Source organism: Parasteatoda tepidariorum, chromosome 6 (assembly GCF_043381705.1).
Source record: "Parasteatoda tepidariorum isolate YZ-2023 chromosome 6, CAS_Ptep_4.0, whole genome shotgun sequence".
NCBI classification, from domain to species: domain Eukaryota; kingdom Metazoa; phylum Arthropoda; class Arachnida; order Araneae; family Theridiidae; genus Parasteatoda; species Parasteatoda tepidariorum.
Window position 1 is genome coordinate 59,338,769 of NC_092209.1, and position 72,089 is coordinate 59,410,857.

Here is a 72,089-nt window from a genome sequence, read left to right on the forward strand (position 1 = left end):
GGGCATTTTTGTTTCATTAACTGCAATAAAGTATGATGTTCGCTTTAATTTTTATTTTGCTGTATTTATAACATTTATTTGAAATAGATAACTTATATTTGTGAATTCTCTAAACGGAACGGTTATATATAAATGGAATTCTTCTAAAGATAAGTATGAGTTTTAAGAGCCTGTTTCAATACTTTTTTTATCAGGGCAGAAACGTAGTAAAATAAAACTTCAAAAAAGGAAGTTAAAAAAAGTAACGGTTTTTGACTAATAACGCTAAAGGAAAAAAAAATGAATTTACGCAAATGTAACTGTTAACTTCGTTTAGTTTTCGTTAAGTTTCGTTAAGCTTCGTTTTGTTAAGTTTTTTCTTCGTTTTTCATTGAAATTTTACTTATTTTACTAGGGGGCTAAGCCCCCTGTTCGCTGTCGCTCACCAACCCTGATTATTGCTTATTGCTTCACAATAATTGTCTTTTCCTTGCAGAAAACAGTTTTTCTACTAAAGTTAAAATTATTCACTTAACATATATGTACTAAACGGAATTCTGTTTGCTTACTCTTGTGCCTCTACTTCCCACGCCCAAATATTACTATCTATTAGTATTATAAACATTTAGATCTTTTGGTGAACGGAAGTGATTTTTCGAAGTAATCATTTTTTAAAATAACATTTATATTCTTATAACATTATATTGTTCAAACAAATTTGATGAGTTCCCAACCATCTATTATATATAATTCTCTTACGTGGCTCCCAAATTTTGGCTGTATTTCTTTTCCGCCGGTGGCAACGTTTGCTTTGTTTTGAAAACACCGAAGCATTCTGCCTTTTAATGATGTGTTTCTGATCTAATATATATTTCTCTTACGCGGCTCCCAAATTTTGGCTGAAGTACTTTGTACAACTAATAAGATTCTTTTCACAACAGTTAAATATTTACTTTATTTTCTTCATTCATAGAGAAAACAGTCGGCAAAGAATTCTGTTAGGTTAAAAAACATTTCGCTAAAAAAATAACGAATTCTAAAAGAAATAAAAATAAACAACTTAAAAAATAAAAATGCTGTTGCCAGCCATAGAATTTTTTGAAAGTTAACTTAGCAACATAAATCAAAATGACATAGAAGCGCAACTAGATCAAAATTATGATACCTGAGCGCTTGACGTAACAAATCCTTCAATTCTAAAAGTGTTGTATCGCCAAATGCCCAAATTAACAATTGTGTTCTTAAAGAAATTCTATAAAAAGTTTTAAATAAACAACCTACTTCTACAACTGCTTCTTGAAGAACTTGGCTCATTGATTAAAAATATTGTTTTAATTTTACAGTACTAACTTTACTTCTACTTTCATTATTGCTATGACCCTCTTTCATTACATTTTACAACTTCATGCTAAATTTGAGGACTTTAAGTTGTTTTGTGGTTGAATACTGACATTTAGAAATGTGTACATAAAAAAAATAATATTTAGAGGTTAAGAGTTGCCTCAGAAAAATTTGAATTGTTGACATTGAACTTAACAATGGAAACAATCGTTTTTGTGAAAAATTGAATTGTATTGTTGACATCAAAACTAAAAATATTGTGTTTCAACTTAACAATACTACCTTAATTTATACTTTAGAATTGCCTCGGAGAAATTTGAATTGTTAGCAATGACTTAAACAAAAAGTTTTATTTTAACTGACAAATACTATATTATAATTTTAACTTTTTCTATGACTATACTCATTTTCTTACTCTTTTCTTTGTTTTTTATACATTTTATATTTTTGTGATAAAATAAAAAACTTATAGTTGTTCTGCTTCTGAACACTGATGAAAACACAAAATGATGGGCTTCATCAACAATCAAAAATATATACATTTATTTTACAAATTCCATATTATTAAGGTGGCGCCCTTCAGAGAATTAAAAATACAAAATTATCTTCATCAAAGCCGATGCTTTACATCCGGCGTTCAGTGGCAGACTACTATTTCATATTGTTTTACAACACATGGCTTTAGCTCTCTGGTGGGAAAGACTTTAAAACAAAACTTACGACAGTTACTTTTCTCAACAACTGAAATTTAGAATAGTGTGATTAAGAAAAATACGTGAACTGTTTGCAATTTCAAATTAATATTGAAATGCACAGGTTTAGAATTTTCTACAGTGAAAGTTTTCGGAACTTCAGTATTCAAAAAAGTATACAAAAACTAGACGTGAAGAACGTATCCAATGAGCGAGCAAAGCGAGCATTGGATTGCGAAGCAATCCGAAATGAACTGTGAAAGCAGTTCTGGGGGTTGGTGAGCGTCAGCGAGCAGGGGGCGAAGCCTCCTAGTAATTTAATATTTTCGCTAATAATAGCAGTACTGGAAAATAAGTTTAAATTAGGGATACAAAAATGTTTAAAGGAAAACAATACCTTTACGACTATTGTTAATTTTATGCTGATGACAACCAAACCAATATGAAAATTAATGTTGGAAAACTGGATCCTACCACGTGATTTTCTGGCCAATAAAAATGCACCGACAACAATGGAAAACTGCGACACCATCATTAGAATTTTATATATGGTAAGATAACTGGTGTTGAGCAGCCAATTCTGATTTCATGACTATCAATGTTCAATTCCGTTGTCTTGTAATTCTGAACCCAATAAAAAAGGCAAGGGGAATTCTGGATCAAGTATTGGGAGGAATTTTCCTTCATGGAGGATATTTTTTGATGGAACTAATCCACATTTGCGTTATATGGTGAGGAAGACCACGAAATTCTCCCATGATTAGCCCGACGACAAGAGATTTCTGTCCTTTGAACCGTCTGCCATTGAGGATAGTTTACAACCACCCTGTGGTTGGTGCTAGCCAGGAGCAGAATGCGTGTCAAAGAGTCACGACTAGGATTCGAACCTGGTTCACCTCATTGGGAAGCGAATGCTCTATTCTCTTAACTATTGCGACTCTTTTATTGAAATATATTGCAGTTTTTATTTAAAGTTTTTATTATTTGAATATGAAATCTTATTTGATTATTTTCACATCTTTCTGATCATTCTAACCCCGCAAATCACATTGATCCTGGGCATTGTTTAAATTTGAAACCCTTTTTACACCAAATTTTTGAAATGATTAGCTATGCTAACACTAAAATTATGAAATGATTTGAATTGTTACTAAAAAACTTCTAACTCAAAAAAATTATGAGAAAAAAAGGCACTAAAAATGGGAAATATTTTTCTTGAAAAATTCATATTTCGAACAGTTGCAAAATATTATTTAGAGTTAGATTCTAAATTAGTTGAAATATATTAATAGAATAAATTACTTTTAATTATTAAGTTGATACAGTTATAACTAAAGTTTATAACTTCAGCTTAACTGGTTATTTAATATACGTTTCAATTTTTAAATATTGTTTTTTATTATTTATCTTTTTATATTTTGAAATAATAGATACATATACTTCGTAGTGAGAAATATGAAAATTAATTACTAGAAATTCAAGTTGAATTCAGTCAAAACTGAAATGCTTATCTTTCCTTATAGAATTTCCTATTTTATTTTTCAGAGAATCAAAATTTATTACTTTCTTTGCGACTTTTGCAAAATCATTGCAAACAATAGACTTTTGGCGTAAGCATTATAGACGTTAAGAAAATAAAAGTTATAAGAATATCTAAAACGTCTAAATTGACTAAGAAAAAAGATTGCACTTCATTTTTCTTTTTACAAATAAGATGTGGAATGAAAAATTCAAACGAGTCAGATATAAGAAAAAAATTAAAAGTAAAAAATAAGTACTTCATGTTAAAAAAATATAAATCGAGTCTTTACAATAAGCAGATTGCAAAAACAACACTTACAAATTTGTTAAGTCTATTACTTAGAAGATCGGTTCCATTACTGTACTTATCTTAATATTTTATAAGACGCTTTTTAGAGTTTTTATTACTGTATTTCTAACAGACGAAAAAAATGCAACCATAAGTTTGGATGTAAGATACACGTGGCCTCTAACATAAAAAGAAAAATATTAGTTGCTTAAATCATGTGATTTTTTACAAAACTGGAAAAATTAGAATTTCAGTTTTTATCATGTTAGTAATCAAATTTATCATTGTAAATTAAGTTAAGGGAATGCAAATTTAATTTAGCCTCTAATAGAATTTTTCGTACTCAAAGCTTTTTATACTTTTATTTTAAAAATGTACATGAATTACAGCTGTTTTTTTATATTCTTGAAGAAAAACATTAAACAGAAGTTTAAAAATACTCCCATTTTTTATCAAATAAAAATAATTAAATCAGGAAAAATTACTTATAAAAATTAACGAATTCTTATACGTTTGCAGAAGTTTTTTTTAGTTCTGCTATTAACTCTATTACAATCAAAATGTTCTTTTTACTTGTTTTAAGTTTACATAAAGTTTTTTTTTTCGAAAAAATTAGGTTTAATTTTTTTACCTCTTTGAAATTACTTAAGTAAGTAGCAAATTAAGTTAGTTTTCACTATAAAAGTGTTTATATGCTCATAAAATAGAAAAAAAAAAGTTTTTTTTAAAAAAATATTCTTTTGCTAATTAACTACATTTTATTTAAACACGATTAGTTAAGTATTACGAAATAGGTAATAAAAAAGACCAATAAAACGGAGGATCTTTAATAATTTATTTGTATTTTATGCCTGTTACGCTGATGAATATATTAAGACTTCACCAGATTTTAAAATTAGCATTTTTTTCAGTTAATTGTGATTTTATCTCTACTAGGTTTACCTACACTTTTATTTATTCTCAAAGCTCTAATTTAATACCTAGTGATGCCATAATTGGCATTACATATTTCCTAGCCTTTTAAATTTCCTTTATTTTATAAATTTAAACAGTTTTAATCATTCTTAAACCCTTTTTAAACAAATTAATCAGTTAATTAATTTTAATTTAGTTTCTAAGAGAGCGAATTTTAATATTTCTATTATCAATAATGTAATGTTTAACTTTTTATTTTGATGCTAGTGTATAACTAATTATTATTCAATGTCACGACTACTAAACATCAAAATCTATTTTTAACCTTTCTTTTTTCAACCGCTTTAAGCATTAGCACATATGTTATTTAGGTTTATTTAAACTTTCCAATGATTTTTTTGGCCTTAAATCTTCAGCAAAATTATGTAAAAATTAACATGAGAAATATTAACGTTAATATAAATTTAATTTAATATAACGTAATAAATTTTATTTAATATTAACGTAGCATAAATTCAAATATTAATGTGGGGTTGCCTAAATCGGCTTTTCTTTTGGCAGTGTCCTTTTTTGATAAAAGATCTATATTGGATCTCTTCTGTACTACCAAGATTTGATTTTTCCCTTCTCTTTTACCATGGTTGTGATGGGGGCACTGGAACTTATGTATAATTTTGCTCTACTACATCGAAGGGCACGCGTCTCCTTCTCTGCATGCTCAACTGTTAGTTTTTCAAAAAATCAATGTACAAAAATGTAAACCTATTCGAGTTTCCAAATTCGCACAAATGCGCAATTTCAGAAAGACCAGAATAATACTAATATATCGAATAAACTTATCTCATGAGCATGCAGAGAAGGAAAGCGAATCTCGTAGGCTCTCGCTCACGTACTCAGAGCACCAACACAAATCGAATGATAGCGTCCAACCGGCTTAGCCAAACTTACGGTTGCAGTTAGAAAAAAATAGGTGCAAGGCACCGTTGCAGAAGTAACGTTAAAAATTTAGATGAAAGTTAAAATGTCAAAATTTGGGTGTATTGTGATAGTATTATCACAATGGTATTGGCAAATCACGTTTTTTTTCATAACTGTTTATTTCTGCTTCTTATTGCCAAAGGGAAAAAGATAATATTTATTTAAACCATTATAACAAGTGCAAGAAAGGAAAAGTGCAGAGAAAGGGAAAATTACATAGCCTTGCGATGCTAATTCTATTTATACATAGTATAGTTTGTGACATTCCAATCGTAAGTTATTCCCCTGATGTTCTTTTCCGGTTCCCTTAAGTTCACGAAATTGCTCAAAATCGCATAATGAATCAGAACTATTCTTTATACATTTCAATAAAAAATAACAATTCTATTTTTCTTGCTAATATAAAATTAAGTATAAAAGTGCACAGACTCAAATTCTTAAGACTTTGTCTAAAATCAATTATCCCAAAGTAATAAAGCCTTAGAAATTTAAATTCATGGATATAAAAATTTGCTTACCATTTTATTTTATCGACGTAAGTAAAAAATAACAGAAAGAAAGCGATATGGTTAAACATATTATGCAAAACTTAAGTTTAAATTTAGCATTACTATGTATAAACAGTTTAATTTATCTTAACTATTCTTCAACCATTTTGAAAGAATTTAAATTGTTTTTTATTATGCTAATAGGATGTAATCATTAAAATGTGTAAACTATTAAAATCTCTTAGGTACAGACTCTTAATAATTTATTTTAATGAATTGATAAATTTGATTCAAAATATTTTTAAATCATTTATATAGTTCATAACAACAACATATAAGATCGCCATTCATTTCATAAAACATAAAATAAAAAAGGTTGTAAAAATTGCGATGTGAAAAATTTATAAAAACGATTAGAAATTAACTCTTTAGTCAAACAATTCAGTCTCTGAGGAATTTGAAAAATTTGCAAGAAGTTTTATATTGTTTATTCCTAATTACTCTTTGTATTGAATTATTTCAAAATTTTATATAATGAATTTATTTTACATTTTAGCAATTATTAATTTAATGGCAAAAATTACATAACACAAAAGCTTATGAATTACGGACTTATAAAACAATTAAACAGTCCCTAAAGAAATGTGAGCATGAGTTTGGTATTGAGATTGTGTAAATATTAATACTGTACTAGATTTATCCAAATGCCCATCACTATCACGCTAACATTCTTTTATGTTGTAATAAAATAAAACTCTGGATTTATTATATTTTTTCTAATGAATATCTTTTATTGAGACTTTTGCTATTGGGAATATAGAAACGCTAGGTTTTGTTTTCATGCACAAATTTCGATTTACACTTAAAATTTTTTTAAAATTTACTTCTCATTTATACTGTATTTGTTTTAATTTGATATATTCCGACCCTACTGAACTGGACTGACTGAACAACTGTAGAAAACAACTGAACAACTGAAAACAACTGAAGAAAAACATATTAAGATTATTTTATTAACAATTTTAAAGATAAATTACTCATAGGATTTCTAAAATTCTGATTTTACTTAATATTTAAAGCAATGCTTCAATTGAAATTGCAATATTTTAATTGAAGTATTTTTTTCAAAATTGTAATAAAAAACATTCTTGTTAAAAATACATGAAAATATTAACATTATTTATATTAGAAAGTTAAATCTTTTTAAATTTTAACACTTTAAGATCATTATTTTACTGTGATATAAAGTTTGAGGAATTGGAGTTTGGGAGAACCTTTTTCAATTTAATAAACGTTCTTAAAATAAATTTTAAAACTATAATAGTGAGAGAAACGCTTAGTTTCTTAAACAGTTTTAGTTTTTTATGTGATTAATTTTAATTATTATTTTAAAAAAATTAAACGTATTCTTCTAAAGCAAAACCGATTTTTATGTCGATATGGTTTAGTGCTGTTACTAATCATTAATATGCTTTTGCTTTCTGAAAAAATTGTTTTTATGGAAGAAAGAATAAAAACAAATTTTTGCAATAGATTTCCTAAAAAGCTTTATGTGTTTAAGTTTTCCATCTATGTTTCGTTTGTTAATATATCTTTTGGTAGAAATACTGTATTAACCCCTTGCCAATGTTGCCCGAAACCAGTTCGGGCAAACTGCTACGTGCAGTATTTGTGATGCCCAAATTGACTTCGGGCAGGCAAAAAATTAACTTTTTTATTTTGTAAAGTCCGAGCTGAGTTCGTTTCTACTTTAGGATACTTAATTCACTATTTTCCTAATAGATGACATTAGTGGTCCTAGTTTTTCCCCGATTACGACTTCTATCGAGGGAGGGTAAATGTGGGTCGAGGGAGGGAAAAGATTTATAAAATTTACGTATTTAAAATCTTATTGTTTTTTTTAATGTTATATTATACTAGTTATATTTAGCTTCAGAATTTTGTTTAATTTGCTCTAACTGAATAAGATGTGTGTGTAATCCATTACTTTTTAATATGTATGCAAAAATTATAAATACAGTAGTTATTGTGTTTAAAATTTTATTTATGTAAAAACCATTGTCAAACTTTTGTTATGATATGAAGAACAAAATTAAACAGGCAAAAAAATTGTTCATTTTTGGTCAATTTTTATGAAATATATTTCACTGTTAAGGGATTAATATTTAAGTGCTTTTGTTTTAATATCTTGCTTTATCTTTCTTAAAACAGAAAATGTAAATTATAATACATTTCAAAGCAAGGGAATAAAATTTTTTCGACAACAGTCGTGTTCATTTTTGAGATTTATTATTTTTATGAGATGTTTATGCTTTTGTAGAATTTTTTTCTAATTTGTCTCATTTTGTTATGAGTTAATCAAGTATCTCTATTTTATAATATTTATTATTATTTCTCTTAAGGTATATACAGAATGTTGAAAAAATGATGCGAATAAAAAATGACATTTATTAGCTTAATAGAATTGTTTCTTCGGAATCAAAAATATTAAAAAAAATTGCCCTTAATATGCAAATTTCATTAAATTAGAATCTCATTTTCTGTTTAAAAACGTTTGGAGATGCATAAAAAACTGTTTACAAAAACACTGATTGTTAAAAACGTTTTACAAAAATTATCTGATTTTATTTAGATGATATAATCAAGCTTTATTTGGAAACATGGCTAGCCACATGAACTAGCATAGTTGCATTTTTTTTCCAAATATTTAAACTCATCAGCAAAACTAATGATTTTATAATTTACACGGGGAACTAATTTTTGCATTTATACAAATACTTGATTTTGCCTAATTAGGGTGCGGGAACTTCAAATCTGAAATTAGTTTTTTTTCTTAAGCTATAGAATTTTTTTAAATAACATTTTAAGTCTATTATTTGTCGAAATGTACAAGTTTAAAGCATTATACGTAACAGGAACTCGTGTAAATATTGAAATAAACTTCTAGAGGAGCTAGGGCACATCATCAGGATTAAAATTGACTAGGCAGCCATGTTTGGAAATGTCGTCATATACCACTAGGTGCGCTTTCCTTCAATGACTTGTTCAGAAGTAAGAAACAGTTCATTACAGGGAAAGTCCTCATGACGGGTGTATGACGAGATTTCGTGGCATGAGTTCCAGATGATGTGCCTCAACTCCCTTAGAAGTTTGTCGCAACGTTTCTGTGACCCACTGTTTCACATAATGTTTTTAAAATTGTACTTTTCGAAAAAAATAGATTAATATTATTAGTTAAGAAAACTGTAGCTTCAAGAGAGAGACCGATAGCAGAATTGAAATCAGTGAAACGAAAGTATCTAAGATATGTTAAAAAATCTCATGTAACAAAAAAAAATGGCTTCTCATTGTTGTAAATTACATGTAAAATTGTCAAGGTTTCAGTAACTGTTTCCAAATGTAATTTGTTTTATTAGGTTTTGATAAAATTCTTTTATCTTATGTAAACTGCTTGTTTAAGTCTAAAAAAATGAAGTTTACAAAACATTCTTTTTGCCTGGTAGTTTACTTGAAGCCTGAGACTAATGCCCGTCTGTTGTTAGATAGCCAAAACTGTTTTCCAAGTTGATGACGACAGTAAAAAAAATCTTCTTTTCGCTTCTTTTTTATTTATTTATTTTTTATTCCTAAAAAGTGAAAATGGATATTTTGCGTCGTTGTAACGTGCACAGTGGCCAAATTAAATATAGATTATTGTAAAATTATGCATAATAAAAAAAAAAAAAAAACTTAAAGAATCGTAAGTTTTGCCAACGATGTAGAAAAAATACATACATTTATCAAAAGGGCAAATTTTGTGTTTAACAATGTTATTTAGTTAATTATAAATCAGTATTTGTTATGCTCTTTTTCTAATGAGGAATATTTATAATTATTTACATAATTATTTATATAATTTCTCATTTAACTATATTTTAAGTTTTTTACGAATTATTTTATATAATCTGATTTAATTTCAATCGAAAATTAAATCAGGTTTACTTAATCCTAAACGAAGAAAAAAGATTTAATGTTTATTAACAGCAGTTTAGGATTGCGAAGTAAACAATTTATCTGGAAGTGAACAGCAAGCGTCTATTTGATTTGAGTATAAAATCAATAGAATTAACATTTGCCTACTATTTTCTATTGGCTAGTTAATTAAAAGTTTATGTAGAGACGAGAACCTTTAAACCACATTTCAAAATAATGTTTAATGCTAAATCATGATGTTTATGCTTATAAAGTTAAGTGTTAAAAATAAAATGACTTGCATTTCTTGATTTACATATAAATTTCAAGAAAGTTAATCAAATATGAATCAAAATTTATTTTTAATATATTTTTAATATATTTTAATATGTTCTTAATATATTTTTAATATATTTTAATATGTTCTTAATATATTTTTAATATTTATGTTATACAAAACTAAGTGCAGTAATATATGCATTTACATATATCTCTTTATATATTTTTATTACTTCGTAATTTTTAAGTCATTTTAATTTGTTCGAAGTCTTCTTCTGTTTTCACATTACCACAGGACCTTTGTTTATTTTTTTTTAGAAAAAATAAATTAGAGGGCTTGCGGTAATATAATGATAAACCGCATTTTTTAAAGTATAGTTTATACGATTGGAGAGTTTGTTTGTTATCAGTTATTAGTTCACGATTTTCAGACCGGTTTTCAGACCGGATGTTTTTGCGCATTGCGATGATATTTTGTAGAAATTCTGATAACTTGTTAAGAATTTCCCTGGAAACAACATTGATGAGTAGTTAGAAGTAAAAATGTCGCATTTGGAAAAAATATGGTATATTGTCTCAAGCCCTCTATGAAGAAAGAGGATTCAGGATGCCATTTATATGTTTAGATGGTGGAATATTAAGGTGTGGGTGAGGTTGGAGTTTGTATGGTATAGTGGGCCAAGTTGAAGAATACTGACAAATTGAAGATTGCGATGAAAACAGAAGGGTGATGAAAATAATACTTGAACTGGATCAGAATTAATAAAAAGCTATTATTTTATATATTTGCAGAGCTCGAGGTACCAAATATAAATATAATCCGTAAGAATTTCAGTTGAATCAATTTTGCATAATAATATTAATAAGGACAAGCCATGGGTGATAAATCCCCCACAACCTGCCTAATCAAAAGCCAAATTAAAAAGTACACGTAATTTGCTCCCAACGGACACAGAATCATTGGTAGGAGATCCAAAATTGGCGATTTATTAAAATATAGCATAGCCAAAACAAAGCCAACCAGCATAATAATATTGGGTTTAAAAGAATACCTTGGCGATCACGAGTCGCCAACAAATTTATGAGAATTATTACAACCATGCAACTGAAGCATATTTTCGGTTAGAAAACTTAGAATTAAAAAGTTATAATTAGATTTTTGTTTTCGATTAGAGGCGACAGTGAATTAATAAGTCTGCATTTGTAATGAAATAAAAAGTATCCATTACATTGATATCTATAAGAGAAGAATAAATATTTTATATTCGTTTCAAAAGATTAAGTCTTTGATTTATTTTAAATATAATTCTTCTATTAATAAAAATAAGCTTAAGTAATGAAAGATATTTTTTTAAAAGATAGGAAATAAATATGTAATGCCAATTGTGGCATCACACCCTCCAACTGTGTTTTTGATTTTGGTATTTTTTTTATTGAAAAAGCTAGTTACATTGCAATAAATTCCAGATCAAATTATGGCAAAAATTATTGGCACTCAGGATGCCCTTTTTACCGCAAAATCCATTTTTAATGAAATGAAACACGCAGCGAAACAAAAAATCTGATGTACAGTAATTTTTACAGTAATTGCCTTAAAATCACTGAATCACTCTAATTACATAAATACTACGCCCCCGTCAGGAGTCATCCGGGGAATACCGTAGACTCAAAGTGCGAGCACGTGACTTCTCAGCTAGAAAAAAGAGGATTCATAAAGGTAGGCTTGGTGACGATCCATGGCAACACGTCGGAATAATGGGCAAAGGAGGTAAAAGCAACTCCAGGAAAAAACCTGGCTGATGTAGGCTGAGCACCGCGCCAAAAATGACGGTATACTATTTTAAGTTAAAAATGAATATTACGGTAAAAATTAATTTTACGGTAAAATGGATTTTGCGGATGATGCAACCAAAGTACCGGTACTTGATACCGTAATTTGATCTGGAATTTTTTACAGTTTATAGTATCTGTTCAGTAGCTATTTCATTTTAAAATTGGTACGATATAATTTTAAATTTTCATGTATCATTTTAGATTGGGTAATTTTTATAAATAACCAGGCAATTCTATGTGTTACAATGCCTTTTATAAATTACAAAGTGAACTTCAGATTAAACGTAAAGGATTGCGTACAAAAGAAGGTAAAAACTTCAATTGTTAACAATCGCAATTATTATATTAAACATGTATAGAAATTAGTATTAATTTGGTATCAATGTGTCAAAAAATAACATTTACCCAAACAGATTTTAAATCCCTATAAATTGTATTACTAAAATTTTTAGAAAACTTCAGTACAGAGCAGTATTTTTTCTTTTAATGCTTTTACGCTCAAATGGTATACTTTCATTCATTCATTACGTTAAGGGAAGACATGGATTGCTTTTTCCTTTTACTCCTTGCCAAAGAATTTCATTCATTTCAAAGTTAGTTTATTACGATAAAGTTACCGAATGTCTTCCAAAGTTTTATCTTTACTGTATCCTGACAATATCTTTTTCCTCTACAATCTTGATATGTATTGAAAGGGTGAAAATAGCTATAAATAACGTCAAAATTGTTTCAACTAGCTAATTATTATTTATATCTGAAGTAGCATTATTTTTCTCATTTTATTATTTGTTTTCAATTTTAAAATGCTATATTTTGAAAACAAAACATTTATATATTATATTTGAAACATTTATATATTATATATTAAACATTTATATATTATATTTGAAAAAAAATATTTTTGCGAAGAAAATATATAGACTAAGGAAATATATAATATTACAAAATCGGTAGATAATTAAAAGAATGGTTGAATTTTAGTATTGGTTGGTATAATGTATATTGGAATATATAATGTATATTGGTATATATAATGTATTTTTTGAAAATATATTAAAAAAAATTCCGGATGAAATTATGATATAAAGTACCCGCACTTTGTTAGCATCATAAGTAAAATCTATTTTTTTATAAAATATTGTACTGAAAGTTTTACACTAATAATTATGTAATTAGAGTTATCAAGCCTTTTTTAACTGCAGGCACTGAACTTATTACTCTCCGCTAGCTCTTCCGGAAGATGCCGGAAGTGTTGCTCATTTTGCATTGCCTGGTGAGCACAATGTGACCAAAGTCAAGGAGGGAAGCAACATTAATCACGCCACACATACCTGATTATAGGGTTAGCCACATTCACTCTACAGAGGATAACACGTAGATTAAAACATCCATGCCCTAAGCGGGATTCGAACCCGCAGCCGTTGGCTTTGCAGTGTGGCATGCTGACCACTTGACCATCTGGCCGTCTGATTAAGCAATTTTACTGTAATTATTGCTGAAAAAAATACGATATATCAGATTTTTCGTTCCATAACATGTTTCGGTAAACATGGATTTTATGGTGAAATGTATCAGCACCCTGAGTGCCTTTTCACCTTAAATTTCACCTTATTTTCACCTTATATCACCTAAAATTGGAGAATTGTATATTGTTGATGATTATTTTTGCATAGTGTTTAAGGGTTGCCCTAAAAATTATTTTTTATGGTAAAAGTCATTACATATTTCTCAAACGCCTTGTTCTTTAACTGATTTTACCATTAAGCTTTTTTTTTGTTTAATAAATTTGTTAAAAGTATTATAAGTTCATTATATTATTAAATGATATAATTAAACATAATATTATTATCACCACGTTATATCATTGAAAGTATTTATCGTTAAACTATATTTTTAAGCGCATGTATGTTTAACGTCTTAATATCGTCAACGTTTAACGTCTTTAATACAAATAATTACCTTTTTATTTTGCTGTAAATTTATCTTGATCATTCATTTTAGTTCAGTTTCTGCAATCATGTAAATTGTAGTTTTTGAATGACTACGCAGGGAGATTATAGTATTCTGGTTTTTAGGTCTTAAAAAGTTTCAATGCAATTTTTCGTTATACTTCACTTTATATCTGAAAAAAAAACAATTCAAAAACTTCTTATTTGAAATGATGCTAGAATGAATAGCATGTTTTGAGCATTTACTCATGAATCTCACCATGTGACTCAGGTGGTGAGCACAGACACTGGTTGTAGGGACTATTACAGGAGATGGATGCAAACCCTGCGAACTCCCCCTTAATTTATGCCAGTTGGAAACAAGAAAAAAGAAGCAGTTTCAGCAAAAATAGAACAAAAATTAACAGGAGATGCAATGAGAAAATCACATTGTCTCAAGGTGACAAATTAAGGTAAATTTATAATCGTGTTGCCTATCATACATACATTGTGCAAAAAAATACATTTTATCCAAATTTGGTAAGAAAATCCATGTTTTTGCTGCTTTCCATTAATATTCTACCCTATTTCTTTCATGTTAAACTGCTTCTTTTCCAGTTTGTTACCAGCTATTATTTTCATCTTCTACCTTATGTCGGCCTGACGAGGAGCTTCGTGTTTAAGAACTCGAAACATTATTTATTCATCTATCTACCATAAAGTGTTCGACTTCATGCGGAGTTCGTCGGGCTACCAAAGCGGGAGAAGCATCCCTTCTGAATCAAAATTGTGATGGCGTGGCTTTTGATCAACTTCGAATTTTCCAGATTGCCTTGATAGCCCATTGTGTACCCTTAGTGCGATGTAGATTAAATACTACTATAACGCAAAAGCATTTTTATTTTTATTTTCATACTACATAGAGTCTTCGTTTTTTCTTGTCAAAGTCTTAACAACTTCCAATACGACATAATGAAAAAGAACTGCTTGTTTTTCTCAATGAAACCTTTTTAACCACAAAACATACAGTGCGCAAAATAAAAAAACGAACCACCCTGAATACCTTTTGATCTAATGATCGGATCTTCACATTCTTTATTTCAATCCTAAAGATTGGAGGGGTTGATATCAAATATGCTAACTATCTAATGTAGACGAATTTTTAAGTTGTGGAATCAGACAAAAAAAGGTACTCTCTCTGAATAAACATACCTTTTTTCAACAGATTCAGATTTCTGATCACTAAAGCAAAGGGGCTAGTCGCAATCGTAGAAATATGGTTCCCATAGTTTGGTGAGGAGATCATTCTAAAGCTCGGACACCTTAATGTTAATTTTACTTTTGGCGCATTCAACTATATCTCGAGACTTTTATAAGAAAATTGATATATTTTTGCATATAATTATAAAATTCGTTTTTCCAAAGATAATTTCATACAAATTGTAACTTTTAGTAAATATTTATTATTTTTTATTATTTTATTTAATAAGAGTCGAAAACATTTTATACAATTTTTTAGATTATTTTAAAAAGTGTAATTTCAAATGACAAAATACAAAATTTGAGCAAAATCTCTCAAGCAATCTCTAGAGAAATCAAATTTCGAAAAAATTGTATTTTAAAAATTTGATTTCTCAATAACTATTCGACTGTTTTCGCTCAAATTTTCCATGTAAAATTACATTCTTTAAAATGATGTAAAAATTTTTATACCTTACCATTCAAATTTTTTTGATTGTAATAAAATAAAAAATAATAAATATTTACTAAATTTTTTTTTTGCCGGAATTTATCTTTGGATAAACGAAATTTATAATTGTGAGTAAAATGTTTTCAATTCGCGTAAAAAGTTCTCGAGATGCGATGAAATACGTAAAAAGTAAAGTTGACATTAAGAGGTCCAAACTTTATACCGCTCTTCTGACCAAACTATTGTGACCACATTTCCCAGATTGTGGCTATCCCCTAAATTTCGGAGGTCACAAATCTTTATCTGTTGAAAAAAAGGTATGTTTATTCAGGGAAAATACGTTTTTGTGTCTGATTTCGTAACTTAACTATCACGTGCACTAACTAATTAGCATATTTGAGATCCCCACCTTGAACCATTACGATTGAATTCTAGAACGCGAAAAGTTCTATCATTAGATTGAAAAGTAATTTCGTGTGGTTCATTTATTTTCTGCTTATTGTACATAATATCTTTTTCACATTATTTCGAATTTCGCAATTGTTCAGTACAGGGTAAGTGACGGAATTGAATTGCTGCATCTTGTGTTTGTATATTATAATCCATAAATTTAACAGAACACTGTCTATAAGCTCAGCGGAAGCAATTAGATGATTGTATTTAATTTAAGCATTATTTTTTAGTTAAATATAATATGTTATAGTATTGTAATTTTATACATAGTTTCATTTTCTTAGCCACTGTGAAGCATTGGGATTATAAGCTCGAAGTTAAATTTTATTAGTTCATTATATTGAAACATCAAATTCTTTTTCACAAAAGAAGATAAATTATCGAGAAAAACTGATTGAACCTTAAGAATAAAAATTTAATAGCCTTAAATTAATAGAAATATGTCAATTGCAACACACCTTAAACTTTTATCTGTTTTAAAATATTATAAGCAACTATAAACTTCGAAGTGTCATATAATTTTATGTATCAGGGGAAAATTCTAATTAAATACTTGGATGAGAATTTCAGAACAGATGATATATAAACAGTTTGTAGCCAAAACTATTAATTCATCATTACATCCTCAGCCAAATTCCGGACTCTAAACTATATTCAAATAATGATCATGATTTATCCATAAATCAACCAGACATATAACTTCAATTGTTTTAGTTTTGTTTCAAGGAACTGTTTAATAAACATTTATTAGATTTCACAATGGTTGTTTAACGAAAACAAATGTAAGTTAGACTAGCTTTTTTTAGAAAATGTTTTAATAAAAACTAAGTAATAAGAACCAATGATAGTTATTTCTAAATTAATTTCCTTTTAAACTATAATTTAGCCTATTTCTGTGAAACAATATTAAAAATATTACAATATATTAATTTTCACAAATAATATATATGGATATATAAATACCTCGCAAGTATACTACAAAAAGTAATCTAATCAACTATGCTGAGAAAATACTTTACAAACTTTTATGCCGTAATTTATTTTTTAAACCTGAAATTTTTTATAAATTACATTAAGCTGGAAATTTTATTAATATTTCACCCTTTTTCTCTTTTATTATTATTTAATTCCGCATTTTATGTAATTTTAATTTATAAATTTTAATTTTAGTTATTGAGGGATAGAATTTTGGATTTCTCATCCTTGGGGATAATTTTGTGATTTATCAATTTTGGTCACATGTCAAATGGTATATATATACCTTCGAAAATTGAGCTTATATAAGCACATTTTGAAAATATTTGTATTTATTGAAGCAGAATTGTGATGTAATGATTTAAGCAAAACACTATTTTTAAAAAACTCATATACTCTTGAACCTTATAAAAAGTAATAATACACTGTACATAATTCGAGATAAAATTATGGTATAAAGTACCGGTACTTTAAGTGCATCGTCCACAAAATCCATTTTATCGTAAAATATACTTTTACTATAAAATATTCTACCATGATTTTTATCGTAATATATATTCATTTGTATTGATTCAGAGATTTTATGGTAATTATTACTGTAAAAATTACTGCATATCAGAGTTTTTTTTTGTTCTATAACAAATTCCAGTAATAAAGGAATTTACGTTAAAAATTCCGGCACCTTGAATGCCGGTACATTTTACTATAATTTTACAAACACACCATAATTTTTTACCATAATTTAAAACGGTGTAGGCACTTTAAGAGAGGGGATATCAATCATTTAAATTATACCTTCTTGATATGTTTAAAGTCAATTATCTAGTTGGTTAGTAATAAATAAAAACGGCATGAAAAGGTTTAAATATTAGTTTAAATTGAAACTAATATTGTGAATGATATTATAAACATACAGCTTACAATATATTAAATTATATTAATATTCTAATATATCCTTCAAATAAAATTGTAAACAGTATAGAAACATATATTCGTTTTTATAAAGTGTTCTTTCAATACTAAAAAAACGAAAAAGGATTCAATGATATTTCCTCTTTTATATTATAAACCAATATATTTTTCCAATTTCTCTCCTATTTTCTGAAAGAAAGCTAAATATTGAGAAAAATTGGCTGAGTGTTTGACGGCTCGGAAACAAATACAGTATTTCTAAGATATCAGATTTGTTTCCCAATGGAATATCTAATTTATTTTTCACACTCCATAATTTTCCATATTTATATACCCTTTTCATTGCCTTGAATTTCATTCTTTTTTATTTCCTTTTTGTGAATTTATGTCGTAAGAATGAAAGTAATGCAGATATATTACAGGTTTTACATGACATGAATGAATAATGTCAGATTTATTTCAGTTTTGTGTCTAGTTTTTTATTTTTGAAATGGAAGTCTTGTTAAAATTAATTCTTGTAATAATTCTTGTAATAAATATCAAAGTATTTATTGATTGTGTAAGAATCATAACAAATATTTTCGAGTTATACAAGCATAGCATATAGTTAAGTTTTTGAAATAAATGTCACGGAAATGAAATGTATGAAAGGCTTTGAATAATATAATAATAAGTCAAGTTTTTAAATTGTCCCGTAAACTTTTTTTGGTAAAAAAGATCATGCTGTCTGTGCAGGCAGTGAGATTCCTTTGTATATTATGCTTTTATCAAGAAGAACTTGGAAAGTATTTATAAGGAAGAAAAAAAGTAAAAAAGCATTTCCGCAACAGCCCATTGTAGGCCAGGGTGGTCATACAGGATAAGAAGGCCTCACTATTTCGGAACCAGCGGTAAGATTGTGGCAATGTGTCAGAACTGCGCCCAGGCTGCCTTTACTTTCCAGACAAGCTGGTACCCATCGATCAGAAGTTGGGTAGTCTTCAAGCTAGGCACTGGGAATCAAACCCCAGCTCTTCACAATGACAGTCTAGTACATTAACCACTGAGCCATCACGGCTCATTAGGAAACAATACCGATAAATAGTTTCATGCGAAAATGTCATCTTTTGAAAGAGTGTGGCTTATAATTATATTGCTCCAAGTTTTTTATACATGAAAAAATACTGTAGCAAAATCTCTCAGCAGTGATCTACAATTATTAATTATAAAATTGCCTTAACCTTATGATCTCATCTTATGTTCGTTTAACATTTATCTTTATATTACGTTTAAAAATATATATTTTATAACCAATTATGGATTGGTCTAGTAATAAAGGATATGACACTTTTTATGTTAGGAAAAACAGACTGCATTTTTGAATTACATCATGGTGATAAAAATTTTTTTTTTTCCATCTCGTTCAAAAATTAATTATACTCCAGTATCGTCATGTTTTTTATGTGTCTTTCACTGGACTCCCCACCAGAATTTTATCAGGGATAGAATTCGATGAACGGATACCACTAGTTGCTGTATTTGTGAATGACTGGGAGCGCTGAATTAAGGTCACCGGGTTTTGAGCTTTAGCCATGAGAGCTGTATTAAGTTCATGGTTGTGTGTGTAGTCACTCCATTGCTGCTATTAGCAGTTGAGTGTATGCAGGATTCCGTTGTGCATAAATGAGACTGAGAAGCAACAGCGTGAGGAGGACGATAATATCAACGTGGGGAGAGATGTTATCGACAATGTTAACCTTCATTTATGAAAAGGTACCCCCAACATAGAATCAAGTTAACATGTCTTATATACTAGGGAATTGGAATTGTATTTTTGTAGTGGTAGATACGCTACAATTGTACGAAACTCGAATGCATTTTACTTCTTACTTTGAATTACGTGTTTTTGAAACAGATATGTCTCAAGATTAAAAAAAAAAGAATGACATATCTTAAAATGCATGTTTAAAGAAAATGCCATACCTGAGAATATGCTTTTAAAATTGGTTTTAGCTCAAAATCGATGCTGAAGAAATTGAGCATGGTAGAAAATGCGTCTTTTTAATGTTAAATAATAAACTCAAATTTTTAGTATTTACAATACATTGAATTGGTGCATACCAAGCCAGCTTGAGAATTTGGTCAGGTTCTTAAGCGATAAGTATAATCAACATAGAATATAGATTCCATGAAAAATCAGAGAAAAATATTTCAAAGAAATTTTTTTTACTATTTTGAACAATGTTAGTGAACGAATTACAATAAAAATATGAACAAAATCACTTATATACACCGAGAATAAATTGAGGTTCATAAGCTAATTATTTCGAAATACTATAATGTTATGAGCACTAGTTTAAGAAACGGAATGAAATACTATGCCAATATTCATAAAAGTGAATTCTGAGCTGCGCCTTTTAGAACATGCATTTCAAGCTATGTCTAATGTCTTAAACACGTGTTTTTCAGAATGGTAATTGCTTTCAAATAATTCTATTAATTAATTCGTTCGATTATCAGTTCATTTTATTAATCAATTTGTTAAATTAATTACATCGTATTTGCTTGTCAGATAATTAACAAGTCTGGTTTCTAAACTTGAATTTAAGAGTATGTTAAAAATTAAAAGGTTACCAATGCTGATAATAACACAAGGGAACAAATTTTTTAAACGAATCCTGAATACTTTCTGTTTTATGTGGATTATTTATCTATAATTCTAAAACTGCATTCTATTTCTCTTTCCAAGCTACAGTTCTTTTAAACGACATTTTTAGCCAGTTTTTGTCGAAATGTGCAAGTTTAAAAAAATTGCATATAACAAAGGGTCTAGGAGAGTTAAGGCACATTATTGGAATAAAATTGCACAGGAACCATTCCCCGAAAATGTCATTGTACGTAGTTAGGGACGATTCTCTATTATGACCTGTTCAGAAACACCTAAAGAGACAGTTTATAAAAGGGAAGTACCCGTAGCGACGTATGACGACATTTCTGAGCATGGACTCATATGCAATTTTAATTTTGATGATGAGCCTTAACTCTCCTAGCAATTGGTCGTAGCATTAACACGAACCCTTGTTTCAAATGACGTTTTTAAACTTACTTGCACATTTGATAAAAAATAGACTTAAAATCTCATTAAAAATCTGTAGACTTAGGAACAAAACTAATTTCAGATTTGAAATCTATACTTCTGACATAAGCAAGATCTAATATTTGTTTAAATGCAACAAAAATTTGTTACTTATTAGTGTTATCAAACTTTTTGTTTGAAATTGAAAAATTTCTGAGCTAAAAACTACTCAGAAATTGATAGCTCATAATGTAGTAGAAAAGAAGTAGGATTGTAAAGGCAATTATCTTAGGACAGGTAGGCTGCTAACTTTAAGTTTGATACATAGCCATAAATGATTTAGCAAAAACAATAATATATAAGTTTGTTGTCATTTTTTCAAATACGCAATTTAGACTTTATTAATTATCCTAAACACCGATTCCATTATCACCGATAATAATAATTATTAAATTTACTGCTTAATCCTCTATTATACTGTAATTTGCTCCCCCCATTGAGAGAAAAATTAAGGTCAAAACTGCCAGAATAGGGTAAAATTTGCCTTGTTTCTTACTCTTTAGGAACACCAAAAAAGCTCGGTATTTTTACCGAAACGGTTTGGTAAAAGTAACATTAAAATATGGATTTATAAATATGTGATGAAATTTCGTAACTGTTGCAAAATTTGTAATTTTATCATGATACCTAAGAGCTTGGCATATGGACCATTTATTTGGTTAAACTTAGTTTTCGGTTTTTATTTTTTAGGAATTGTGTGCTAACAAGAGCCATAATTTTGAAAACAATAATATTTAGTATACCATTATCATAATGAAAGGAAAAATTGCCAAATGAATGGTTTAAACATCGTATATTTTTTTCTAGGATTATGTTTTTTTTTTCTCCAGAAATGTCTTTACTATACAGTACGGTCATTTTACCAGACTTTTTTTACCCTGCACCATTTTCTTCAATTTTCAAATGTAAATCGTATACTACTTAATTAAATTTATTATGATATAAAGGGATTATCAAATTTTATAATTATTTTTTGTAGTTAATAACAGATAGAAGCACCCATTTAAAGATTGGTAAAGTAGGTTACCATGGTCATTAAAAAAATTATGAAATCTGTGGTAAGAAGAAAAAATGCTGACAAAGGCTGTAGAAAGGGTTTAAATTTCGTCATTTCTTAGCTAAAAAAGTCACTAAAAATCCCAGCTAATCTTCTAGTAGAAAATGAATTATAATGTTAAAACAATTAATTTAAAATAAGGAGACTGTTTGTCTTGAGTTTAACGCATTGCACAAACCTTATCAGTTTAAGTTTGTTAGATGTTCCTTGGGGAAACCGAATTCTTCGCCGTGCATACGAATTACGGACAAACATAGCATTGTCAATAAAGAGAAGGCTTTGACATCTGAATTTGATGACATGTCTTACCTTTGCTCTCGCTTGGAATTTATTTTGCGACTTCAAAAACATTCATTCTAATCAATCGAACTTTAAAAGGAATTTATTTTAGACCACATTTTTAGTGTATTGAAAATTTGTTTTTGTTTAGTCAACACACATTTTAATTAGGCTAAAATAAACTTTTATTTATATCCACCGTAAACTTTTTTAATTAGAATAAAACAAAAATTTATTTTTCAAACCTTAACTCTCTTCGAATTAAATTAATTCTCCTCTGATAGTTTGAAAAGAACTATATTCCTGATGATATTTTATTTGATCTAAGTTAAAGAAATGCTTAAAACAAACTGTACCCTATTTTCAAAAATGAAACTGTTTATTTGAATTGATATAAATATGCTTGATTAAAAGTTTGCGTTTCCTATGTAAATTAACTAAATTAAGCCTAAGCTATTTTAAAAAAAATTTTCGGAGAAAGATTTAACGTTTGTATGACATTTCTTTTGGTGTTTAATATAAACCGAAGATATTTTTCTTTCCTGAAAATTTACATAATTGATCTTGAAGTTTAGAAACAAATATTGAATTGGCTAAATATAGTTTCTGAAAGTGCTGAAAAAATGTGAAATTAATGAAATAGAAACATGTTTGAAATTTCAGTTTCGACTCACACAGAGAAAAATTTCTCACAAAAATAGTTAAATAACGATTTATTAAATTTTTATTTTACCATATTCAAATAAAACAATCAAACAACTATAAATAAGATAGTATTCAAACTGTCAACTGGGGGAAAAACCGTTTATTAATTGCTTTCACCTGATACCATTAAACAAACAGAATTTTATAGAACCGACTAGGCTTAACAAATGAATCTACTTAGTTACTTGTAGCTAGGTATATATTACAGCTGAGAGGGTTAATCTGCCACTCTGATGACCAACAGAACGGGGGTTCGAGTCCCAGTGTTGACTTGATACCACAATGTTCCCTCCATTTTCTTCAGCACATGAAGAGTTTCTAGTGTCCTGCCCTGCCCAATTTGTTGCCCTCGACCATTAAATTACGATACTCCTATCCATGCGTAGATGGCAGTGCCATAAAGCTGATTAACACGCAACAGTCTATTACTTCCCATCGCTTACATTAGGCGAAACAGGATAAATCAATTAAACCACATTCCATGATTCATTTGAAAAAGCACAACTACAATCCAGCTCCAATGCCCATTACCTAATGAAAAGCCAAGCTCCAATGTCCTGTTAAATATATTTTTTTTGATTTTAAGACCATGTTATTTGTAAATGGCTAAAAAGCAGTATAGTTTTGCATTAAAGTTTTTTTCCAACCATACAAAGTGTAAACGTTTTAAAAGCGTTAAGGCAAAGATGTTCCTTACCGTAAACTTTACGGTTAATTTGATGGAGCTTATTAGGAGCTGCTGCAGCTTATTTTACCATAATTTTAGAATGCAATTCCTAACAGCGTATCATCATAGAGTATTTGCAATGACATTATTAAAAGTTGCAATATGCTTATTGAATAGAAAACACCAAGTTCTAATAGCATTTTGTTTTGTTTCCTTACATAAATATCTTAAAAAAAGTTCTTCACCGCATATCCTAACAGATAAAAAGCGAGTTTTATACCCTGATAGTTTTAAACAGTCCCTACGTATGCTCTGACTGTTTATTATTAGAATTATGACTTTAGGGTTTTATTTTTGGAAGTAATAACTTTCATACACAGATTTTCCAATCCTGTCCTTTTTATTTTTATTTTTCACAAATTTTTTTTTCTCGAATTTTTAAAAACGTTCTAAGCGTTTGTTTCATTCGATTTTAAAATTTAAATTACCATAGTTTTTTTTATGTATTGTTAAATGAGACATTTTATTAAACTAAACGAAATTGTTTCTAAAAATATAGTTAAATTTTCGGTTTCGATTAAATTGATTTGATATTTTTTTGGGGATATGATTTGAACAAAAATTCACTTAATAATATTTGCAATCAAATGCTGCCTGTATTATAGACTCTTCACGCTTTATGTAAAGAATATGCATAGAATTATCGCATTTGTTACGATATTTTTTTGTAATTGAATGCATGGGGTATTTTTTACAAATTAAACAAAGTTGTTTACAATTAAAGTGCTAAATTTCAGTTTTTAATAATATCAGAGTCATAAATGAATTAAAATCCACCAAATACTGTTACAATCAAATGCTTCCGGGTCATAACGTTTTTGTAAAATAACTTTTTCATCAATTATGTAGCATAATTTTGAACCTTATGTATTTAATTTTTCGAGCATAAAAATCCACAAAAAGGCCTTTTTCAATTCAAATTATATGCAACATGAAGTTCTATCCTTTATGTAACATAGCTTTTTCATACTTCTTTTAAAAACTTTTCAAACTTTATGTAACAATAAAATTGCTTTATGTGATGCGAAAATTACTTTACCAGATTTATTTGATAATCGTAATTTTTAAATTTAGATAAAATATGTTCGAGGAACTACTTAGAAAGTCCTACGTAAATGTAACATAATATACTTTCATTAAAATTAGAACTTAAAATATTTCTGCAAACCATCTGCCAGAAATAGTTAAGGCGTTCATAAGGAATAATTTCTGAATATTTTAGATTCCACTCAAATAAAATTTAAGGAATATATTTAACCGGATCGATATTCCAATTCGGGGATGATCTTTTCCTGCACCATCTTCTGCATTAAAATTATCTCAAAGTACTTCTCGAATCACAGCGTTGATTTATAGAAAGTTAAGGTGAAAGGTCAGATGACGGACGAAACAAAAACCTGTCATATTAAGTATTTATAAATTATTAATTTTTTCTTCCCCGAAAACTTTTGCAAACCACCGTTTGGTTCATTAAAAGATGCATTATAATGATATGGAGTATAAAATTATGGAAGTAGTTAAAATTATTATCGTGCTTGAGAAAAGAATGTTGTACTATAAAAGTACTTTAGTTAGTTTACCTATGTATTGATATTAGTTAATTATTAATATTTCCGCACCTAGATTAATCAAAATTATTTTTTAATGCTTTATGGTAATAATAAGGGTAAAATTTATATTTTCAATAGGGCTATCACAAAATTAAATAATTAAGGGTTTTTAAATTTTAGCTATTGACTTTAACATAAAATCAGCTTGTTTATTTTGATACAAGAGCTTTACCCGGAAATCTAAGTACTTTTATCTTTAAATGTAAATAAAATGAATGTAAAATAAACTTCGTGTCTTAACGTAAAGGATAAATAATATGCTTTAATATTAAAATCGTATTATTTTGAAGAAATATGTCATATATCGCAACTTATTATCTTATATCGTAAAAGTTCATGTTATGTAAATATTAACTATTTATGTTATGTAAATATAAACATTTGATTGCTATATATTAAAACATATTGAAAAATGTAATATTTCTCTCAACTTTAATAAAATACTGAACTAAACAAAAATTCTAATGTAACAAACTGAAAGTTAAGTAATAAACAAATGCAGAAAAATTAACCAAATTGAAATTAAATTGCCATGTTATTTTGGTATTTACTTAAATTAGAAAACTGTTGCTCAAATACAGTGTAAGTATAAACTAACACATTATGTAAAACATCAACAAAAAAATAGAAAAGGATATAAAATTTACATGGTTTAACAAACAAAAATTTTCATAAAATTGAATAAATAGGGAAGTACCTATATATATATATATATNTATATATATATATATATATATATATATATATATATAATAAGTGAAATTAAAAAAAAGAGAATTATGTTAAATACTTTTTTTGTGTGTTTGATTTAGATAAACGAACGACAAGTAAATCTGTAATTTGTTTTGCTAAAACACAATAATTACTTTTGTATTAAGATACATATCATATATTTTTTATTACTATCCGCTATACCTAAATGTCCTTGTTTGGAATCTTGCCAATCTCTAGTTAACGATTGAGACGTAAGTTAACTAGTTTTTATTTGGCTCGTCTTTTGAGCTAAACTGTGACTTATTTTTACCTTATTTGTAATGGAAATCAATGCAAGTGGGTCGCTAATAAAAAATAATAATAAAGCTCTGCCGCTCTTCAATGTAAATATTTTGAATTGCGTCACTGCAATAAGAAGAGTTCTTTTTTTACTATTATGGAAATTTTTGTTATAACAGTAAAACGTCTATTTATAGGGTAAAGGAAGATGTCATGATCTTTTGTATAAACAATTTTATGAAATTGTAAACTAAAAATTAAGTTTTATATTTCATTTAAGAGGTGCGCAAAAAAATAGAAATCTTGGTTTTAATCTTAAATGTTTTCAGGGTTTTAACTTAAATATGGTAATTTCATATTGCAGACATTTTAGGGTACGGAATAAGACACAGAAACGTACTTTATCTGAATAAACATGCCTTTTTTCCGGCTGATTCGAATTTTTAACTCGCAATTTGGATGATAGCCGTAATTTGGATAACGTGGTTCCAATAGTTTAGCTAAAAAATTGTTCGAAATTTTTGACTCCTCATTATTCATTTTACTTTTTGCCCATTTCGCCATATTTTCGGAGTTAATAAAATCTTTTTTGCCCAGGATTATAAAACGAATTTATCCAAATAAACTTCCATTCAAAAATCATTCAAAATCATGGTTGAGTTTTTATTTTTATTTTAATAAAAAAAAATAATTTTAAGGTGTACAAATCTTCACACCGTAGTTTAATGGCTACATAGTTTTAATGGCAAAATAAAAAATTCGAATGAAATCGCTTAGCTCTTCTGAAATACATGTTTAAAAAACCTAAATGAGCTATGCAAAATGTAAAATTAATATTAAGGGGTCCGAACGTTTGACCACTCTTCGTCGAAAATTATTGAAAATATATTCGCTTGAATGCAGTTACCACCATATTTTAATGGTCAAAAATCCTAATTCATCAAAAAAATATTTTTATTCAGAGGAAGTAAGTTTTTTGAGTTTTGCTTCAAAACGAAAAGCATCGTCTGCACATATTGCTCACCATATTCAAGACTAGATCTTTGAAACATTAAATCTGAGTCCTAGTACGTGAAAATCCGATCATTAGATCAAAAGTTATGAAGGTTTATTCGCTTTAATTTTGGGCAATGTAAGCCAAGTATTTTTTTTACTGATTGTTAGTACAAAAAAAAAACAATAAATAACTTGGACTCATAGAATTTAGCTATTTTGAATACTTAAAAAAGTTTCATTACTGTAAAATATAACTGTTAATGATTAAGCAAATGACTGTAACATATAATAAAATAAGCGGCTGTGGAAGATAATGAAATATTTCAAAAGCTACCTTTATATTTTATTGTATTTTCCTCAATTTTTATTTGAGTTATAAAGATTCTAACCTTTAATGTTTCGTTTACAAACTAAACTATTGAGAATTATTATTTTTAGGAAATTTAATAGCAAGGGATTACAGTAATGCTTTCGAAAACACAGTAAATACATGGTATTCTCTGGGTAACATTCCATTGAAAGTACAAAAAAGTGCTTGAAAGGTAAATACTACCGTGATTGCTTTTGCGTTTACTAAAAGGTTCTTTTAACCCAAGGGAAGGTTTTTTAATTTACTTTTTGTGAGGAACTGAAGCATTTTATAAAGCTAACATGCGTGTTACCAGATTTTGTTATTTTATACCTTGCAAGTAAATTTCAAACCATATATAATCTTTTTTATATTCTAAATAAAAATGTTGCTCTGGGACAGTACTTTTTTATAATATTACTTTTCTGATATTTCTAATATTAACACTTTGTCTAGAAAAAATACTTTTTTTAAAACCTAAAATGTTTATGTTTAATTTTTTTCACTGTAAAAACGTTAAAAACTATTTCATTTTCTCTCTACTTTTCTGTTACTGATTTAGTATTACAACAAATATAAACAATTCAGGAAACATATATTCATTCCTATATTTATTCTGCGAATAATTAGTTTTCGCAGAATCCTTTTTTTTCCAGTTTTAAGTTTCAAATAAATCTTGCTTACATTTTCTTTAAATTTAACTTATCGCAACTACATTGTATTACAACACTTGTATTAAATTTTTTTCTGAGAAAAAAGTATGGTCAAATATACCTGAATTTGATTTAATTTTTCCATGTTTTTGGTTCTATGGGAACACCAAGAAACTCTGTAATTTTTTTCCGAATCAAATTCCTATTGATTTTGGTAACAACAAAATATGATTTTATCATATGTGGTAATATTTAATAATTATTTCCTACTTCCTTGAAACATGACATAAATACCATTTATTCGATTAAATTTACTTTTCAACTTACTAAATGTGTGATTTAGTGCATTTTTTGCTAAATGTGTGATAATAAAAATTATAATTTTGAAAATCAGAATTTCCAGTAAAAATTTGCCATATGAAAGGAAAAATTACCAAAAAAGGCTTTAAATACCGTATATTTGTTTTTCTGACTTTATTGGGAGGGAAATTCTAAAATTTGAGGTACACACACTTTAAAAATTTCCCGATAAAATTACGGTAAAAATGTTTCGGAACAAAAATATCTGATATTATACCTCATATTATACCTTAATTTCTACAGTATTAATTATCGTAAAATCATGGAATCACTCTAATTGAATAAATAATACTATAAAAATTCTGGTATAATATTTTACAATAAAAATGGGTTTTGCGTTAAAGTGGATTTAACGGATGATGAAACCAAAGTGCTCGTATTTTGTACTATAATTTGATGCGGAATGTTTTGCAGTGCAGTGATATCATAGTTTTTCAACAAGTGAAATAAGTACCAGTGTTTAGATATAAAATGACTAGACTCATACTTACACAATAACACAATATAATGCCTCATTAAAATACTAAATTTACAAATGAAAAGCGTATTTTCCTTGCGATTTTATTTAAATGGCATAAAACCCTCAGCCTTCAAACTACATATTCTTAATTTTTCCTGGAGTGCGGTTAAAAATCATAAAATTTTAAATGATATTTCGTTGGCACCTCCCTTAACATATCTTTTTAAAATTCTTGTCAAGAATAATACATAAATCGATACATACACTATGTATATATTTCGCGAGTAGTGGGGGCTCGGAGAATAGAACACTTGTTTTCCACTGAGGTGACTCAGGTTCGAAACCAATGTGTGACTGCTTGATGCGAATTCTGCTCAAGGTTCGCTCCGACCAACGTGCTGATGTAAATATCCTTCGTAGTGGATGGATCATGCATTAGAAAAAAGCCACTCGCACCCTTGCCGTCGAACTAATCAGGGGAGGTTTTCGTGGTTTTTCCTCTTCATGTAAAGCAGATGCAAGATATCTCCATCAAAAAGTCCTTCTTAAAGGCTTATTAGTCCTGATGACTATATCCAGGAGTTTATTTGCTTTCTGAATTAAGTTCAAAACTGCTAGGCTATGGAGTTGAACATTGTTTAGTAATAAACTCATAGATATGTCGGCTGTTCAATACTAGTTATAAAATTGGAAATACATATAGCGCCAATGCCGGCCAGGTGGCCGAGTGGTTAGCGTGACTGACTGCGGAGTCGATGGTTGCGTGTTCGAATCCCGCTCAGGGCATGGATGTTTTTTTCTCTCTCTCTGTGTTCTATGTCCTTTCTTATGTGTGATTGTGTGAATTTAACCCACCCTATAAACGGGTTTGTGTTTGTATGACGTGGGCGACGCTACTCCACCTCCGTTGCTTAGCCGTAGGTGCTCACTGGGTAACGATAAGAGAGTAGCAATTCTGGCATTTCTGAGGTCAATGGAAAATAGACCCAAGTGCCCGCCATTACCCAAAAGAAAAAATATCCCGCTAATACATATTCTAATATTTAAACAAGAAAAGAAACTTTAGAAAAACATAAAAAGAAATACTTGTTTGAGTTTAACTACAGCTAATGCGGGTAAAAAAAGCAAGCATGGAGTACACTGTATGCTTGAAATTTTTTTTTCAGTGTCTTCCAAAATTAATGTGTCAACAATAAGCCATAATTTATTAGATAATAACATTAAAAAGACCTATGGTTTTGAATTAATTTTAGATATCAAGCTAAATTTTAAAATTTTTTGACAAACTAGAATATAATCATAACAAAAACATAGTAGAAGAACATTTTTCAGTACAATAAAGTGTTTTCTTCAAAATTTTAGTAGCTTTACAATTAGTTTTTTAAGAAAAATCAGAGTAATTGAAAGTATATAAGAATCACCGAACTTTTCATTGTTTCCGTCCTCTTCAGTATTGTGTAATGTGTAAATATAATTCTAATGAAAGTGCCTGCAGGTAATATTATTTAAATAAAAGAAGATAATATAGCTTTTGAAACCCTTGGGGCTATATTTTATGGGGCTAAAGAAGGAAACGAACAGTATCTGAAGTGCTAGATTTTGTGCATAAACTTTGAAAATGGCTCTCTGAACTAATAATCAGTATATTATATCATATTTTAAATGTTTGTTCATATAAAGATAACTAATTCTTACACACTTAGCGTTTCAAATGTCTGAATTAATCTTATTTTTTTTAAAATAATTGTTCACTAATTTGTTCCATTATCTTGAGTTTGAAGTAATATCCTAAGGCATTTGTTATAAAAGTGGAGTTCCAATATAAAACGGTTGATTTTAATTACGTCTAGGAATATTTGCAAAGTAATTTTGAAATTTAAACATTTATAACTGCTCTTGACACTAAGCTTCATGTAAAAGATTTAAAATGTTCGTTCTTATAATGACTTACGCATTTAACTTTTCAAATGCTTAGAAGTAATTGTAATGTATAAAATAACTATTTGTTAATTTAATATTAATTTGAATATAGCATTTCGCAATACCTAGATTCTGAAATAAAATTTTTATGTACCTATTTTTAAAAGAGTTTACAAATTAAACTTGATTTGAGTTATGCATGTTCGCGCGTTGAGTGTATGCAACACAGCGACTTCATGAAATATCTATAGATCATAAGAAAAATCGTCAAAGCAATCGATGACCACAACAGGTTTTCTTGAATTGACTCTCGCGTGAGCAATGTGGGTTACATTTGGCAATAAAACTTGATTGGTTTTTCATCGAATAGAAAAAATATCGACAAATTGTAAGATTTCCTGCAATATGTTTGTTTCAAAGACAACAATATATAAATTATTAAAAAAGAACATATTCAGAATTAAAAAAGGAGTAGTTGTCAAACGATTTAAAGGAAGAAAAAAAAAGACAAAAAAATTTTGCTTCGAGGAGTTATTTTTTTAAATTGTAAGTTAGTTTTACCTAATTTATTACAATTAATAATAATAAATGGTCTAGTGTTTTAAATTACCCGGTGAAAATATTCTGCTAAAAGATTCATACAACATGATTATGATATTTCTTGTACAAAAAAACTATTTTGGTACTATACGGTATTTAAATTATTTATGTGGTAATTTTTCGATTCATATGGTAATGGTTTACCAATCATTTTGCTTTATAAAAGCATGGATTCTTTTACCACAATTTTAGTAAAAAATATAAAATTTGAAAATAAATTTAACCGAATAAATGGTTTTTGCGCCATGTTCTAAGGTATCATGATAAAATTACAAAACTTTACCACAATTACTAAATTTTATCACTTGCTGTAAAAACATATTTAATTGTTAATTTTATTAAAACTATTACCAAAGTACTTCGGTAAAAATAACCGAGTGTTCTGGTGATCACATAGAGTCAGAAATATGGCAAATTTTACCATATTCAGAAAGTTTTGACCATACTTTTTTCTTAGTGTAGAAAGCTACTTGATATCAACTGCGATAATCTATAGTTTATACATGAATACAAATACGAGTGAACTTAAAAATGTTTTTATTAAATATTTTTTGGGTAATAAAGCTGTTTGTAGAGTTTTCTGTTTTCAATCTACAAATGTAATTATTTAAATGAAACAGAATATTTATGTATTTTTCTAACATAATTAAATAGTTTAATTTTAACTAACTCTGATTATTCCCAAGCATACGTCTAATTTACTTGTTATCTGCCTCTACAGCTGCCTAAAATTTTCGGAATTCAATTTTCAATCTCATTAACCTTTGAATATGCGGACTAATCCTCTCATGTCACGTTTAAATTGTTTTGAAAATTACTATTGGAATATAGGAAATATTTGGAATGTTATAGGAATTTAGGCAATAATTTAACTCAGTTTTATGCATGCTTTCCTATGTTATTGTCACAAGACTGTCATTTTTACAAGATGAACAGTATGTCTTATCTACTAACCAGTATTTCTAATCTTAACTATATTAATTATAGCATTTTTAATAGTATATATTCAATAATTATGCATTATTAACTGTTCTAATAGAAAATTAGTTTCAGAAAATGTGTTCTAGTTTGGTAACATTGGATTTTAAATGCTTATTTTTAATTATCAGGTATTATTTTTATAAATTACTATGAAACCATATGTTCTATAAGGAAAAAAATGTGTGCTCTATAAATTAAATTTGCACTCAGTATATCTATATAAATAAAGCAGAATATTTATATCTATGTATTTGATTATGTTGTTGTTGTCATATGATATTCAGGAAAAAGGGCGAGCTTCTTCTCTTTTTCCAGTGGTGCCATCTATGGCGAAGAATCTACTTTTGCCACGCACATACGTCATAACCTGTTTATCAGATGGATCCATTCATACAATTATTCATTTAACGTGAACCAGAGAACGATATGTCTCCAACTCACTACCCCAGAGGCATGATTTGTTATGAGAACAAGGAGGATTTTGTGACCCGACAGATTTAACATGGGCCAGCCACTTTTTACTGCATGGACAATTTTTGGTTTACGGGGATCGAAATCGCGACCTCTTGGACATGGGCAGAACGCCCTACCAACCAGGCTGTCCCGACTATGTTGTTTATGAACCTTTTACAAATCAACAACTCTGAGCCCATCCTAACCAAATTTAGTGTTCATACTAAACTGCTCAATGCTTTGTACAAAGATATTGTGGACCTAATATTACGAAGCAAAACTTTCTTCTGTCAACAAATCAGATTTAGCATTAACAAAACCTGATTAGAAGTATTTTTAATAATGGTAATAGTAATAATTGCTTGATATATTTCACATACGATTCGCATACAATCTAGTCCCTTAAGTTTGACCCCTATTTCAGCATCTTTTTCGGTATAACGACAAATGCATTAAGTACCATTTCATATTTTGTAGACACAATGTTATTTTATGGCCCATTAGAATAGTTTATTGCGATATAGCGAACGAGATGCATTCATTTTGGTATAGAAAAATTCCCCTTTGAATGAAGGAAGAGTCCCGTAAGCCCATAGAGTCTAGGGTCACTATAAACTAAGACCACTTGAGATAAAAGTCTAGGGCTTAGACTTTTATCCTAAGTGGTCTTAGTTTATAGCTAAAATCTAGTTAAATATAGATTACAGATTACGTTGGTAATCAAAAGAGTATGTCGCATGGTTCTGCAGAAATCTGCAGGTAGTCCCGTAAGCACTCATTAGGTTAAAAAGGTGCGTTCATAATCAGTTTAACTTTCTTTTCAAAGGACACAATAAATTTATCTAGCAAAATGTTTTATTTGGAAATTGTATTTACCCTTTTTGGGAAAAAGGCAGTCCCCTTATGTTGTTTATTAATGTTAAAATAAACCGTTTCTTCAATTATCCTAGAGTATGTTACTCTGTCATTATCCTTAGAGTTTGTTACTCTAAAGTTAAAATACACCGTTACTCTATCACGCAGAAATTGGCTGTTGAGCACTCATTAGGTTGAAAAGGGTACATTCATAACATGCGTGAAATGTATCAATCATACCTTTAGCGTTTGGAAATTATATTCCCTCTTTTTGTGAAAAGGTAGTCCTCTTATGTGGTTTATTCGAGTTAAAATACGCGTTCTTTACAATAATCTTAAGAGTATGTTGCACTGCCAATCTGAAATCGGCTGGTAGTCCCATAAACATTTATTAGATTAAAAGGGTGCATTCATAACCTGCGTAACTTTCTTTCGAAATTATGCAATAAATTTATCAATCATACCTTTTTTATTTAGAAATTGTATTCACCCTTTTTGTGAAAAAGCAGTACCCGTATGTGATTTATTCGAGTTAAAACTGAAATCGGCTGGTAGTCCAGTAAGCATTTATTAGGTTAAAGGGTAGAATCTTAACCTGTGCAACTTTCTTTTCCAAAGATACATTACATTTATCAACCACTTTTTTAGTTTCAAAACTGTATTCACCCTAATTGCGAAAAGATAGTCCTCTTATGTGGTTTATTCTAGTTAAAATAAGTGATCTTTACAATTATCTTAAGAGTATGTTGCTTTGTCGCGCAGAAATTGTCATGTAGTCCCGTAAGCCCTCATTAAGTTAAAATGGTACATTCATAACCTTATTTTCTTTTCAAAGAATACAATGAGTTATCAGTCATAACTTTCTTGCTTGAAAATTTGATTTACTCTTTTCGTGAAAAGGTAGTCTCCTTATGTTAGAGTTAAAAAACGCGGCCCTTGCAGTTATCTTTACGTATGTTATTCACTAAAAAAGATAGACCCGAAACAACACATCAACACATTATTTATTCAACTTTTATCTCCGAAATATTATTTGAAAGTGTACTTTTACGTATATATTAGCAGAAAAAAAGTTGAGTTAATTATAACTTTTCGGTTAACTACCAAATTCCTATTAAAGTCAAACAATGCTTTGTCAAATTCAGTCAAGTATTTTTGTAGATTATCTTTACGGTATTTATGTGCATTTACGATTTAGCGAATTCACTTTATATTATCCACCTGAATTACAAAGGTTTTTATGTGAAACGTCGACTGCATTTATGATAGGCCTTAACTATTATAATTATTATAATTATAGTCAATTATTTTTCTGAATTTGAAATTATATAGAGCAAGTTAATTCCTTCTTATTCATTATAATTGTAAGCTTCAATAAACATTTATATGATTTTGAACTTTAAGCAAGATAAATAAAGCATTATTTTACGAAAAAAAACTCTATGTCTTACTTAACTTTTATTTATGCCTCTTAATTATTCGAAAACAACCATTTTCCTTTTCCCAATTACATTATTTACGTTTAACCCATTTCAAAGCATCTAATTGCATAATATTTTTAATCAGCTTAAACCCTTGTTGGAAATTACTTTCAAATATAGGGCAAAAGCTTAACGTTTATCAAATTTCAAATCTATTCTTTATTTTTTAAATCAGAAGGCTTTAATTATCAAAAATATATTTTTAAAACATATCATTCCCTTGGGAGTCTTTAAACCGGGAATGACCATGTTGTTAACATATAAATATTAAAGCAATTACATCTAAATTAACAAATTTTGTTTTATATTTTTACCTTGTTACATTTTTTGACTACAAAAGCTGATAAATTTGTTGATTAAAGTTTACGTTCAAAAGCTGTTCTAACTTTTAAGAGGTAGAAAGGAGAAATTTTATAAGCATTCATGCATTTCACTTTCAGTTTAAATCAAATTTTTAGTAGAAATATTTAATTCATTTAATAAAATAATAAATATTATAATCTATATAAAGTAAACGAATCGATAAGTTGATTTTAGAACTAGGATATTTTATTAAATAAATATATCTTACTTAATGCTCTAAATGATATTTATTTAATATTGTTTTATATTGTATAGTATTAACAAATTTTTTTAAATTAAATAAAATGCTTTGTCATGACAATAAAGCATATTAAGTTTCTAATATATAAAATATTTTTTTACACAAAATAACAATATGAAAACAATAGCAATTTTTCTCTTAAATTTGACTTATTCAAATGAATTAAGTTAAACATATACTATTCTACAACTGTTTTGTTTAAGACAAGGAAGATAAATAAGCAATAATTGGTTTGATTTAAAATATTCCTTGATATCATTAATTCAAATAGTTATGAATATTTTGATTAGCTTTAATTTTCAAAAGGTGTAGTTTTATTATAACGAAATATTGAATTAGTTAGAGAAATGAAAGTAGTTTATTAACTCAAGCTTTGTTTTAAAAAATACATTCGTTTAATTTACTAACATATGCTATAATTATAATAAAGATAAATTTTCTATGAGCTGATAAGCATTTTAAACTATGTTATCTAATTTTCAATTTACTTGATCTAAACTGCAAAATTCCACATTTAAGTGGAATTAAATTAAGCAGCGTCAGAAATTAAATATACTTTTTTGGTGTGAAAATCTTATTACAACAGTTATATTTTAAGGTATTTTTTTCCATTTAAAAATTGTTCCAAATAAATGTTTGTAATAGATGCATACATTAAAACATATGTGTTTTGTTTTTTAGCGAAATGAATTTTCTTGAAAGTAACTTTGGAATTTCAAGTGGAAAAGTTTTTATTGAGAAAATGGTTATAATTATTTGAAGAGCAGTATTGAAATCAAAATTTTCATATTGTGAAACAAACATTAAAAATTTTCTTTTCCTGTAAGAATAGTCAAATAAGTTAAGATTGTTCAAATTTTTAGATATGAGGACCACAGCATATAGGGTAATTCTAGGTTCGACGGCAGTAGTGTTTCCAACAATAAAAGTGTTATGAATCTAGACCCAAGAAATGTTGAATCATATTTTAAATTCTTATCCATTTACTGAGCATATTTTGAGCAAAAAATCGAATATTGAAAAAAAAAACTATCAAAAAAATTGTTTGAAATTAATCTGACAAGTGGCCATCTCTCCTTAATGTTGAGGTTGGATAGCCATCTAATGCATGATAAGAAAAGTGAAGTTAAAATATGAAAAATAACACATTACATACAGTTTACAATGAAAAAAAATTAACATTGAGCTGCAAAGAATGAATTTTATCATGGAAAATATGTAAAAAGAATCTAATAAACAGAATCTAATGTAAAAAATCAATCAATCACTTTCGAAAAGCCTTTGCTACATGGCTTTCAAAGCTTGTACAAGTTTAATGTAGCCAATGCATGTACTTTACGAATACAGTAACTAGTTTTAGTTACAGTATTGCATTTTTCCGCACAGCTAACACACTGATATTTACCTAATTCAAAGTGGGTTGAATAGGGTTCTATAGAATAATATGTTGAGACTGTAATATGCAGGCTTCACATGGTTCTCAAAAATTAAAAATGTGGTTTCAATATTGTAACAAAGAAGCTAAGGATTTATTTTATTAGCTTTTATCTTAAAATTTGCGAAATGGAACTAAACCAAAACGAAAAGCATTAAGGAACATAAATATTTCGTAACTGGATTTACTTATTTGGCGATATTAAGAGTGATTTATAGTTTTCTAAAATACATAATGCTTTCTTAGGTTTGATCCTATTTTGCTTTTCATATTTTGCTATCCTCCACAAAGGCAAATTTCACACAATACTTGATCCAGGAGTTCGATTGTCTTCTTGTTCGGTTTCAGAATTGCAAGGTAACGGAGTTGAACATTAGTACTCGTAAACTCAATAATTGGATCTGCTGTTCAATGACGGTTGTTAAAAAATAAAATTTTGAATAAAATTGTACGATGATTGATGTTAGTTAAAATTTCGGTTTGCTTTTATTATTGATTTCTTAAAAGAAACTTAAAAATAAAAATCATTCATTCAATTATTTTGCAAAGAACAGAATACATCCATTATTATTAAATATTCGATCTGAAATATTCATTTAAATTGATGAATGGTACCATTATTACATTGAAAGTCATAAGTGTACGAACACTTTTGAGAGCGACTGTAAATGGGACAGTTGCGGAAATGGTCTTTGTTATGTTTATTATTAACATATTAATAAACAGACTTGCGGTCTTTCTTTGATTAGCTGCAATGTGTTTAACTAGATGAATTCAGTGAGTGCTTTGAATTAATTGATTCAGTTTCCATGAAAATAAAAGAATTAATAGTTTAATAATTTAATTTAATTTAACATAGTAATTTAATTTTGACCGAAAATCCACTCGAAATAAAATATGAAATAGTGGTCGATTTCTCTAAAGTTTAAATTCTAACATCGTACTTTTGATCATTACGCCACAATAGTCCGTCTCGCTTTGTTCTATCTTTTCAAATCAACTGCGCAGTATTCTCTGTTTCGTTTGCTTCTATTCAGAGACTTGTTTATCTGTCACTCGTTTCCGCTGACCATTCAGTGCCCAGTTTTCAACTCCGTTGTCAGCAACCATCAATGCATTCAACAAAATCCGCATTGTAGCTCAATCAGTTCATTAATATTGGGAGCTTTTTTTTTAAAAAAAAACGACTTTATCAAACAGAAATATAATTGTTCATTTCTTAAAAAGCCAGAAGGAAATGTATGCATAAAAGAGTGGACCTAAATTCAATTAAATTTTAGTCAGTCATATTTTATCGCAACGAAAATATAAACTAGTGTAAATTAAAAACTATACACAAGGACTTAATATTGTTTTAATATATACTAATTTTGAACAGATAATATATTTCTATAATTTAATATGTTTAGAAGTACTCTTGTGTTTAATTGTAAAATTTAGAAACATGTCTATTTTGTACTTGCTTTTTGATAAGATATAAAAAATGCAATTATTATTTAAATATTTTTTAACATTCATTAAATATGTCATAAAATATGAGTGTAAGATAGAAACTATTTTATATATACATATAATTTTTAGAAACTAAAGTTTAAATATTTTTTTCTTTGACAATAGTACATATATTATATAAAAACATGAATGCAAGTATACTGATGGAAGTTTTAATTCAACTTATTTGTATTTTAGTATAGAATTCTTAAGCCAAAAAAAATACAAGAAGATATTTTTTTCATACCAATATAGTTTGTGAAATCTGGTATACATTTAAATGGTACCGATATTTTAATGGTTCAAAAAATACAGAAATACGTTTTTGAATTTCAAATTCTTTCTGTGTAGTTTTTTTCACTTGAATTCCCTTGATTTATAGCATCTGTTATAGTTAGGATGAATTCCGTTAAACTTGAAGATATTCTAAGGAAATGTCAAAGAATGGAATAAAAATGTAGCAAATTTCTTACATGGTTGCAAAAAAATTTATTTCGAGATATGATATGAATACATATTTATATGGTAAATATTTTTGGTCCAAGATGGATTATTAAAAAAAAATCTTTTTATTGCGTTGAGTTAAATTGATAAATCAAAAACTTTTTTACTTTATTTAATGTATTTTTCTCTTACTACAGAGCATTAAAATGTTAAAATAACTTTAATGATATGTATTTCTGTTCAAAAGCATTAATTTTAAAATTGAATTCATAATAGAAGAGACAAATTCAATTAGAATTTCAGTAGCATGTTAAAATTAGGAATTAAAAAAATGTGAGGCCGAATTTCATAATATTCATTTCATAATAGAAAGGAAAAAAAAATCAACAAAAAAGTTGTGATTGCTATCCCTGGTTACCCATTGGTTAAATGCTTTTTCTTTCTGGATCAACTCCAATAAACGTGGCAACATTTCAAATCATGGGTTGCAAAAACTGTCTCAATTGATGTTTGTCGTTGGATTGGTTTTCCTTCTTCACCATTCATATTTATATTGAAATCACAGTCAAGCCAGTATTTATCCGTTAATAATAAAAATAATATACAAATACTTTTAAAAACGCCTGTTACTTAAAATAAAAACTGCAGCGGTCGCCATAGCAACGCATGCAATGATGACGCATGCAATGATGACGCATGCGTACTGTTTACTATTTCTCTTGCTTACTATTTCTCTTCAAAGTGTGTGGACGCCATCAAATCCAAACCAAGACCCATTTTGCCAATGGGTAATAAAGACATACATCTATTGAATTGAAGACAAACTTATACTCTTAGAAGCAGTATTATTCCTTATTTATTCTAAGGCAATAATAAGGAAAACGAAACAAGTGTATACAACTTCGATAACACCAACGATTATGTATGGGTCAGAGGCTTGCGCTTAGACCCAAAAATGTCACGATGTAGATGACTTTGAAGATGAAAGTTTTGAGAGTTTTTTTCAACACATAGTATCTTGAAAAGCTATGAAAAAATTGAGTCACAATGTGTCTTTGAATGCGAAGTTGAACATTCCAGGGAACAGTGTGAAGGATCCCTTTATTTAAAATTAATACCAAAATGAGCTGCTGTATACAATTTAAAGGGTGTAATTTATAAAAGTGTAAAGGGTGTAATTAGTTCAATACGTTTATTCTGTCGTTAAGAACTTTTATGAAAATTCATTATCTAAATAGAAACCGCCTCGTTACTTCAAAAAGAAAGGCAGGTGAAAAAAATGGATAAAGTCAAAGAAAATTAAAATGTAAATAAAAAGTATAAATAAAATATATAGTACATAGTTGGAATTCTCCAAATTTCATAACATATTTTTTAATGTAGTTATTCTTAATATTTATGATTTTTTTTAAAATTTATACTCTCCTAAATTTAAATATCTATAAATTATATCATCGTAAATTTAAATATCTATAAACAATTGTAAAATTTCCAATGTCATTATGAACCTAAATTATTATTTTGTTTCAGTAATTAGCGTTTAAGGTTGATGCTTCCTAATGATAAGGAATGAACAAATTGCTATTAACGGCATATTTTAAAATCGGGGATTCTAAATTTAACTCAACTTATTGTTATAAAAGAATATGTAGATAAAAAAGTGTCGATATATGCCTTCATTTTTCTTAATAATTAAAGTTAAAACTGAACTTTTTAAAATAAAGTATTTATAGTGTCATTTTCGCCAACTAGTAAGATATTTTTATAAGTTTAAAATGGTATTTTTTTAATATACTGACTAAGAAAGTTTTTTTAAACTATGTTTATGAATGGAAATAATGTGTTAATTACGTAAAGTTTGAAAGCTAATAACCAGAAAAAGTGTAACTTATTTTTACAAAGAGAAAGATGCAAAGTTATCATAATATCTTTGCGTGCGATCTTCCGAGATCTGTGACGTCATGAGGAGGGAAATCGTAGCTTCAGTTCTAAAAGCGGAGTGAACTAGCCCTTCTATTCTCTTTAGCCCTGGTATGAATAGACCTAGGCGCTGAAAATTAAGGATTGCTTTTTCCAAAGCAGATGGCAGAACTTGAAGAATTTTTTGCTCATTGAATATTTTTGTTTCGTTGTTCAGGATTCTCAAACAGGTGTCGGCACTTGGTTTTAATATTTTCTTACTAATTCGGCAATTGATATTTTATTTTATTTTGATGTGATATATCTAACTGTAACTGTTACTATATTTATATTTTGATTTATAAGGAGGAGTTTCATTTTTAAGTCTCACTTTATGCACTTTTAAGTAGTGTTTCCTGTTTATTAATTTCAGTGCTTTTCACTTATGGTAATAATTTTCTTATTTGTCTATTCATTATGGTGCATCGCCTTTCTGTTGTCAGTGGAAAAACCAAAACAACAGAAAGGCGCCTGTGTGTTTGTACACAGTGTGTCCCTTGATGAAGTGCTGTCTTACAAACACACATATATTTTAATTTTTACAGATTTAATGTTTGTTTGAATTTCTAAATTTAATAAAGCAAATTTGGTTTTAGCTTCTTTAGGCACTTTTCCATTTTGTATTATTGCTTTAATAGTTTATTTACTTCTTTGTCTCTTTTAGATGCTTTTAAGAAGTTAATTTCTATTCGCCTTCTTTCTCTCTAAGCCTAGTTCAAATACGTATTAATATTCTTTCTGTGCTAAGCTTATGTTCGATTTACAAACTTATTTTAAGAATCATTGTGTGCATGCATCCTACTAAACTAACTGTTTTTACTGTAATTTGTAACTTGAAAATAACGTTACCGGTTCTTCTGTGTATCATATCTACTGTTGTTATAAACCTTAGCATTACTGAATAGAAAAAAATGGTGGCTGGTATTTTATACCGAAAAGCGTAAAAGAACATTCTTGGATTTTCAGAACACCCTGAATCAATAATTTTTAATGGTGTTTCACAATATCATTTTATTTTAAAGTTGTTGCCCTCATTTTGCTGTTAAGATAAGCTAAATCTTTTCACAGTGTACACAAGGAGATAATGTAGGATATCCTTTGTACAGAATGCCTAGATCAGCAAAAAAGGGAAAAGACGTTGCAAGAGGTAGATAGAAGAGGTAGAAAGAAGGATACCCCAAGTTCTTAAGAATAAGGTTAGACGAGCCAGATTTTAAGAGTCAGACTGCTTTATACAGAATGTGATCATTGTCTAATCCATTGGTTCTCAACGGGGGCGATACCGCCCCCCTGGGGGCGTTGGGAGTATGCTGAGGGGCGGTGAACTTGTTTTGGGCGGTAGGGGGGTGTTGGATATGTTTTGAGCGGTAGGGGGGCGATGAGCATGTTATGTCATTATAATTCAATTTTAAAACATAAAAAGTTATTAAATTAAGATTTATTTAATAAATAAAATTAATCTAAAATTAATATTAAAGAAAAAAAAATTAAATTAATATAATAAATAAAGATTATCCGATACACCATTTGTACCATCAATAAAACAAACTTATACAACTCCTATTCTCCGATCCGAGTCAACACAGTTTAGCGCATGAGTCAGTAGTTCTTGCCTCTGACTCATTCAAGTCATTTGGTGGAAATTGAAGTGCATGCGCTTTCAGCATGAATTTTTGATTTGACACATATTTCTTATGATGATTTTCGTTAGCTTCCTTACAGTTTTCTCTCTAGTTTCGATTAGATCTCATAGTTTACATGGCCAGGTACGTGCGCGAATTAGTTTTTATCATAAATTATTTATTAATTTTGAGAAATAGTTGATTTTCTTTTATGCTTTGCATTTTGCTGCCACCAACAATGTCGGTTAGCAAAAAGAAGTATCATCAATACAGTGCCACGTTCTTGAAGTTGGGATTTGTTCAATCATTGTTGAACTCTCAACTACCCATGTGTTTACTTTGTGTTAAGTTTTATCTAATGAGGTAATGAAATCTTACCGTTAGCAGGAGCATTTGAAAAAAAAAACGCATCCTGACAAACAAAATAAAGATTTGTCATTTTTCATGAACATCTTTTTCCATGTTTCTGAAGGCATCTTCGGTCTCAGGGTTACTAGCAACCTCATCACAAAAATGCGACGATGGTTTGATAGCTTCTTATAATATATCAAAATTTATTGCTAAATCTGGGAAAGCTCATACCATCGGAGCAGAGTTGATACTGCCGGTTTAGAAATAGTTTTACACCATCTAGCTGCATCCACTGTGATTAAAAAATATCACATAAGCAACGATACAGTGCAGCGACGAAATGTTGAGACGGCAGAAGACGTTGAAATTTCTTTATGCAAACTTTTGATATTCAACGAATTTTTCCTTCAAGTTGATGAATCAACCTTGCCAGGTAATGTAGGCTCAACTGTAGGCATAGGTTCGGTTTGTAAAGATAGGAAAAATTATTCAAGATATGCTTTTTGCAAGAAGCTTGATTGTAGATATCAAAGGTAAATCTATTTTTAATACTGTCAAAGACCATTTTAAAGAGAAAAATATTCCTCTTGTGAATATTATGTCTATTGCCACTGATAGGCTCCTGCAATGGGGGCCGACATCGCCCTTTTCGAAAGATAGGTACCAGATATTTTTAGCCGTTCACTGCGTGATTCACAGATAGCATTTTGTAGGAAAAAATCTCAGCGACCGTTCGCATAAATCATTGCAATATGCCATGTCTATGAGCAAAATTCACAGTAATGCTCTCTACGATCGATTATTCAGACAGATCGATTATTCTACTATACACTGAGATTCGCTGGTTTTCCAAAAGCTTCTGTCTCAATAGGAATTGGAATCTTTTCGACTCTATGCTTGAGTTCTTCGGAAACAGAGATGTATCTCTGAGAGACAGATTGCTGGAATTTAAGAAAGACTTTGGCAGATTTATCTGCAAAATTTAAGGGTAATAATTTACATCCTCAAGACAACGAGCTCAATTTGATCCCTACAAAATCAGTTATTTCTGCCTTCTTAAAAAAGCTCATTTTGTAGAAGCAGAATTTTGGTTGGAATGAGTTCAGCCAAGCAGGAGAAATTCGCTCTGATGATGCACAAGAATATTGTCAACACCTTGACTCTTTGTACATGGACTTTTCCGTTTTAAAGATGTTTTGTTCCCTAGAAGTGCCTCAATGGGTTTATTGGTTCTGAACACTTTTGTGAATATTGAAACAGCGGAGGTTCAGATTTGGTCGAACTTTTAACTAATGAAACTTTGAAATGGTGATCGTCTCACAGAATTTTTGCTTAAAGGTAACGTCAGTCGTCTCTATCCTGGACTGTAGACTACTATTAAAAATTTTTTAATTGCCATTCCTTCCTCCTAACTTGTCGAACGTGGATTCAGTGCTGTTACAGATCTTGTCACAAAAAGGAGAAATCGACTCGAAATTGTGCAGCGAGTGCATTTGCGTTTTCATCTAAAAGTATTGAACCAACTGTTAAGAAATTGGTTCTGAACCATTAAGAACAATCATCCCACCAACATAGTTACTTGAATGTTTAGTTTATACTTCTTTTCACTGTTAAAAAAATATTTTGGGTGTTTTTTTATTTATCTAATTAAGAATAAATCATTTTTTAAGCATAGGTTTCTTTGTTGTATTTTTTTTCCTTAAACGTATTTATTTTGATCATAACAAATAGACTGCGTTTACCTGCCATGAGAAAATTATCGAGTTAATATACACATTATTTAAAAAAAAAAAAAATTAAAGCGTAAAAAAGTTGCTTAAAGATGCTGCTTCTTACAATTCAGCACACCTTCCATCCCCATGCTCTAAATAACTAGATTTTCACGAAGGGGGGCGTTGAAATGCTTTTTACTTCTTAAGGGGGCGGCAACGTTAAAAAGGTTGAGAATCTATGGTCTAATCTAAATCTTTTCACAGTGTACACAAGGAGATAATGCAGGATATCCTTTGTACAGAATACGTAGATCAGCAAAATAGGGAAAAGGCATTGAAAGAGACAGATAGAAGAGGTAGAAAGGATACTCCAAGATCTTAAGAATAAGGTTAGACGAGCCAGATTTTAAGAGTCAGACTGCTTTATACAGAATGTGATCATTGTCTAATCTAAATCTTTTCACAGTGTACACAAGGAGATAATGCAGGATATCCTTTGTACAGAATACGTAGATCAGCAAAATAGGGAAAAGGCATTGAAAGAGACAGATAGAAGAGGTAGAAAGGATACTCCAAGATCTTAAGAATAAGGTTAGACGAGCCAGATTTTAAGAGTCAGACTGCTTTATACAGAATGTGATCATTGTCTAATCTAAATCTTTTCACAGTGTACACAAGGAGATAATGCAGGATATCCTTTGTACAGAATACGTAGATCAGCAAAATAGGGAAAAGGCATTGAAAGAGACAGATAGAAGAGGTAGAAAGGATACTCCAAGATCTTAAGAATAAGGTTAGACGAGCCAGATTTTAAGAGTCAGACTGCTTTATACAGAATGTGATCATTGTCTAATCTAAATCTTTTCACAGTGTACACAAGGAGATAATGCAGGATATCCTTTGTACAGAATACGTAGATCAGCAAAATAGGGAAAAGGCATTGAAAGAGACAGATAGAAGAGGTAGAAAGGATACTCCAAGATCTTAAGAATAAGGTTAGACGAGCCAGATTTTAAGAGTCAGACTGCTTTATACAGAATGTGATCATTGTCTAATCTAAATCTTTTTACAGTGCACACAAGGAGATAATGCAGGATATCCCTTGTACGGAATGCGTAGATCAGCAAAAAAGGGAAAAGACATTGAAAGAGATAGATAGAAGAGGTAGAAAGGATACTCCAAGATCTTAAAAATAAGGTTAGACGAGCCAGATTGTAAGAGCCAGACTGCTTTATACATAATGTGATCATTGTCCAACGTGGTCAGTAGTTCCAGAAAATAAATAAGTAATACACTATGAATTCTTTTTTTCAAATGAGGTTTTTACAAATTTATTTGCCAATGATGTTTCTTGTTCTGCGCTAATACACAACTGATGTAAATAGAAGTTCGTGAGCACATTTCATGAGCTCTTAAATATTAGAAAAGAATACGAATTTCGAAAGTTAAATTTTAAAATTTTCACAAAACAAAGATTCCATGACATTTCATCATAGAAACATTTTGCTTACCTGAATTTGATACAGTTCTGACTTATTATATTATTCCACCCATTTGTCTGTCTGTTTCTTAGTCATAATTAACATCTTTCAATAAAATACCAAAAGATCATCATTAATATTCATTGTACGTTTCACAGGCAATTTAAACTTTTTTTTTTATGTTAATAAAAGTTTTTTAAGGTTCATTGCAATAGTATTTTATGTTTGAATAAGTATGATATTTTTTTTGTTGAATTATTGTCAAATTAATCCAACCGTTTCTTTTACAGTTTTTATTGGCAAAGAATTTTTCTTTTAATTGTTTTTTTAATCACCGTAAAGTATACCGCAGGCATTTCTTAAATCGCAATTGAAAAAAAATCATATTTCCTTTAAATTATGTTCCAAAATCATTATTTATTTAAAAAATACATTATGAGTTATTTTTATATGCTATTATATGTATAAAGAATTATGAAATAAATAATAAAATATTTGATTAATTTAAAGGCTTTTTATAATATTTCTTTTCTATGCTCATTTATTTAATAAACTACCAACTAGATTTTTATTTCCCAGAAAAAAGCCAAATAAAAAATTATTTTTTGAAGTAAAAACGGAATGAGATACATGGATTTAAAAAAAACATCGACAGGTGATTCAAGGAAAGAAATTATATTCTTAAATTTTAAAATTCATTTTTATGACATTCTTGGTGATAATTTTTTAAAATAAAATCGTAAATATTAGTTTAATGTTACGCAATGTTATGCTATACATATGAATCAATGTCATTTAAAAAAAATACGCCAAACTCAAAAAAGTGATTTTTTTTAAAAATAATGTTTGAGTGTGCGAGCAATACTGATTTAGGCATACAATTTAAAGAAATGCAAACATCACATTGTGCATAATATAGCGTTAAACATTGAATAATAGAGTAGTTGATGGTTAATAGAGTAGTTGATGGTTAATGGATAATAGTTTGATAGTTGATAGCCAAAACTATATTGTATTAAAAATAAATACAGAGATGTCAGTAATATATATTAATATTCATTTCAAGGATGTATGGATACTAATATAAATGTATAGCAACCCTTAATGAACCAATGTCACCATATTAGCGATATAACACTTTTACCTACTAGGTAACTGTGCATATGGTGGCAAGAATCTTTTTATTTTCCTTAACACACTTATTGTTGTCATATTTTCCTTTATTAATTATTTAAATTATTAATTAATTATTTTAATTAGTTTAATCAGTGATTAATTGCTTTAATTATTAATTAAATAATTTAATTATTAACTAATTAATTTAATTAATTTAATTATTAATTAATTAATTTAATTATTTATTAATTAATTTAATTATTTATTAATTAATTTAATTAATTTTCACTTGTTTAATTATTGATCACTTATTTTAATTAATTATTTCAATTATTAATTTATTATTTTAATTAATTATTTCAATTATTAATTAGTTATAATAATTATTAATTAATTAATAATTAAAGTTATTAATTAAATATTGCCATTAATCATTACAATAAACTTGATGGGAAGTAAACTTGAAATACTTTCAGACAGTTAAAAGTTAGCAGCGCATTTTTCAGATTCAAAGTATTAAAGCTTTAAAGTGCTTTTTATATGCATCTTAATTATATTAATCCCATTACTTAATTATGTTAATTATATTATATACATTAACGATTGAAAAGATTTTTAATTTTTTAAATACATTTTCTATATTGTTGTCTTAATGTAAAAAAACTTCTAAATACCAAAAAATTTATCGATAAAATTTTAATTGTGGGTGAAATTGTAATCTGGATAAAACAGCAAATACGAACTAGATTTGTTGATTTAAAATCCTAATATATTTTTAAGAATAAAATTTACGTAAGACATCAAATAAATGTTAGCCAGATTTATGCAAAGTATTCAGTTTTGACAATCTGTAGCAATTTTAATTCTATGTAATAATTAAATTTTAACGTCAAAATATCTACCACCATTTTATAAATATAGTTTATGCTCCTCCGTGTAGCCTGCTTATAAGCATTGTATTAAGTTGCCATTAAATTAAAAAGAAATTAGGCATTATTCCACTAAATGTAATTAAATTAAAATTTTTATGGGTGTCTTAAATTTACCTCATATCAGAATTAAGAGAGTGTGAGGTACTTGAGATAATACTTATGTCTCTAAATTCACAAAGTTAGTCGTAAAAGTTAGGTAATAGTTTGCCATTATAAAATTCAAAATTCCTTATGACCTTATTTCGGAAATCGATCAATAAAAATAAAACATGAAGGAACTAATAATAGCGTATTTCATCCGCGGAATTGTTGGCCCATTAATCATTCCATTAATCTTTCGATAAATAAGTTTATAAATCTTGACTTAATTTAGTTTTCAAATTTATATATTGAATACTTTTCTGAGTTAAAATTTACATCCGTTGTTAGAGAATCTGAATTTAATTTGTCTATAGTAAATTTAACATTATTTTGTTTTTCGTATTATTTTGATTATATACTAATTCCAATAATTAGAAGTTAATGGATAATATATATAAGTCGAACTCATAAAATAAGTTCAAAATGTAGAGGAAACAGTAAAAAAAGGGAAAAATAAAAATAATATTAATAAAAATATTAAAAAGCCGAAAAAAAAGAATTTTTAAAAAATAATCATCCGGAAAATAAGAGATATAATCTTCAACAGCTCACACTATTATATCCGCAAAAAGGGGTGCTTTCTAATGCTGTATCAATATAGTAAAAATATATATACATATCAATTCAATAGTATAAGAAGCACACAAAAAAAATTACAGCAAATGAAATAGAACATATTAAGTGAAAATATCAAGCAAGAACAGAAAATAAAATGTAAATAAAAAACAGAATAAAACGTAAAACGAAATCTATAAAGCGAGTAGTGAATTCAAATGAACTTGCATGACTTGCAAATTTTTCAAGAATGATTAAAAATACTTTCGTAACAAGATTGCCAGATTACAAAATAAGAAAATATGAAAACAGAAGAGCAAATTGAGGTAAAAGCGCAAATAGAGGGATTTTGTTTCATAGTGCGTTCTTACTGCAATACTGAAGCGCTTTTGCTTTGCTAGTTAACAAGTATGGACCCATAGGCAAGGTACGCAAGGTAATATTATACTGGATAATTTCAAGAAGTTGGCAATTAATAATTTTAGAAAATTAACTTTTATTTAAGACGAGAAATAAAATAGAAAAGAGAGAGAAAAAAATGTGAATTTCCTGTTTTGCGCATAATTTTGGCCACGGATTTGCCCGAAATAGATTTGCGCATGGTAAAAATTGTACAAATTAACAAAGAAGTTTTTTAGTAAATTTATTTACAGTAATGTACAATTAACTCAATGATTTTATGCAGAATTTTATTATTTTAGTTGGGGATCCATTGTTTTTTTTAATCAAATTTTGAAAGAGTTCGTCAATTTGTTTTTTGGATAAATAAACATTACTACATATTCTTTTAATTATATTCATTTGATTTAAAATGGTATTTATAGAGATGCTCATAGAAACTTTAGAATTCCAAGTTCCTTTGTTGGTTAGTTGTATAACCAACAAAGCACATATTTTCTTCCTATATAATATCAAAATACAAAAAATAGAAATTAATATTATCCTCATGATTTCGAAGTAAGATTAATTCCTTTACTTAAATATTATTATGAATAAATGTTATGTAAAGAACAGTATAATCTAAAAAATTAAGGATAATTGAATCATCAATAAATCTAAAAACAAATTTAATATTTTTTTCCCAATGCCCCCCTGTGTTTTGTCAATTCATGCATTTACAGGGCAGTTTTGTTGGCCTCTCTTTCAGGTGCACCATATTAGGTGGGCCAATGCTGCTCTCACAGTAAGGACAGATAGGAGGAAAGAACTTCCATGCCTTGCCCTGGATTCGAACCCAGAATCTTTCTGATGCAAGGGCAGCTCCTTATCTCCTACACAGACCAGTTGCACAAATTTAATATTAAGTCTATAATTTTTTTCACAATAGTGCAAACATAAGTTAGCTAAGAGAGATGGAAAATTAGATCTTTGTGGTACTCCATCAATTTGAAGAAAAATATCTTTTTCATTGTGAAGCTAATTATTCAGAAGACTAAAATTATTTAGAATTTCGCGGATAAGGAAAAGGATAAAGATTTATCAAGGATAAGGACAATAAGGATCACAGAAATCGTAATTAAGGATATTTTTAAAATCATAGTAATAATTCAAATGGAAATCTTTTAGTTTAGAAAAGGAAATGCTATTGAAAAGATTCTGGAAATCAAAAGTCGCAATCTGACTAATTTTATTATGTTTAATAAATACTAAAATCAGTTGATTATTAGTGATAATCCAAGAAAAACCTTCTTTAATAATATTGTTAATAATTTTACTTAAGGAGTTAGAGAAAATGGTGCCAGGTTTAGTTAGGCAATTATTAGACCCACATGTGATTGTTCTAAATTTTATAAGAATTTTATGAAGTGTAGAACTGATAATTAGGTAAGGAAATTGTATATTGCTAATTTTAATTTTTAACCTCTTACATAAAGCTAAATTCTTCTTAATGACAAAATATTTATTTTAAACTATATTGTCTTTATTTAAACTATATTGATTATTTTTAAAAACTCCGTATTTAAAAATTCAACATAGAATTTTTTACAGAAGATAGCATAATTACTGTTAGCTTTGTCTATATGGGGGTAGTTACAAATTTTTTTTGCAGTTGATTAATTGATTGAACAATTCCAGAAAAATTTGTTCAATTTTTACTGTTATTTAAATTATCCTTATTATTTAAAACAGAGTTTTCAAAGTAATAATAAACATCCCATTTCCATTCTGTTAGCATACCTAAAGGTAAAGAGGATCTATTTGATATCTTTAAACAAAAACTATTGAGATCATTAAGAAAGTATTTTAGAATTTTATTAATTGATATATGGTAAATGGGTCTGAATTTCATGCCTTTTATGATTAAATTCCCAAGTACTAAGTTTTCTATGATGTTTAAATAACCAATAATAATATGTTTTTGATATTTATCAACAAAATCAAAATATTTCTCTTCTTCACAGAGACATTCATAATCGGATACATTAATCCTCTCTAAATCATTGTTTATATCATTGTAATTAAATATAGTTCCACAGAAGGATTTATTTTATTTAAAGCTTTTAATTATGTTAAAACCTTTTAATAGAAATAAATTATTAAAAATTTTCAGAAATAATATGAAATTTAATCTTATAGAGAATAGGGTTTAGAAAGTTAGTAAAGAAAAATAAATAACTTAAATTTTCCTTTTCATTTGGGGAAATTTTACTCATTTTAGCTTTTATAAGATCGAAACAAAGAATTTTGAAGTGTAAATTGATAAAAGAAAAGTTAATAATAAGATCTTGAAGTTTATATACATCATTATTCTTAAGGGAGAAAACAAAATCTTTAATTGGCTTAATATTTTAATGTTTATTGAAATCTTTTTCCATATTTGAAATAAAATTTACATTTAACTTGTCACTATGAAGAGAGTTTCTATTACTTCTTGATAACCATTTACCTCGATCTGTACACTTATCTTTAATATTAAAAACTGGATAAGTTGAGAACTTTTTAAAGTTAATCTGTGTATGTTAGAAGGTATCGTTTAGTCCATACGGCAAAATTGTTTTGTATAAAAGCATGCAGAAATTTTCTTTTTATAGTAAAAATGTATTTTAAATCATTCTTGAAAAATTTCCCTCTCATGTAATTTATCTCTGAATTTGCTACTCGCTTTATAGATTTCGTTTTATGTTTTATTCTGTTACTTCTTTTCATTTTTATTTTCTGTTTTTATGTGATATTTTTACGTAATGTGTTCTATTTTTTTTGTTGTAAATTATTTGAGTGATTCTCACACTATTGGATATATTTTGCTTTAGCTATATTAATACAATATTAGAAAGTACCCCTTCCTTACCTTACCTTAACCTTAGTTTGCTGATATAATTGTGTGAGATGATGAGAAGATTATATCTTTTAATTTCCGCATTTTTATTTAAAAAAAATTTGCTTATATATATATATATATATATATATAAATATAGAATCTNACATATATATATATATATATACATATATATATATATCATAAAAGCACAAGAAAACAATATGATTTCTTATATTAGTAGAAGGTGATTTTGTTTTCACTGTCTTAAATAATAATATTTTTAGAGACATCAAATGTGTATATGCTTCTGATTTCATTTTTGCAATGATTTTAAAGGTATTTATCAAGAGTGATAGTTACGGAATACCACATAAAATTCTTCTTTTATATTTTTACTATCTGAAACAAGGAAAATATTTTAATGCAAGGTGACTAAAATAAGGCATAAATAAAATATTAAAAGAAATTTTCTTCTTCTTTAATATATTTCGAATGTGTGCTTTTTTTTAGAGAAGAGCTTTTTTTTTGAACAAAACTCGTAAAAACTTATTTGATTAAAGCATAATTTGTATTGTTTTGTCCTGGAAGCAAAGATAAAACGTAACAAAATGTAAGTAAAACTTCGAATGAATATATTAATTTATCTCTAGGGGATAAATCTCGAAAGTCAATAATTTTTTATTCTTTGCTTCTGTTACTAAATCCTCCAAAAATAAAGAAAAATCTACCATTTCTCACAGATTTAGCGCAAATCGATGCTTAAACTGGTATCAGCATTCTAAATGAGAAAACCATTTAAGATTTTCAGGCAGTTTCTCACGTAATAGCTGTTTTATTTTATCGATATTCGATTATAGAATAGTAGATATAATGCCTCAATATCTAAAACCTCTAGCAAATTTCTGATAACTTAGTTATATTTTTCTCTTGTCATAGGCTTGTTCTAAGAATTGGTATTTTTTAGACCGTTGTCGAACACTTAAAAAATGTATTTTATTTTTGTTGTTGTTTAAGAAAAAGTTTTTAACAAGTACGGGTTAAGATTTTTGATGTAAAAAAAAAGGTTGAATATTTAAATAATAGTAATGAAAATATTTGTGGATGGACTCGCACTTTTTTTATTTTAAAAAAATAAAAATATATGTAGATTGACTTGCACTTTTTTTATTTAAAAAAAAATAAAAGTAGAAATATTTGTGGATGGACTTGCACTTTTTTATTTAAAAAAAATAAAAATACTTGTTAATGGACTTGCACTTTTTTTATTTAAAAAAATTAAAAAAAATATTTGTGGATGGACTTACTTTTAATTTTACATTTCACTTCCCTCGTCATACTATATAGAAAACTTATTAGATTTACTCACGCCCGGTGGCTGAGCGGTAGCGCTTCGAGCTGTCGTGCCACAGGTCCCTGGTTCGATCCACGGGTCGGGCAAGGTAGACTCAGCCTTTCATCCCTTCAGTGGGCCGATAAATGAGTACCAAGCATGCTTGGGGACTAAACACTGGGGGTTCCGAACTGAGAAGGAAACTGAGATGGGCACAGCCTTGGCCTTCTATGGGCTGTCGCGTTGCTGAGTTTAGTTTTATTAGATTTACTCGCAAAATTATATAGAAAATATACCATGTTTTCTTTTTTTAAATTAAGGTATGTAGTAAGGTTTGCATAAAATAAATAATAAAGTGTAAAATAGATTGTAAAATTTTGACTGTTTATTTTTTTGACTACTTTTTATTATTTCTTTAAGTAAATTTTCAAACTTCACAGATTTGAGACAATATTTCTCTTCATAAAACAGGTTCATGCACTTCCAGTAAATGACATGATAATATCTGAAATTTTTGTAAAATACTAAATCAAAAGTTTCATTACGTATTAATTGATAAAAATTTAACAGCTGCTTTTTTTCCTTTATCATTTTGGTACTAGGGAAATGTCGGGGAATCAAAACATCGGGGAAAGTTGTATTCGAAAAAAAAGGGATTTTTCCAGAAAACGATATTTGCGAGGTTGCAATCTACCCGTAAAATTAATTTATCACATTGATGCCAAAATGGCTATGTGTTATAATACTCCATGGTTCGGGAGTCGTCGTAAGAATTGAATTTTTGAATGTGAAAGAAAATTAGCAGCCAAAAAATTGAAAGCTTTGAGCACAATGGATGATGAATATTCTTTAAATTTAATCTTGTGAAAGTATTATAAATAGGCATGTAGCAGGATATGGTTGAGTTTGGGAGTGCAACAGGAATGGATTGACTGGTTGAAAATAGAATATCTTTTAAGAGAAATGAAATTTAATAACAAAAAATTAAATCGAGATGATATTTTAACATAACCTTTCTCAACAAGAGACGTTCTGAAATTTACTACAACATTCAACCATTATCTGAACCTTTTACCATAATACGATACAAATTTATATTAATAAGGTGTTGAATTGAGCTGTATTTCTTACGATAAGAACGATTGGCTCGAATATTGTGAAACTCTGTTTTAAAAAGAGCTTGATTTATACAGCAATGCACTGTTAGAAATTTCTTTTAAAAACGATCAATTGTTAAATTGTTATTTTACCATATTCAACCAAAACTGTCAAATAACCATCCATTAAAAATTATATTCAAACTAGTAACTGCAAAAAAAAAATCGTTATTGACGATTTTCGTCTAATACGGTTAATTTAATTTTTATCTGCGTCAACTGGGTCGAATCCAATGGGAATCAAGCTCACGTTCTTCGAAACCTGGAAGCTAAGTCAAGTGATTACGAATTCATATTTTTATTTTCCATCATCAGATGTCTAACACAACAGCAGAAGCCTTCTAATAATGCAATAATAATAAGTGTGTGCTAAACACCTTATGAAATAACTTAGCCCCTAGCACCTGGGTACATACGTTAGTCGAGAAGCCTAATTAGTCAATCTTATGACAGGCAGTACTAGGGATCGAATCCTAGACTTGACGCTCCTATATTTCTTCCATTCCCTTAACACGTGAAAAGTTTCCAGAGCCCTGCACTCTTCAATCAGTAACCTTGGACTATTGGAATATGAAGCTTTCATTCGCGTATAGATGGAAGCAACAGCGATGATGTTTAACATAAAAAATTGCAGTATTTCCCCTCTCTTACTATAGATGGCACCACTAGATAAATAAATTAATCCACGTTCCACGGTTCACTTGACAAAACATAACTCAATGCCAACTTACCCCCAATCTTCATTACTTATCGAAAAGTCTAACTTCAATGCCCACTTAAATGTACTTTTTAAAGCCATGCTAGTAAAAGTAAAAAAAACATGTTTTTAACTGAAAAATTAACAGTTAATTGAATGGGCAGACGGCTTATCATGAATCGCAATTATATATCTTGAATGCACAAAAGTCTTAAAAAATTATCCACTTTTTGTGGTACTCATCTGCATGGATAATTCCAAAATTTAACATTTTTTTTTCTTCTGAGAATAAAGTCGACACTTGATATAACAACCTTCAATCTACTTCTTTAAAATTTTCAATTTCTGTTCTAAGCATGCGCTGGTTACGACCAGCCACCTTTTTAAATAACATACAGCCGGAGAACCAGTAAGTAAGAATAAAATCAGGAATATATAAATACCATATGTTATAGAACTCCAAAATAAATAATTTATAACAGAACTTCTCGAAAAGAGTGTATAGAGTATTCAAACAAGAAAAATATGATTGATGAATTTATTAAACCTTTTGCTTTGAAATTTATAAATATTATGAATGCCTACAGGAGATACCAATTTCCGCATGAAGATGCAATATACACTTCAAATTCTCTATAGTGAAGAGTAATCAATATTTCAACATCTGTTTGACCACAGAGTACTCTAGGACCACCTAGGATAGAAATAGATGGACCTGCCACTTTTCCTTCATTCATAGTGCATATAAGATATTTCTTGTTTTGTGCTTTGACATAAAAAATAAAAAAATTATGGTGGTTAGAATCTTTTCTTAAATATTTTTGCCATCTGATGATTTTTCAATAAGAATTTCCTCATTAGAAAGGCATGAGAATATTTAATATATTTTTGGTGATTTTTTTTACAATTAAGAAAAAAAAGATAAAGAATGAAACAAAATTTATTAAATTTATTTCGGTAGCTATATTGGAATGTACGGTTCAATTTAGATGTTTCAATGGGTGTTAAAAAAACATGACGCCCATAGAATATCAAACGGGACAACATACATCAGTCGTTATAAAGGAATGGCTACAGTAATGGAGGTCGTACAAAAGACAGCTAATATCCCTATGACTCTACTAAATTAAATCCCATTACGCGTTCGAAAACATGGAGTGAGTTTAAAAATGAAGTATTGAATTAAAAACTCAAAACGTTCCTGTTTATATGACTAACCTCCCACCTGCGAATGTTCACCAATTCCTGGGAATCTAAATTGCAATCCATTAGCCTATAATAATTCGCCCTCTTTTTTGAAGATTTTAATCTTAACTGCAGTTGGTCCTAAATTATAATTAAGTTTTTTACTTTTAAAGACTAAAAAATTGTCAAAAATCAAGTTTTTTTAAATTAAATTCTTAACAAGGAAAAGGAAAGTTGATCGTTGCTGAATAAGAAAATCGCTGCTGGGTATCTTCTTACAGGTATATTAGCTTACCAAAGTCGTGAATCTGATGCTCATTGATATTTCTAATCTCCTAAACTTTCTAAAAAACTGGTTCATTATTGATTCCATAATATCTAATAATATAACCATAATACATACATAAGGTGTTAATAAGCGTAATGTCTCTAATAAAGTTCTAATAAAGCTTTCTGTTCAACCTGAATTACAGTATCGTAGAATAAATTTTACGAAGTGCATCAATATGGTTCAACCGAGCACTGTCTTAGTACTATACCGCGCAATACTGTATTAGTACGATACCGTGCAATACTGTATTAGTACGATACCGTGCAATACTGTATTAGTACGATGTATGGTATTTAAGTATTTCAAAGTTAAACCATGTGTCACTATGCGTTTCTAACGGCATACTATAACATCCTTACAGTACGCACTTAATAAGAAATGTATGGTGATAACTGTCAGAATAAGGTAAAAGTTACCGAAATGAGTTTGCTGAAATTAACAATGAAATATGGTTTTATAAAATGTGAAGAAATTTTGTAAATTTGATAAAATTTGATAATTTCATCATGATACCTTAGAGAATGAAATTAAAATCATTTATTCGGTTGAATTTACTTTTCAGATTTTATTTTGTACTCAATGTGGGATTATAAGAACTATAGTTTAGAAAAATCGTTATCATATGAAAGGAAAATTTCCGAATTAATGGTTTAAGATATTTTATTTGCTTGTAATGAAATTTTATTTTTTATACTATAAAAAAATAACAAGAAAGGTTTCGATCTTTGTTGTTGTTGTTGTTAATTTACATCGCACTAGAGCTGCACAATGGGCTATTGGCGACGGTCTGGGAAACATCCCGGAGGATGATCCGAAGACATGCCATCACAATTTTGATCCTCTGCGGAGGGGATGGCACCCCCGCTTCGGTAGCCCCATGATCTGCGCGTGAAGTCGAGCACTTTACGGTAGCACAGTTTGACGAGGACCAATACCGCACACCCTTGGTCCCTACGCAGACTGATCCAAATGGTCACCCACCCGCACACTGACCGTAGTCAGTGATGCTTGACTTCAGTGATCTGCTGGGAAACGTGTCTTAACGATCAGTCCACTGCGGGACTTTTGGATATGGAAGATCCTACGTATGCAATTTAGTAATATTCATATTTTCTAATTAGAAATTGGCAACTAGGGTTACAATCACTGATATAAACCAAATACGCTGAAACCTTTACAACATTTATTTGTTTGTTTTCCAATTAATAGATTGGTTGTTAGCAATTTTTGTGTTTTTAAATTTAACTTCTGGCTTTGTACCAATAAAAGCTTTATATATTTCTTGCTATTGACAATAATTTGAAAAAAAAAATGGAAAATAAAACCAAGACGGAGGAATTCGATTCGACTGAAATCAAAATTGAAGAAACAGAGTACATTATTAAACTATTTCATCAGGATTAAATAAAAAATATTAATTATATGCTTTGTAAATTCAGAAATTCTGAGGAATACAGGAATAAATCACTGAATTCTAAAGAAGAAAAGAAATCAAATTATAAATGTCATTACGTAAATTAGGATTACAATTGATCTTAATCAACGTAATTATATTTTCCTTAACAGAAGAATTTGATATAAACCTCAAAAGACATGAATTCTATTACTCATTTGTTTATATAATTAGGTTTAGCCCTGACAAAACAATTTGCACTTTTCGATAAAAGTAAGTAAACTTTCAATATTACTTTATTTAATTAAGTTATTATCATTTGCAAATTACTAGTGAAATTATACTAATTAAATTAATTCACAGTGATATAAGTAAAAATATTTATTATTTATTATAAGTAAAAATATATATTAAGTAAAAAGGTTTACAATTTATTAAGGTGTGACGTACAGTTATATAATATGATGTTATATTAAAACAAATATTTTATTTTAATGCTTGACCTTAATCTTTTTTTTCGCTATTACATAATTACTACACCATACCATTAAATGAACATGGGAATTAGATAAATAAACATGAAAATGTAATGTATTGTTTCATAAAAAATGAGCAACTATATCGCAAAAATGTTATAAATTATTATTGACATCAATGATGCGAGTAGCTTATTCGTTCTGAAAAAAAAATGAATGTTATTTTTTAAAAAGTGCATAGTTTTTACCAATGATGCTTTTTGAAAATTTTAAAACTTTTAGCCAATTTTTTTAACAGAATAGAACTGAGACAGATTTTCGTTTTCACTACATGATTATAGATCTCTTTTTAATACGCGTACATTTTTGTTTAAAAAGGGTATTGAAACTTATACTTTTCAGATTTTTCTTATTAAGTTGACACTATCAAATACAGAGTTCATTATTGCTTTTCAAAGAGGATTTAGAAAAGGATATCTGCAAGTGATGTAGTATGGGTATTCTCGATCTTCATAGGTTGTTGAAACGTGTCATTTGCTTACGTTAGTATTACCATAGTTTATCCATTCTTATTCTAATAAGCCAACCGTCAAGTGTCAATTCTCCTAAGTTACATAATCTATATTCTTTCACAAAGATTTAAATTTTTTCACCATATATTTCTTATTTAACACAAAGACAGGTACGAAGCCACGTAGAACATAAACAAACTAATTATGCATTGAAGTTGCCAGGTACACGAAACCAAATTATATCACAGTTACAATTTTTTCACCATATATTTCTTGTTTAACGCAAAGACAGGTACGAAGCCACGTAGAACATAAACAAACTAATTATGCATTGAAGTTGCCAGGTACACGAAACCAAATTATATCACAGTTACAATTTTTTCACCATATATTTCTTATTTAACACAAATATAGGCTAAACACAAAGAAAGGTACGAAGCCACGTAGGACATAAACAAACTAATTATGCATTGAAGTTGCCAGGTACACGAAACCAAATTATATCACAGTTACAATTCTTTCACCATATATTTCTTATTTAACACAAAGACAGGTACGGAGCCGAGTAGAACATAAACAAATGACTAATTATGCATTGAAGCTGCCAGGTACACGAAACAAAATTATATCACGGTTACAATCAAATACATAAACAAATAATAAATCTTAGATAGATAAAGAACGCACAGGAGAAAAAATTATATTTTAACAAATTCGGCACTGTACTTAATTAATCAACGATACGGCTCTTTATTTAATTAATTTCATGTTACTTAACGCTCTAGCTTGTGTGGATTAACTTAGCTCACATTTAACACGCCATTTTGCTTATAACTATCAGCTGACGTCATTGGTCACATGTGTGGGTATAAGAGATCTTCTTGAAGTGCAAGTACCCAATTTTCTGGTTATAAATTTAAAACTGTAAGACCTTTCTCATTATGCTTGCGAAAACACAGCAAATTAAGCTGATAAGTAGCTAAATGATGTGCTATCGAAGAGTGTAATTTGTCACTATTTTATTACCTTACTATGTTCTCTTTATAGAATTAATTGAAGAAACAAAACTTGAGAATAACATTATAACTAACTGCATGTATTTACTTTGCAAAACAACTCATACTACAATAATTTTTGAGTTAATTATCTGATTCTCATGCACTAGGACTCAGTTTTAATGATTTGAGACATTGACTTTAATATAATTAACTATAGAAGATGGTAAATTTAGTTATGAAATCAGGCACGAAACGTACGCACATTCTCTGAGTAGCTGCTATATGGTAGGAGTAGCTGCAATATGGAAAAAATCTTAATGTTTTATGCAGGACAGCGTTTGAAAATTTGGACTTCTTAATGTTAATTTAATTTCTGCATAGTTTGTTCTGTTTCTGGAATTAATGAAGATTATAATGTAATTGTGGTAGTAATTCTAGAACTTTTTTAACTTAATTAAAACTTAATTAGGTTTTTTTTTAAATAATTAGTTATTAATTTTTTATCATCATATTTAATAAGGATTGGAAAAATATGAATTGTGAAGTAAAAAAAATTACTTTTACTATGCATTATTAGTTTAATGGGCGAAATACAAAATTTGTCTGAAATCGGTCAAATCGTTTTTGAACTGTTACATTTAAAAAAGCAGTATTTCTAATCTTTCCTTCATCAAGAACTATTCGGCTGATTTTAATCAAATATTACATTTTCATCTGATTAAAATTATGTAGTTCTAAAGTTATTCAGTGTTTTCGATTTTTTTTTTGCTTGCTGCACATTTTCAAAGGAATAGGATCGTAATATACTTTAATTTTGCTACATTTCTCTGTTGTAACTACATATCTCTTCATCATTCTCAGATATTTTTTAAAATTGTGCTCTATATTGTAAGAATTTTCTATAAATCAAACTCTTTCAAGCATAAAAACGCATTTAATTTCCGTAGTAATAATTCTCAGTGTAGTAGATAAAACTTTATAACTGACAATTACTATGGTGATTGGCTGAAGATTTTAAATCTTACTTTAATTCTTCGGAGTGAGCAATAAATATAAGCACAAACTAAGATAGCAATTTATTTTCCTTAATCAACCTTTACAGGTACTGAACCGTAATTTTGTTTAACAAAGCGTTGCTCTTTACTCCCGGCTCGTGATTTCTTGTTTGTTTCCTTCCTGCCTCCAGATAAGAATAGGTATTGACAGCTAATTTAAATCCAAAAACGTTCATTTATTTTCTATCGTATATGCTCAATAATGGAAGTAAAAATTGATTAATATCTAGAACAATATATACTATTGTGAGTCTCTTTTTAATCATTTTACGTAATGGTATTTTTTGAATAATATTTATGCGAGACAGACATAAAATACTGTGTTACGAGGCTCATCCAGAAAGTAAGTTTCCCTAATTTATATATATATATATAAAAAAAACGAACTCGCACTTTCAGGAACATATTTATTGGCAACAAGTACAACAATGTTTCAGCTATTTTTCAACATAGCCACCACCAGAATTGAGACACTTATCGTATCGTGGAATCAACTTTTCTATCCCTCTGTCGTAGAACTCTGTCGCCTGTAAATGGAATCAACGTGTGACCGACGTCTTCAGTTCTTCGTCGTTTGCCAAAACGCTCACAGGAGGACAGGAATTTCTTGAGGTGCAGGAAAACGTGAAAATCACTGGAAGCAATATCAGGGCTGTAGGGTGGATGATCCAGCAACTTCCAGCCAAATTCCGTCAAAACAGTCACTGTGCGTCATACCGTATGTGGACAAGCATTGTCAAGGAGGAGAGCAACATTCCACGACTCTTGCTTTGAATGGCAAGTAACACTTTCCGCAGTGCTTCGCAATAACGGTCACAGTAACGGTGGACGTTTGTCAGACGCTGGTTCCATTCAGAGGGATACAAAACTTCTGGAATACAAAAGTTCAGAGGGATACAAAACTTTCTGTCATGGAACTTCTGGCGGAGTTCCATGACAGAGGGATACAAAAGTTGATCCCACGATATGACAAGTGCCTCAATTCTGGTGGTGGCAGTGTTGAAAAATAATCTAAACATTGGTGTACTTGTTGCCAATAAATATGATTCTGAAAGTGTGAGTTCTTTTTTTTTATAAATTAGGGAAACTTACTTTCTGGAGGCGTCTTGTACTTTCTATTAAAAATTTAGTAATTTGTAAAAAAAGTTATTGATCATAATGTTGAATATATTTACTTTTTTTTTACTAAAAATTGATCATTTATCAAAAATTTCAATGCTTACTGTATGGATGAATAGCTTCTAATGACCTTTTAAGTTACTTTTTAATAAACTAATTACATAACGTGATAATAAATCTATATATTTTATCAAAGAATGCATTCTCCATAAATTTTGCAATACAAAGATAAAAGAATTTGAATACAAAAATAATTTAAACTTGGAAACAGTTAGGAAATAAATTCAATACTTTAAAAAATTAACTTAACTCAGTAACTTAATTCAGTAAATAAACAACTCAATAAGTGAAATGCTAGTAATTTATCCCGATTATTTTTACTGAAAGCTTGATATTTCCGCAGTCCACGACATTGCGTCTACGCAAGTCTCGAGGAGTCATTTTTCAATTAAACGGAAATTTTCTCAATTAAAGTGAGAAAAATCAAAAGTGATTATTAAAATATTAAAAAGTATAGTCATGTATAAATTAATATAACCTTACAATTAATTATCTTTACAAAAAACTTAATATTGATATATCCACAGTAGCTCCACAATTCATTATTGCTCAGTTAAAATGAGGAAAACCAAACATTAATATTAAAATATAATTTTTGTATATAAGTATATTTGTATTTAAGTATATTCATAAATATTTCAATATCCTCCATAATTTAAAATAATGAATAAAAATATTACAAATATGTAATTTAAAATTTACTATACTACCATCAAAATTTTTGTCTTTTGATTTATTTCTTGACAATCAGGTATGTTGTAATTTTAAGGTGTAACTAAGTTTTTTACATCTTTTTTCACATTACAGAGAAATTTCAGGGACAAATATCAGAAAAAATCAGTTTGTCTACATTAACTATTTCTCCCTTACATTATTTCGAAAAATATTTCTAGAATAGTCGTGGGAATTGAGCAAGAAATTGAATACCACGGGCATATGTTTAATACATAGAGGGCTAATCAGACAGATATTAATTGGTTAGTTCTGATAATAATTTGAATATCAAAATCTGGTAAATAAAAATAATATAATAAAGGTAAGAGAACATCATTTGATTGTTATCGCACATTTCACTCAGTTCAAATCATTATATTCATCAGGTATACTCTTAGAAACAAAACTCACTTTTGGACGAATTAGCTCTCCTTGAGCTATTAATTTTGAGAATAATTTCGTCATGAAATCTAGTGATTTATTACGCAATGAGAATTCTGAAATGTTGAACGAAAATGCTTCCTCGACTTAAAATCTCATTCTAGAGCATTATGGGAATTTGTTAACCAGAATGATGAAACTAGGATAAAGAGAACGCGATCGAAAAAAAAGAAAGAAAAATGTATGGTGGTTAGTCAAGGAGTTGTGGTCTTGTGGCAGGACTACTACCAGGTTTGAATCCCGCTTCGGGTATGGGTGCAATTTATCTCTCCTCTGTTCTATCTGTCTTTCTTGTGTTGTTCACTCTGCATTGATTCAGATATATGGTGCCCACGATAAAGTGATAATTAGGAGAGTTAAATACGTTAGGAAAAATGAGGATTTCATTTGTTTATTTTTTAGAAGAAAAAAAATAAAAAGACAAATTATTTCTTTAACAGTGGCGAAATTTGTTTCCTCGAAGACGTGACGATAGTTATTTCGTCACTATCCCGAAATGTTTTCTCGGAGCATTTACCAAGGAACGGTTTCGTCAATGACGAAGAAAGTTTCACGAAATTTGAGTATCCATTTTTTGCAGCGTGTGTAAAAAGATAATAATAACGATAAAAAACATTAGTATACTACTGCCTTCTATTTTGGTTCAAACTTTTATACCATTCATCTTTAAATAAGGTATATAATTACAATAATAAATATATTATAATAAAAAGCGGTTATTTTGTTACATCTTATATTTCAATTCAAATCCTACATCTTAATTCTTCACTCTAATATAAAAATATGATAATAATGAAAAATGGAACACAACAAAAATTGAATCACGTACATATTATAGAACATATAGCATTAGCATAGCATTATACATATATTTATCAATTTTTAATCAAAGTTTCCTAAATATTTATTTAAATCTTATTTAATAAACTTTATTAAATGTATGATTTAACTTAAAAAATATCATGTATCATATTGGAAATATTAAACAAGAATATACATAATGTAACATGTCTAAATAGGATTTAGTATCACTCGCTTAAAAATAAAACGCCATCAATTACGGCAGTTCCTTTACGTTAATCTATTGCAGGCATGTGTATTAAAGATTGCATGGTGAAATATGGTCATAAAATGATTTAGAACATTTTTATGGCTACACAAACTTAAGCAATTTATAATAATAATGGCTTTTCAAATTGCAGTGTTAAATTGCATGTATAAGCGTGATAAAAGATAATTTTTCCTTTAAAAATCCTAAATTTTTCTTTTCCTTTTAAATGCAATTATTCATTTTATCCACTGTTTATAGATATGCTATAAAATATACTATATTAGCAAAAAACAATTTTGCAGTAAAGAGAAAAGAAAAAAAAATGCTTCACAATTTTACTTCAGATTATGTAAATTAATGAAAAGACATTTAAAAATGATATAAAATAAAAAATAAAAATCATGATTTGTGCTAACATGATATTTTTAGTAATGAAGAAAATACTTATCGTAAATGAGTTTAAAATACAGTTTAAAATATTCTGGCATTTTTATTTATGAAACGCATTATCTCAAGAGAAAGTATAATAATTACTCATAAAAAAATCCACTTATTATAAAAATCAATATTTTCTTTATTTATTTTCGAAAATGTCTGTCTATTTTTCAAAATTTTTGTTTATTTTAACTGTAACATCATAACTGTTTCCTATTTTTTTTAATAAAATAGTTTTTGTAACATTTGTTTCTTTTTTAAATCTTTAAAGATAGGTGAACGATGAATACGGAAAATTTTATTGACATGCCATTTCGTCTAACAATATTTTTTCTTTAAAAATTTATTTCTTTTCCAATTTATTAACATATTGAAGAAACATAATCTTTTTCATTTTTAAAGTAAAGAATTAAAATTGTTTCTAATATAATTGTTTCTAATTTAATGAAATGAACAGAATTAAAAGAATATGTAGTAATATTTATTTATCCAAAAAACAAATCGATAAACCATTTCAAAATCTGATAAAAAACAGTGGATACCCAACTAAAGTAATGAAATTTTATGTAAAATCATTGAATTAATCGTATATTTTTGTGGATATATTTACAAAATTTTTTTTGTTAATTTTTATAATTTTCCCATGTGCAAATCCATTTCAGGTAAATCCATTGCCAAAATTATTTACTAAATAATTTCTTTGTTAATTTGTATAATTTTTCCATGTGCAAATCCATTTCGGGCAAATCAGTGGTTAGAATTATTTACTAAAAATTCCTTTACTAAATAATTTCCTTTTTTAATCTATACAGTTTTTCCATGTGCAAATCCATTTCGGGCAAATCCGTGGGTAAAATTGTTTGCTAAAAATTTCTTTATTAGTTTATAACATTTTTTTATGTGCAAATCCATTTCGGGTAAATCCGTGGCTAAAATTATCTACTAAAATTTTTTTCTTTGTAAATTTTTCCATGTGCAAATCCATTTCGAGCAAATCCGTGTTAAAATTATCTATTAAAATTTTTTTCTTTGATAATTTAAATAATTTTTTTATGTGCTAATCCATATCGTGCAAATCCGCGGCTAAAATTATTTGCGAAACAGGCAATTTATGTTTCTCTTTTCCATTTTATATGTTTTCTTAAATAAATATCTATCTTCTAAAACTATTTATGATCAATTTCTAAAATTATCCAGTATAATATTACCTTGCGCACATCCATTTTGGGCCTTACCTTGGTAACTAACAAATCAAAGCTCAGAATAACAAATCACTTCATCAGTGCAGTAAGAACGACACTTTAAAACCCTCTTGTTACACTCAATTTGCGCTTTTGTTTTCATCTTTTGTTTTCATATTTTGTAATCTGGCAATCTTTCTGCGAAAACATTTTTAAATCATTCTTGAAAAATTTTCTGTCCATGTAAGTTGATCTGATTTTGTTGCTCACTTTATAGTCCCCTTTTAATGTTTTTTCTTTTTATTTTATTTCATTTTCTGTTTTTACATGTTATTTTTACTTATTTTTACTTTTTGTGACCTATTTTATTTGTTGTTATTTTTATAAAAATTTTTTGAGTGCTCCTCACACTATTGTATTAATATATTTTGCTTTGGCTTTATTGACACAGTATCAGAAAGCACTCTGTTTTGCGGATATAATCGTGTGGGCTGAAGAAAAGATTATATCTTTTTTTTCCAGTTTTTTTAAATAAAATTTCACTCTTTTTTTTTATTTTTAAACTGTTTGTTATTTTTTTACTTATTATTCCCCCCCCCCTTTTTTTTTCATATGTCTATTACTTTTCTTTGTTTTATTCTTCATTTTTTATTCTTCATATATATATATATGAGCAAATACACTAATGAGTACTAATGAGTAATACACTAATGAGCAATACACTAATGAGCAAATGCTCATTAGTGTATTTAGAGTAATTGTCAATAATTAAAGTAAATTTTCTGTATTTATAGGTTGATAGTTTGAAAAAATATCTTTTGTTTTTTTATGCTGTCGAAACTTTAAAGTCAAAACTTTCTTAAGTTAAAACTTTTCCCATTAGTTAGCAAACTAATTATTTTAATTGGTTTTGTTTAATCGATAAGTTTTTATTTTTTTCGCTAAACAGCCTAATAATGTTTGTCTAAATATTGAAAGACTCAAAGTTTTACAATGTTTTGCGAATTTCATGATTTACATACATTATTGTAAATTTCACTTTTTGAGTATTTCGTTACCTCAAAAAGGTCGTATTACTAAATTTTACTTTCTGAATAACAGTGCGAAGGGTTATCTTTCTCATTTTAATTTGGTTTTTAAAATTACGTAGATTAATATCGTGCACAGTAATAAAAGTTTCGGTCGAATTACGGTAAAAGGTACCAGCATCCTGAGCACATTATCCACCGTAAAATTTCATACCATATTATTTTGCTGTGATAATTACTTAACTAAAGTGATTCAGTAAGTTTACAATAAACACTTTATATAAAAGTTTTTGCTCCGTAAAATTTTACGGAAAAATGAATTTTACCATAATTTGATCTTGAATTTCTTACAGTATGTGAAATTGGGCATTTCATACAAATAAAAAAAATGGAAAAGCAATTAATTATATTTTTGTACCTTAATTAAATTGAAAGAATTATCAAGGTTCCGAAAAATTTCCGAGATCAAAACTTTCATTTTTAATATTAATTCGATAGCTGAGGTACCGTCGAAGTTTGACTCCACTGTCATACGAAATGTTTGAAATAGCTTCAACATTTATCTAAATGCTCTCTAGACCTTTGGTGATGTTTCTCATTTATCATTAAAATCGGTGATGCTGTAGATGGATTGTGATATATCACAGAGATGCTGAAGATTTCCTCCAGCTAGAAGCTCATTAGTATATTTCGATCATCTGTCACTTATTGATTTAAAGTACATGCATTGATAGTTTGACAGTTTTAAAAACGTTTGCTTTTGTATGCTATCAAGTGATTCCAAGTTAAAACTTTTCCCTAAAGTTTTCAAACTAATTATTTTAATTTTTTTTTTATCGATAAGTTTTAATTTTTGTTATTACAGAAATAACAAAAAGTCCCTGATGCACTAAACAGCCTAATAATTTTTGTAAAAAGATTGTAGGCAATGAAAATTACACAATTTTTATGAATTTTACACTGTATAACTTATTATTAATTCCGGATCAAATTGAGATATAAAGTGCCTGCAGCGTGATAATATCATACGTAAAATTCATCTTTAACGTAAAATATAATACCTAAATTTTTACAGTAATATTTATTTAATTAGAGTCATTAAGTGATTTTTTCCGATAATTATTATTGTAAAAAATAAGGCCAGATGTTTTGTTCCGTAACATGTTTCGGTACAAAGTGACACACCTTGAGTGCCGGTAAGTCTTACCGTAATTAATAATTTTACAAGTATTTGTTACAGTATTCTTACACTCTTAAGTATTTCTGACACTATTCGAGAGTTTGATATCTGTTAATAAAGAGGATTTCGAAATGTACATCAAAGATAGGGGAGAGTCGGGTAGCCCCTCCCAGCGGGTACCCCGCCCACAGTAAATTTCATATGTATAGAATATTTTTTCAAGTCAATGGGCCATCGGACATTAATTGTTGTATTAAAAAAAGATTATTTTCAAAGTTTCAAGTATTTATGCAACTTTTAACATGGCAAACAATAGTTTTGAAAATATGTTGAATACAGTAGTCATGAATTTAAGAAAAATTGGTTGAATGCTTCGATTAAACTTCATTTTAATACTAAAAAAATAATTTTTTCTATACATTCAACATTAAAGTATGTAGTCTTAAGTTTAATTTGCACGAAGAAAGAAGTTTATATGTGAAAAATTGTTCGAGTAATTACAAATTTACAAAAAAATTGGATTTCGGGTAGCCCCGCTCACATGAATGTCGGGTATCACCGCCCGATTTTATTTCGTTGATAAATGTACGGTTGCAAAGAATATTATTTTATTGCTTCAAATTTGAATGTTATATGCATTTTTAACAACAAATATTGTTGTTATTAAATGATTGTTATTAAATGATAGAATTCACTAAAAGTATATAAATATGTAATAAATGAAATAATTTTGTGATAAAAATGATAAATGAGGTTTATCTATTGTCAATACATTGGTCACTTTCATTTACACTTGAAAAAACAGTCAAGAAACATAATTCTTGTAACTGGGCGGGGCTACCCGACACATTTTGAAAAGAGCTGAAAAACATGTTTTTTTAAATTTCTATTTTTTTAAGTTAAACTATTCTTTTTTTTTTTTTGGTTTATTCTCTTTGCATTATTTAATTAGATGGTAAAACAATAGATACATACAATAATACTGATTATTACTCAATATTATACAGAAATATAAGCAATATCCTTAAGTGGCTACCCGACTCTCCCCTATATATACACATATTTTAAATTTTAAGTATAATGGGTAATGCAGGCATGAGAAACAAATGCATACTATACTTTATATTCCGTTTTAGACTTCAGTTTTTACTTTTTAACCCAAAAATCACGTAACCCATTTTAACTAGCACGTAAATGTGGAGTTTTATATCTCGGTTTATAAAAGTTGGATCAAATCACGTATTCTTCTAATAAATACCTGGGGAATAATAATATCTTGTAATCATATTTTTAACTTCAGAAACGCAATTAAGTTGAAGAAACTAAAGTTTTTTTTCCATTAAACTATTGCTTTAGAATGTTGAATGAAATATAAAATTTAGGTAATAAAAATATTGACAAAAAAACAGAATTATTAACTATATAATTTTCTGCTCTAAAATGGAGGTTTGAACTATGATCTTTGAATATTTATAAGGAGTCTAAAAATTCCTCGTGCAATTTAAAATATTTACTACATACAAGAATCATCTAATTATGTCTAAGTACTTAGAGCCGTTTCTCAAGGCTCAATCTTCTAATGGCCGTGGTCGGAATGCTATCTAATTTTAATTCCAGCTGTTATCTGATCTGGTACTATCTGACAAGAAAATTTTGAACAAAACTGAATGTAACAAAATTTTTGTACTTTTTGCTTTAACTGTTATATTTAATTATAAAAAAGCTGGTAAATGTAAAAAGTAATGCTTTGTTTCAATTTCAGGTTACGTATACGGCTACGCCTGGCTCAAAACTATGGTCGCTATTGGCAGAATCTGTGAATCACTGAATTTATCACCGTATTTCAGTAACAATTTTAAAGATCATAGATTAAAACTCTTTCACCTCAACATTTTGAAAAAAGGAAATGTTAGCAAATAAAAGCCCTGTGGTCACGCACTGAGAAAATAGTATGGTCAAAATTACCATAATATCGCAGGATTTACGCGTTTCTGGCTCTAAGCGAACACCGAAAGACTCAGCAATTTTTACGGAAGAGATTTGGTAAGAAATTTAGTAAAATTAACAATAAATATGGTTTTATAATATATGATGAAATTTGGTAAATGTGGTAAAGCTTAGTGATTTTATCATAATACCTAAGAGCATGGTAAAACAACTATTTATTCGGTTGAAATTACTTTTCAGTTTTGTAATTTTTACTAATTGCGGGTTAATGATAACTACAATTTTGAAAGCCAAAATATACGATAAATTGTTACAATATGAACTGAAAAATTACCAAATGAATGGTTTAAAAACAGAAGATTTATTTCATTTTTAGTGACAAAGTTAAGTATTTTTTTAATCAGAAATTTACTCATTAGTATACAGTACAGTAAATTTTCCAAAGATCTGATAAATAGTATGTCTTGTATGTCTTGTTGGTGTATAGTTTGGAATATGTATTTGAATCTAGAAGATATAAAATGAAAATCTTCAAAGATCTGATAAATAGTTACTGACTACATTGAAAAATAGTTAAATAAATAATGCTATGATGATAGCATATCTCTTGTTGGTGTATAGTTTGGAATATGTATTTGAATCTAGAAGATATAAAATGAAAATTTTCAAAGATCTGATAAATAGTTACTGTTTTTATTGAAAAATAGTTATATAAATAATGCTGTGTTAAAAGCTTGAATATATATCTCCAATCGATATAAAATTTTGAAGCTATAAAGCGATAGAAATTATTCGATTTTAGCTCCTGTGAAAACAAAAGAAATATGTTTCAAAACGAAAACTGCATCGAGTAACACTTAATTTAATTAAAAACTTTTC